A 72,089-nucleotide genomic window follows, 5' to 3' on the forward strand; every position below is an offset into this window, starting at 1 on the left:
ACAAGCAATGTAATTATCAAATGTATAGTAAACACCTGTAGGCACATGTCCAACTAATTTAAATAGATGGGCATTGGGTGCATCCCACATACACTTTTCATTAACCTTCAATTAGATTGGACTGCAAAACTAGACAAAAAACATGGACAGGAGTTGCACTATTCTTTAAAAAACAGACAATTTTACTAATCCTAAATGAACACCTTTTTTAAAGGGAACCTGTTACGTGATTCATGCTGGCCAAACCGTTGGCATTAAGTCAGAACAAGGCTGCTTGATTGCAGCAGGTAACTGTGTCTCTGAAATGCTCCTGCGTTTCAGAGAAAATACAGTATATATTTTAAAGATCTGGGACCATAGCTGATGAGTCCAAGGCTGACTTGGCCGGTATCTCCCAGCGGTGCTCTAAAGGGTCTTTTACACATAGCAAGATCACTAGTGATATCGCTAAAGCATCACCAATTTTGTGACGCAACAGCGATGTCACTAGCGATCTCGCTTTGTGTGACACGTACCTGCAGCCGGCCCCCCCCGCTGGATATCGCTGATCGCGCTCGAATGTCCTGGGCCATTTTCTCCTTGTTGGCATCCCGCTGGCGCCAACTAGCGATGCATGGACGTAGGCGGAAGTCGTCATCATCGCTGTGGTGTGACAGGTAAGAGCGACCGCCGACGGATCGCTTATCGTTGCTGCGTCGCTGGTGAGATCTGCCTGTTTGGCAGCTCACTAGCAACCATTTAGCGATGCACCAGCGATCCTGACCGGGTCGTATCATTGTCGGGATCGCTGGTGCATCGCTAAATGTAACGGGACTCTTAGGGATTGATAAGTCTCTTGTTGGGGAAAGACTAGTCAATCTCTTACAGCAGTGCTGAGAGAAGTTAGCCAGGAGTGGAGTTGGAGTGGAATTGAATTTGTTCCCTTTAATAATGATTTTTTTTTTTTTTTTTTTAAATAGATTTAGGTGGGGAAACTTTAATGAAAAAATTCATGAAATATTCTGTAATACGATTTTGTTGTATTAAGGCTACTTTCACACATCAGGTTTTCGGCGTCAGGCGCGATCCGGCGTCGTGCCGGAACGCCGGATCCGGCAAATGTTTAGTAAAACCGGATGTGACGGATCCGGTTTTCTGCCGGATCCGTCTTGTTCTTGACAGACAAAACCGGATCCGTCTCATCCGGTTCATCCGTTTTTCTATCCGTTTTTCGACGGATTACGCCGGATGCGGTTTTTAAAATTGACCCTTGTGGCCTTCCGAACGGGATTGGCTACTGGAAAACTATATTTAGAGTGTTCCTACAGCCCTTCTTTGACAGGTTGTCGAAGAGAAAGTGCAGGTTGGAGAGAAGAGCAAGTTACTGGCGAAGATGGATGTTGTGATTGGAAATATTTTGAAGAATTTGGCGGATTTTATAGCGGAGGCGAATCGTTTGAGGGTGATTGTTCTGGAGAAGGAGAGAGCGAGACAGCAGCGCATCAGGCATCGTAGACGACGTTTGTGGATCCACCCCATCACAGCCAAGAGAATGACGCGTGGGGTCTATTCTACACTCTGCATGGACCTTCGACGAAACCCGGATACATTTTTTGGATATGTTCGGATGAAAATGGAGAATTTTGATTACTTGGTGGAGCGCATTGCACACCTAATAAGAAAAGCAGACACCTATTGCCGCTTCTCTGTTTCACCCGCAGAGCGTCTGATGGTGACTTTAAGGTAAGCCACATTTATTGGATGTGATCGCATCAGAGGACACTTTCACTGCAATCTTGTTGGTGGTAGTTTGTATCTCCAAGTGTTATAGCTGAGTTTTGGTATGTAATGCTGTGATTTTAAACTAATTGATTGTTTTTTAATTCCCCACAGATTTCTTGCAACTGGAGAATCCCTTTCGTCACTGCATTTCCAGTACAGACTCGGGATTTCCACCATATCAGGAATAGTGAAGTACACATGCCGTGCACTGTGGGACTCCTTTGCTGAAGAGTTTTTACCAGAGCCCACAACAGAGAGGTGGATTAAAATTGCTGACAAGTTTCAACAGATATGTCAGTTTCCCAACTGCTTTGGCGCTGTGGACGGGAAACATATCCGCATTGTAAAGCCAGCCGGATCGGGATCGGAATATTTCAATTACAAGAAATATTTTTCAATTGTCCTCATGGCCATCGCTGACGCGGAATACAAATTTATTGCTGTGGATATTGGGGCCTATGGCCGCTCCAATGACTCTCAAGTTTTCAAACTGTCTGCCATGGGGCGTAAACTGTATGGAAACACCTTCCAGTTCCCACCCCCTAGACCGCTGCCGCAAACATCTGGTCCACCTATGCCATTTGTCTGTGTAGGGGATGAAGCCTTCCAGCTGTCAGAACACCTTTTGAAACCATACTCTAGCAGAGGATTGACAAGACCAAAACGCATTTTTAATTACCGCCTCACAAGAGCAAGAAGAATGGTTGAATGTACCTTTGGTATTCTGACAGCCAAATGGCGGGTCCTATTGACTGCGATCAACCTCAAGACAGAAACTGTTGACGAGGTGATCAAAGCTTGCGTGGTACTCCACAATTTTGTTATCTGCAAGGAACCCATTTCCATTGAGGACACCTCTGAAGAAACCACCTTGCAAGATTACCATGACATTACCACTAGAAGTTCTGTGACGGTTTCAGTAATGAGGGACAATTTTGCACTATACTTTATGTCACCTCAAGGCAGAGTACACTGGCAGGATGACAGAGTGTGAAAGATTTGTGCCCTAACCAAACTTGTGTACCTTCTGTACCAACAGTATATACCTTTGCCAACCAAAGTTGGCTATCTTGTCATGGTCTCTATTTTTAGCTTTAGGCCACAGGTGTGTACCTGGTTGTGTTTTATGCAAAGTATTTCACCTTTTAACAAAAGTTGTGTACATTGTTATGAAATCACCAACAATAAACACAACTTTTTAGGTGAAATACTTTGCTTCAAACACAACCAGGAACACAACTGTGGCAAAAAGCTAAAATTTACCCACAGTTATATACCTGGTTTTGAATACCTTTTTACCTTTTAAATACCCTTTATTTAACCTTTTTTTTAAACATATTTCGCCGCAGAAAGAAATGACAGACAACCAGTGTAAACAATAATTTAACTTTTATTTAAAATATTTTTTTGTTTGTAAACTGTTTTTAAAGTTAAAAAAACTTTTTTAATAAAGGTTTGAAAAAAAACTGGGCATTTTTATTACAAAACACATCATAAATCTGTGTAGTGTGGGGTGGAAATACTGCTGGAAGGGCTGCGGGACACTTCGACACTGGGAGTGTGGAGAGAGGATTGGGATCGTGGTGGGGAAGGAACAGTTAGAGGTGATGGTGTGGAAAAAGCTACAGAATGGGTGGACATGTGGGAGGCAGAAGAGGTGGTGGGCGGTGGAGTGGAGGGTTGGGCAGGGACTGTAGGAGCAGATGATGTTGATGGAAAGTTGTATGGGGAAGGAGTTTGGTACGGGGAAGGAGTTTGGTACGGGGAAGGAGTTTGGTACGGGGCAGGTTGCTGGAAGTGGGGAGATGTCTGGTACTGGGGAGGTTGCTGGTACTGGGGAGGTTGCTGGTACTGGGGAGGTTGCTGGTATGTAATAGGAGGGGGAGGATGGAAAGTGGCTGGAGGGGGTGCAGATGTAATAGGAGGGGGAGGATGGAAAGTGGCTGGAGGGAGTGCAGATGTAATAGGAGGGGGAGGATGGAAAGTGGCTGGAGGGGGTGCAGATGTAATAGGAGGGGGAGGATGGAAAGTGGCTGGAGGGGGTGCAGGTGGAGGAACTACAGTGGTGGGAGGTGGAGGTTGGGAGGTAACCTGCTGTAGAGCACCGTGGCACGAATGCATTACATGCATCTGCTGGGTAGGAGATAGTGTTGCCATGCGCTCCACAACAGACCTGAAAAAGGTGTGGTTTGGCGAAGATCTTGCTTCTGAATGCATGGTTTGCAGAAGTGTCTTCACCTACAGAATGCTGGAGTTGATCTGCTGAAAGCCTGCGGAGATTTGCTCTGACAAGACTTTTAGACAGTTCTGGAAAGATGCATTCAGATGCAAGAACTCTGGCGCATAACTCTTTTCCTGACCCCTCTGCCGCTGCCGCCCAGTACCCGCAGGTGTACTAGAGGTGGCAGGGGCAGAAGGGTGGGGTAAAGGGAAAGCGATCTCCTCACCAGCAGCTTCATGTAATGTAGGCGGCCACGATGCTCCTGTGCTGGTGGATGGGACAGATGGGTCGAATGTGTGGGAAGGCTGGGAAGGTGCAGATGTACCGAGGCGGTCGAAGTGTCCCTCGGTGCTGGTCTCCTCAGGGATCGCCTCAGAAGGGTCCAATCGTGCAGGCTCCCGAGTGCTGCTCACCGTGCTGTGGAATAAAGAGAAAAAAAAACAATTAAAATAGTGACATGGTATGGCCCTGGCTGAAAAAAAAAAGTTGTATCTAAACATTTTTTTGTCACATGTGGTGTGTAATATTTACCTTCTGGTGAGCATTGTCTCCCGGAGGAACGACAGGGCTCGTGCATACTTGTACTTGCTCCTGCGTCCTCCAGATCCACTCGGGGCCCGCATCTCTTTATTGAACTCCTTCTTGAAACGATCCCTCACAGACCGCCACCGCTTCACAATTCTCTCCCCTGAAACGAGAAAGGACAAAGTGGTTAGTATACAACATCAGTGTTTCCCAAACTCCAGTCCTCATGGTCCCCAGGGGTCATGTTTTCAGGATTTCCAAAGTAAATAGAAATCCTGAACACATGATCCGTGGGGACCACGAGGACTGGAGTTCGGGAAACACTGGTTTAAATCAAGCAACCGGTACTGTATATACTTACACTCTTTAATCTGGGCCCGAGCTTCGAGGTCCTCCCAGCGGTCCACAAGGAGCGAACAGATTTCCTCCCAGAGTCGTCGGGTAACGATCAGGTCAGCGTGGTGGCAGTCAGCCATATTCCAGAGCGGCTCCCTTTCTCTGACGAGATCGATGAGGTGGTCCACATCAATCCCTCCATCGTCAGAGTCGGGAGCACGCTGTGAAGGCTGTTAAAGAAAAAGACAAAAATAACATAATTATCCTCCACAAAAGAAATGAAATAAAAAGTGCAAAAAAAACAAAGCAAAAATATTTATACTTACACGCTGGTGACCGCCGCATTGCTGTCGCCGACGACCCTGGGAGGCACTGCGAGGACCTCTTGGCCGAGCACCAGATTGGGAAGACTAGAGAAGAAAACAAAAAATGTTATATCTTTGGATGTAGGCATTTGTTTCCTGTGTGTGGTCTGCAGAACATTGTTTTCTATGTGTTGTGTGTAGTGTGATGTTGTGTTTCTGCGTTTGATGCAAAAAACTTACCAATTGTGAGCCCACTCCAAGTGTCTGTCCACCCCTTCCTTCTTCTTCTGGGAGCTCCTCTTCATCTTGTGATTCCTGTTTTGAAATAAAAGGCAATGAATACACATATATTACAGAGATGATGGATTTTGGAAATAAAAACTTACCGTCAAACGCTGACGATGCGAGGGAGGGCTCCCAGAAGAAGATGTGCTGTCTTCCTCATGGCCAGACTCCATGGCTGTGGGTGGTGTTTCTGCTGCTGCCATTGCTGCTGCTGCTGCTGCTGCATCTATTGGGCGGCTGTTGAATAAAGAGAAACAAAGGGCCAATGAATATCTTGATATTCCATAGCCCTAGTTTGGAGGAATGGGGGATTTGATAATTACCGTCTCTCATCTGCTGCTGGACTCCCCTCCCGTTGTTCAGCATGCTGCTCCATTTGGGGTGGTGCTGATGGTGCTGCTGCTGCAGATGTCTGCTGCCTTCTCCTGCTCCTGGTTCTTGGCTTGGGTGGCATGTTGGGTGTGGCTGAGGGTCCTACTGTCTTGCTTTTATATATGTCTTGTGGGCAGAGCTACTGAGCATGCTCAGACCAAAGAAACCGGATCCGGCCGCCGGATCCGGCTGTCGCCGGATCAGGCGCATTGCGGCGCTCATAGGCTTTCATTGTATGAAAAAGCCGGACACGCCGGATCCGGCGTGTCCGGCTTTTTCGCCGGAGACAAAAAACGTTACAGTAGCCGTTTTTTCCAGACGCCGGATCGCGTCACATTGCCGGATCCGGCGAAAATCGGATGAAACGCATGGCCATCCGGCTCGATCCGGCTCTAATGCAAGTCAATAGGGGGGAAACCGGATCCGGCATTGCATTTCGCCAGATCCGGTTTTAGTCAAAAGCGCCGGATCGCGCCTGACGCCGAAAACCTGATGTGTGAAAGAGGCCTAATATATAAAAGCTGCACAAGAAAATTGCATGAAGCAAAAAAAACCTTTTTAGAGACATTGAAAAAATATTAATTTTTGTTCAACAGAACACAAGTATATAGTGAATTATTAAGTTCTCCATTGACTTAATACAACAAAAATGTTCTTACTATATTCATGCTTGCTGTTAATCTTTGACCATCTTAACCTAAATGATTTAAGGAAATGGAAAACAGTTTTTCCTGCTCGGAAACTCTGTATTTGTTTAAAGTCCTATCAAAGGCCATCTTATATAAACACTGAATGCATTGGCCTCATTGGTCAAACACAAGCTCCGTTGACTTTCTGCGTGTTCCCTAAGACCTTGGCTAGACATGTCCATTCTTGAAAACTTCTTCCTATCTGAAAAAGCTTGCAAGTAAACTGCTCTCTCATTTACAAATGATGGCTTTAGCTCAGTATGATGTATGAATATATGACTCCTGAGCTGGATCTGTTGAAAGCCTCTTTGTATTAATGGCATGAATCAGACAGTATGTGCAGGCAGCTCTGCAGCGACATCAGGGGAACATTGCCATGTGGCAGTGGATAGCATTTAATAACTTGAGGTTAGCTGTCATAAACACTTAATTTGACAAAAAGCACAACTCTTTCCAAACAAGTCTTTTTTCTAGGTGTTGAGGTCAGTTTGCACATTACCAACTTCATACTCCATGTATATTATGGGATGGCAGGAGGCAATGAGGTTATGTCTTATTTGAAACTGTTCATAGTTTAAAAGTAGCAAGGTTGAATTAAATGGAGTTAAAGGTTCAAGTGCTCAAACATCTTTATTTTAACACCTATTCTAATAAATAACTTACTTCTAAATTATTTACTGTGTTGAATGTCATGTAGTTTCTTATAACATAGCCTATGGTGTAACTAGAGTCCGAAGAATCCCTTTCCAAAATTTAGACCGGAGCTCCCCTCCCCTTCATGTTGGTCAGATGTATGGGCCCTTGTAATGTTTTAGGCTAGGTTCACATTGCGCTAGGGCAAACGGATGCGCTAACGCTGATGTCATTTTTGACATCTTTTGTGTTACCTAGCATTAACAGCATAAGTTAACGCTAGGTAGAGCTCAGGTACCATGCGCTACCTAGCGTTAGCCCATACAGTTCTATGCACAGCGAACGGGTCCATTCGCTGTGCGTTACTGCCAACGCACCCAAAAACGCTGCAAGCAGCCTTCGAGGGTGCGTCATGAATTAACGCATACTTGCTAACGCATGCCGATTTTGGCATGCGTTAGGATGTGCTACATTCATTGCGTGCAATGGCGGTGTTAACGGGTCCGTTACATAGCATTAGTGCCACTATGTAACGGATCCGTCAGCGCATTGCCCCCTAATGCAATGTGAACCCAGCCTTAAAGGGAATCTGTCACCCTTTTTTTCGACTATTAGTTGCCGGCATCGACATCAGGGGCTTATCTACAGCATTTACAGTTTTGAATTCAAGTTTCAATGAAGACCTGGTGGTTAAGGGAGCTGTGTAAACCTTCTAAGCTGAGATCCCTGATACCTCATGAAACACCTCCATTTTTTTTCCAGCCACACTTAGAATGCACAATCATCAGTTTCATACAGTACAATTGGAAGAAAAATGTGAGGGAAGACTATTCAAAGTGTGTTCCAGCAAGTAGATGACTGGAATAATGATGCTGGTGATGACGGTATCGTCAGCACTAACCATTTTAGTAGCCATTTCAAGACTGTGAGAAAGGTGGAGAGGTCATTCATCTGTGTCCACTCCACAAGAGTGATTTGCACCACATCTGTATTGCGCTGGCTCAGGCTATGCAAAAGGACATACTGCACCAGAGTTCGTCGCGCTGCCACAGTCGCTGCAACATGTGCAGAGGTGAATTCAACCATGTTGGAACATCACAAATCAAGCGGTTAACTTGCAGACCGAAAGATCTCTGTAGCGATGTACGTTGATGACCTGTAGGGTGCAATTGTCTTAAGTGAGCACACAGCGACCATGTTTTCTGCAGCAGCGCATCCAGACTGAAATAGTGGCTTAGAAATTGCAGTATCACCAGGTTGAGGATGTGACTCATGAAAGGCACATGTGTGAGGTGGCCCCAGCATAGGGCTGCCACCAGGCTTGCACCGTTATCGCACATGGCCTTCCCTGGCTCCAGGTTCAGGCCATTGCTCTAATTCGGCTTGAATAGCTGTCTACAACTCTTGAGCTATGTGATTGTGATCTCTAAGGCATATTAATTTGAATAATGTGTGATTGCGGTGAGCCATGGCTGAGCAGTACCGAGATGGGGGGTAATTTATCTGCACTGTTGGACCGTGTGCCTGATTAAGGGAGAGGTTGAGGGCACATGTGGAGGCCCTATAGGAGGTGGAGGAGCCAGAAGCAATGGAAGAACTGTTAGATACAGAGGTTTGTCCTGCAAGCCTTTGGACTTCAAAGACTCGAGGAGCAGCCCCTTGACTGCCTGTCCCCACAGCCACCATACTCACCCACTGCCCAGTCTGTGAGATGTAGTGCCCCTGATCATGTTTACTCGTCCAGTGTAAGTGGGGAAATGCACCCTAGTAGACATACATTTTTTCAGAGATCGGGTGATGTTGTCTGCAACATGCTGGTGTAGCGCAGGCACAAGGAGTTCAAGCTCTTACCTTTGACATGTGTAGAAGGAAAAATTCTTTTACATGGCCCAACTGCAGATCCGATATCTGGCTGCTGTGCTGAGAGAGGGTGGAGTACGGAGAACAGGAGAAACTGCAGGACTGTGAGCGAGGTGCAGGCAGAGATGTTATGGAGGACTGAGAAAGATGTGTTGTGCTAGGTGACACAAAAACAGCAGTCATGTCCACTTCTGTAACAGCTGACGGGCTCTCACTCACTCTCACTGACTCACTGTAGGGGGTAAACAAATGGAGTTTCTGCAGCCGGAGACCTCTGTGGGGAGACTTGACACTGTGACAGAGGAGGAAGAAGCAGCAGATGTGGTTGATGGGATGGCCAGTGGTTGGTGAGACTCACTAGTTCCCATTTTAGCTCAGTGAGATTCCCAGACTAAGGCACATTGATAGAGCATGTGCCGGTTTATGCATGTAGTTATCAAATTACTGCAATTTTTGCCTCTACTGACTTTTTTTTTTTGCAAATTTGGCAGAAAACTTGAGTTGGTCATCCTTTGATATCTAAACAAAGACCCAGGCTAGGTAATCCTTGCTGTCTCTGTGAATTGCACACTCTCTACCAGCCCTGGCCACAGCGAAAGTTGGGGCTGAGGATGCAGTGCTTTTCTGGTTGCATCACTTCATGCCTGTGTTTGAAGTCGCAATGTAAAATTCTTGTCTTTCTCCTCCTCCACTTCCTCTGCTGAGCTACTCAGCTGTGTACCTCTGTGTTCACTCCAAGTGGGATCTACAACCTCATCATCATCCTCTCTGTTCTCACACTCCTCACACTGAGAGTCAACCTCCTCCTCTTCCTGCCCTGACACCACAGTATATTCCGCATATGCCTCTGGTATCTGAGTCTCATCAAGATCACCTCCACCCCTGTGATTAATGTTTAGTGATGAGGGTCTGGATTCTACTCAGACTCTACTTCCTCCTGCCGCGGATCCCACATGAAAACATTTTGGGCATTGGTGCCAATGCTTTCCTCCTCTGTACTCTGTAAATCTCTGTCAATCTTCGAAGCTGACCTCTGGTGTCCATGGAATATAATGTGTCAACAGCTCTGCAGAATGGCCCATCTGTGCCCCATAGTCATTTGGGCATTTGGAAACTTGTGATGCGGGGGAAAACAAGGGTGATTGTGGTGCAATCTCTGAGGATTGTACTTTGCATGATGTTAATTTGGAGGAAGAGGAGGAGAGGCCACTTGATGCAGCACATGCCATCCACTGGAGCACATGCTCTTTCTGAGCCTCAATTGCAAGGCATACCAGCATATACCGTCATTTTCCAGCAGGACAAAGATCAGAAGTATACGTCGAGATTGGCAAAGAGATAGTTCAATGACAAAGACGTAGAGGTGCTGGAATGGCCCCTACAGTACCCAGACCTCAACCCAATCGATTTATGGGTAGAGTTGAAGAAAAAACTGTATACATATGCAAGTGAATCGACCAGTATGCATCAACTTTGGGAATGTGCAGAAGAGACCAGTGTTCAAATTTTGGTTGAGACATGCTTGAATCTGATCAAGAGCATGCCCGGAATGATTTATGCAGTGTTAAAAGCCAAAGGTGGTGTTCTGTCTCCAACATAATTAATGACTCTTGAATATCTATTTTGATAATTTATATGCATTAATTTGCTCAGAATATCGATGATGCTCAGTTTGCTATAGATTTAATGTTCATTGCTTTGGCTCCATCAAGTGGCCAAAGTAATAACTGCAGTGTTATTCTGTTTTTGGTTTCGTTTTTGCCTCCCTCCAAATTCCCAATGTATCATAGGTAAGTTTGCAAGGGATTATGATTAGCTCAACCCATTTTCCCTCCAGTCCACCATTTTCATTCTGCTTGCATACTAGAAGCACCTCATCCCTCTACTCCCCTTTGCGTCAGCGTCATCATTAAGTAATCACGCTCCCCACATCTAATCCCTGTCCTAGATCACCCCGCTTAGTTAGCTCTCCCCTGGTTAGCTATTAGCGCAGATAATCTATGTTATATAATCTATTGTAGATTGTGAGCCCTCGAGGGCAGGGTCCTCTCTCATCCTGTACCAGTCGAGACTTGTATTGTTTAAGATTGCTGTACTTGTATGTATTATGTATACCCCTCCTCACATGTAAAGCGCCATGGAATAAATGACGCTATAATAATAAATAATAATAATATGTTATGTGTATTATGTATTCCTATGTACCCCATACTGACTATTGTATTAGATGTTTACTTGTAGTTTCACCGTGCCAATATACCATCACGTTCAATAAAGCACAGATTCAACCTACAGTCTTCTTATTGCACCCCTGGTATAGCGGTTTAGCTGTCTGTATACGCTACATGAATCCCGGTTCATTAGTAAGGACAGAACAGGTGGATTTACAAAATACTAACAAAATAATAAAATTAAACATTAGCTTTTTAGGAGCAAAACTGTAACAATGCAGTGACATGACAAGAATCTACCTAACTAATCATATGCTAAATATTTTGAAGTCAGATTTATGTATGAGATACCCAAGATGGTTGTCTATAAAGTAATGGTAGTTTCCACTATTGAAGCAGTAGTGGATGGTGAGATATGGAACCTGAATTTTAAAAATTCAAAACATTGTTAACCTTTTGATTGTCCCTGTGCTCTGCTGCAAGCACATATAGACATACACAGCTCTACATATGCACATATAGACATATGCAGCTCTGCTATGTAAGGGGTGTACCGGGACTGTATAATGCTCCACTCCTTTGGTATTTAAATGTATATGTTGCTCTATATATATTAATGCCATTAATACGTCCTATTATAATGTGATGTTCCTTATGCTGTTAAATGTACTGCCATATATATGCATATTATTATGAAGAGAAAGTGCAGTGCTTAGTTCAGCCACTAGAGGGGGGCATGTTAGCATACTGTAGAGACAGGTGCATAGAGTTAGGAACTAGTTAATTTAGGAGGGGTCAACTGCACCTAAGATAAGGAGGACTTCCTGATTGGAGACAGATGGGCTACAGTGCCCAAACTGCCTGCACGGGCTTAAGTGCCCAGAATCATAGCAGTGACCATGCAACGTTCAAGGGAAAAGCCCAGCCATCCAAAGCTACAGGCCAGAACAGCGGAGGATCACAGCAGGCTTGGAACAGAAGCTTAAGGCAGAAACAGTGACAACACGGAGATGCAGGTGGCTCCATTATGTGACAACTTACAGCATGGGCTGATGCCCTCAGATCCTGAGTGAAACAGCTGAGGGAACTTCCAAATGCAGTAAGTTTGGACCGGGAGAATGCTGAGTCACCACAGGAGACAGTACAGAAGGGCAGGTCATTCGCCATATGACAACTGACTTCGGGAACAGATGATCTTATGTCTGGGGCGAAACAGGCAGAGGAGTGTCTAACTGTGGCAGAGCTAAACAATGAGGATGGGGAGGAACCGTATGAGTTGGTCTGACCCGGGAACATGCTGTGTGACAGTGAGAGAAGTACAGGGAAAGAGGATGAGATGTGTAATGTGGAACATGTGATTAATGCTGTAATATACTTGGATGTGCCGCGTAATGAATACAGTAAAGTTGTCCTTTTGAAAATTGAAATGGACTGTGAATCAATTCATGCAAAAATGTTTGCAGACAGCCTTCAGTGGAACAGAATGGATCTGGATGATGCTGGACCTGAAGTCACAGGAATGCTGACTAATGGACATTGTTTTCATGTGATGGGAGGCCAGGGCACAGATGCCCCGGTGTCCAAGGCCATGACTACGGCCCTGGCACTCCCTCACAGCTACATGCCCATATAGACATACACAGCTCTGCTACATGCTCACATAGACATACACAGCTCTGCTACATGCCCATATAGACAAACACAGCTCTGCTACATGACTATATAGACATGCACAATTCTGCTACATCCTCAACTAGACAAACACAGCTCTACATGCCCATATAAACATTAACAGTTCTGCTACATGCACATATAAACATAAACAGCTCTGTACATGCCCATACAGATATACACAGCTTTGATACATACCCATATAGACATGCACAGCTCTACTTCATGACCATAGACATACACAGCTCTGTTACATGCCCATATAGATAAACACATATAGACATACACAGCTCTGCTACATGCACAATACATGCACATATAGACATACACACATTCACTCATACACATACACACACTATATATTACCACATACTACAGTTCCTGATCAGAACCTGAACGGAAGCTGCAGCAGCAGAACATTCTCAGTAGAGTTGAGCGAAACGGGTCGAAAAATTTCAAAAGTCGCCGACTTTTGGTAAAGTCGGGTTTCATGAAACGAAACCCGACCCTAGGGTGAGGTCGGCCACGAGCTCGGCGACTTTAGCGCCAAAGTCGCGTTTCAAAAGTTTGTTTTCCGCCCTTTTTCAGCCAATCAGGATCCACGGACACTGTGGGCAACGTGATGACATAGACAGGGGTCACCACCATCTTTGAGAAGGGCATGCAAGTGATTGGCTTGCTTTGGGGGGTGTCACAGGGGGTATAAAAGGGCGTGCACGCCGACCGCCATGTTACTCATGCTGATCTCAGAATAGGGAGAGCTGCTGCTGCTGCTGATTCTGTAGGGAGAGCGTTAGGCAGGGAAGAAGACACCAAAAACTGCTTCTGCTGCTAGTGATTTTGCTGGTACAACACACCAGTCACTGTGTGTGCAGTGCAAGTGGAAGCTATATTTTGCTGCATCAGCTGTGTTGGTTGTTAGGCTGCCTTATAAGGCTTCCTGATAGCTGCATTGCTGTTTTCCCACTGCTCTGCAAACTGCTTTTTTAAAAGCAATCCAAATTTTTTTTTTTGTCCTGGTGAGGTACTGAGCGTGCATTTTTTCACACCATACAGCGGTGTACGCTCCTCACACAGTACCGTGTAATGGCTGTTATCATGGCCACAGTGAAGCTATCTGTGTGTGACTCTGTAAGGATAAGTCGAGGACATGTTCCGTTCTTACAGACCTCCACCTTATAGTTTTGTCTGGTTTTCAAACAGTTAAGTATACTTGCTGTTTGATCACATTCAAAACTATAGAGAGACAGCGTCTGTCAGTCCATATACTTAAAAAACACGGAGCTTGACAATTTTACGGACACCGGACAGCGGTGTACGTGCACGCTCCTCTCTCAGTACCGTGTAATGACTGTTATCACGGCCACAGTGAAGCTATCTGTTTGTAACTCTGTAAGGATAAGTCGAGGACATGTTCCGTTCTTCCAGACCTCCACCTTCTAGTTTTGTCTGGTTTTCAAACAGTTAAGTATATTTGCTGTTTGATCACATTCAAAACTATAGAGAGACAGCGTGTGTCAGTCCGTATACTTAAAAAACACGGAGCTTGACTATTTTACGGACACCGGACAGCGGTGTACGTGCATGCTCCTCTCTCAGTACCGTGTAACGGCTGTTATCACGGCCACAGTGAAGCTATCTGTGTGTGACTCTGTAAGGATAAGTCGAGGACCTGTTCCGTTCTTACAGACCTCCACCTTCTAGTTTTGTCTGGTTTTCAAACAGTTAGGTATATTTGCTGTTTGATCACATTCAAAACTATAGAGAGACAGCGTGTGTCAGTCCGTATACTTAAAAAACATGGAGCTTGACAATTTTAAGGACACCGGACAGCGGTGTACGTGCATGCTCCTCTCTCAGTACCGTGTAACGGCTGTTATCACGGCCAAAGTGAAGCTATCTGTGTGTGACTCTGTAAGGATAAGTCGAGGACATGTTCCGTTCTTACAGACCTCCACCTTCTAGTTTTGTCTGGTTTTCAAACAGTTAAGTATATTTGCTGCTTGATCACATTCAAAACTATAGAGAGATAGCGTGTGTCAGTCCGTATACTTAAAAAACACGGAGCTTGACAATTTTACGAACACTGGACAGCGGTGTACGTGCACGCTCCTCTCTCAGTACCGTGTAACGGCTGTTATCACGGCCACAGTGAAGCTATCTGTGTGTGACTCTGTAAGGATAAGTCGAGGACTTGTTCCGTTCTTACAGACCTACACTCTAGGGAGATTCCTATTCTGCCCAATTCTATATACACCTTTTAGTTTCTCATACACTAGCCAATTTCTGCCTGTGACATAGCGGTGTGATATTCACTGGGCCTCACACAATCCAACAGTGTCCACAAGTGTGTTCAGAAATTCTACCTCTCCCCTGTCCTATAGTGACATTTTTCACACCTGCGACATTGAGACTGTGACATAGTGGTGCGATTTTCACTGCGCCTCACACAATCCAACAGTGTCCACAAGTGTGTTCAGAATTTCTACATCTCCCCTGTCCTATAGTGACATTTTTCACACCTACGACATTGAGCCTGTGACATAGCGGTGTGATATTCACTGGGCCTCACACAATCCAACAGTGTCCACAAGTGTGTTTAGAAATTCTACATCTCCTCTGTCCTATAGTGACATTTTTCACACCTGCGACATTGAGACTGTGACATAGCGGTGTGATATTCACTGGGCCTCACACAATCCAACAGTGTCCACAAGTGTGTTCAGAAATTCTACATCTCCCCTGTCCTATAGTGACATTTTTCACACCTGCGACATTGAGACTGTGACATAGTGGTGTGATATTCACTGGGCCTCACACAATCCAACAGTGTCCACAAGTGTGTTCAGAAATTCTACATCTGCAAGGCCAAAGCAGTCAGGGAATTCCACTGTTATTTCAACGAAAGACTGAATCTAGGCCATCAGAAAGAACACCAACTCCATCACCATCATCAACCCTCTCTCAGTCCGCCCTGTCCACCACTAGTTCCACCAAATGCAGCTCTCAAGTCCAGCTCACCTTCCCAGAGACTATGAGTAGGTCAAGAAAGTACTCAGTCTCTCATCCGCGTACACTGGGTTTGAACGCCCACATTGCCAAACTAATCTCGTTAGAGATGATGCCCTATCGGTTGGTGGAAAGCATAGCATTCCGCGAACTCATGGCCTATGCAGTACCACGTTATGACCTACCCAGTCACCACTTCTTCTCTCGCAAAGCCATCCCAGCCCTCCACCATCATGTGAAAGACCGCATTGTCCATGCACTCAAGCAGTCAGTGAGTGGAAAGGTGCACCTCACAACAGATGCATGGTCCAGTCGGCATGGCCAGGGCCGTTACGTGTCTATCACTGCGCACTGGGTTAATGTGGTGGATGTAGGGTCCACAGGGGACAGCGGTGGTGGGACAGTGCTGCCTAGCCCACGGTATAGGAAACAGTTGGCTGTAGGCGTTCGACCCCCCTCCTCCTCCTCCTCCAGAAGCGAAAGCTCGTCCACAGAGCGCAGTCGTATGAGCACTCCATCTGCAGCTGCCACTGTTTCAAACGAGGTGTCCCCCTATCGAGCAGCTAGTGGAAAGCGTCAGCAGGCTGTGTTGCAGATGATGTGTTTGGGCGACAGACACACCGCGGAGGTGCTGGCCGAGTACTTTCAGCGACAAACTGAGTCATGGCTGGGCAATATACATCATGAGGCAGGCAAGGTAGTTAGTGATAACGGCCGTAATTTTGTGGCAGCCATAGCCCTTTCAAAACTCAGCCACGTACCTTGCTTGGCTCACACCTTGAACCTGGTGGTGCAGTGCTTCCTCAACAATTATCCGGAGTTAACAGCCCTGCTCCAGAAGGTGCGAAGACTGTGCGCGCACATCTGCCGGTCGCCTGTACACTCCATTCGTATGCAGAAGCTGCAGCGATTGCTCCACCTTCCCATCCACCGCCTCATTATCGATATTGCAACAAGGTGGAACTCCACCCTGCGCATGGTGGAGCGGCTGTGCGAACAGAGGCAGGCCATAATACATTTGTGGGAGGATACACGGCCAGGCACTTTGAGAGCAGACATGGAGTTGACAGGTGTGCAGTGGTCGAAGCTGAAAGACCTCTGCAAAGTCCTTCAGTGTTTTGAGGAATGCACACGGATGGTAAGCGCAGTCGACGCCATCCTAAGCATGAGCATCCCACTTATGCGTCTGCTCATGCAAACTTTGACGCACCTTAAGGAGCAGGCGTCTGCAGCCAATGTTGAAGAGGAGGAGGGAATCCTTGATGACATTCAGCCATTGTCTGCTCAGGGACCTCTCCTGGACGAGGTGGAGGAAGAAGAGGAGGAGGAGGATGATGATGGGGATGATTATTTAGGGGAGGAGGATGCATCTCGTGGGGCAAGTGAAAATGTTGGCGTGGCAAGGTCTGATACAGGGTTTGTGCGTGACTGGAGGGATGTGGATTTGCCAGAAAGCGCTCTTCCAACCAGCACTTGCAGTGCATCATTGACACCGGGAACATTGGCCCACATGTCAGATTATGCCTTGCAGATCCTAAAAAGGGACCCCTGCATTGCCAAAATGATGAACGATGATGACTACTGGTTGGCCAGTATCCTGGATCCACGCTATAAAGGCAAATTACAAAACATCATGCCATAGGAGAACCTTGACCTAATATTGGCTAATAAACAAGCAACTCTGGTAAACCGGTTGGTTGAGGCATTCCCAACACACAGCAGCATTGATGGCTCTCACACGAGCCGTAAGGGCCGGGGGCAGCTTGGCAGAGGTGTTCGTGGTGCACACAGCAGAAGTGGCGTTGGAGACAGGGGTTTCATGACAATGTTGTGGACTGATTTTTCAAGTACCGCTCACTAGAGTTGAGCGAAACGGGTCGAAAAAATTCAAAAGTCGCCGACTTTTGGCAAAGTCGGGTTTCATGAAACGAAACCCGACCCTAGGATGAGGACGGCCACGAGGTCGGCGACTTACGCGCCAAAGTCGCGTTTCAAAAGTTTGTTTTGTGCTCTTTTTCAGCCAATCAGGATCCACGGACACTGTGGGCAATGTGATGACATAGGCACGGGTCACCACCATCTTTCAGAAGGGCATGCAAGTGATTGGCTTGCTTTGGTGGGCGTCACAGGGGGTATAAAAGGGCGTGCACGCCGACCGCCATCTTACTTCTGCCGATCTTAGTATAGGGAGAGGTTGCTGCTGATTCTGTAGGGAGAGCGTTAGGCAGGGAAGAAGACAAAAAAACTGCTTCTGCTGCTAGCGATTTGGCCTGCACAACACACCAGTCACTGTGTGTGCAGTGCAAGGGGAGGCTATATAGTGGTGTATCAGTGGTGTTGGTTGTTGGGCTGCCTTCTAAGGCTTCCTGACATTCCTGCATTGCTGTTTACCCACTGCTCCGCAAACTGCTTTTTTAAAAGCAATCCCAATTTTTTTTTTTTGTCCTGCTGAGAAGAAAAAAAAAATGCTTCTGCTGCTAGCAATTTGGCCTGCACAACACACCAGTCACTGTGTGTGCAGTGCAAGGGGAGGCTATATAGTGGTGTATCAGTGGTGTTGGTTGTTGGGCTGCCTTCTAAGGCTTCCTGACATTCGTGCATTGCTGTTTACCCACTGCTCCGCAAACTGCTTTTTTAAAAGCAATCCAATCTCCCTTATCCTCTAGACACTTTTGTCACAGCTGTGCCATCGAGCCTGTCACATAGCGCTCAGATATCAGTGGGCCTCACACAATCCAAAAGTGTCCAGTGTCCAAAAGTGTGTGCAGAGATTCAAAATCTCCCTTATCCTCTAGTCACTTTGGTCACAGCTGTGCCATCGAGCCTGTCACATAGCGCTCAGATATCAGTGGGCCTCACACAATCCAAAAGTGTCCAGTGTCCAAAAGTGTGTGCAGAGATTCAAAATCTCCCTTATCCTCTAGTCACTTTGGTCACAGCTGTGCCATCGAGCCTGTCACATAGCGCTCAGATATCAGTGGGCCTCACACAATCCAAAAGTGTCCAGTGTCCAAAAGTGTGTGCAGAGATTCAAAATCTCCCTTATCCTCTAGTCACTTTGGTCACAGCTGTGCCATCGAGCCTGTCACATAGCGCTCAGATATTCATTGGGCCTCACACAATCCAAAAGTGTCCAGTGTCCAAAAGTGTGTGCAGAGATTCAAAATCTCCCTTATCCTCTAGTCACTTTGGTCACAGCTGTGCCAACGAGCCTGTCACATAGCGCTCAGATATCAGTGGGCCTCACACAATCCAAAAGTGTCCAGTGTCCAAAAGTGTGTGCAGAGATTCAAAATCTCCCTTATCCTCTAGTCACTTTTGTCACAGCTGTGCCATCGAGCCTGTCACATAGCGATCAGATATCAGTGGGCCTCACACAATCCAAAAGTGTCCATCCAGTGTCCAAAAGTGTGTGCAGAGATTCAAAATCTCCCTTATCCTCTAGTCACTTTTGTCACAGCTGTGCCATCGAGCCTGTCACATAGCGCTCAGATATTCATTGGGCCTCACACAATCCAAAAGTGTCCAGTGTCCAAAAGTGTGTGCAGAGATTCAAAATCTCCCTTATCCTCTAGTCACTTTGGTCACAGCTGTGCCATCGAGCCTGTCACATAGCGCTCAGATATCAGTGGGCCTCACACAATCCAAAAGTGTCCAGTGTCCAAAAGTGTGTGCAGAGATTCAAAATCTCCCTTATCCTCTAGTCACTTTGGTCACAGCTGTGCCATCGAGCCTGTCACATAGCGCTCAGATATCAGTGGGCCTCACACAATCCAAAAGTGTCCATCCAGTGTCCAAAAGTGTGTGCAGAGATTCAAAATCTCCCTTATCCTCTAGTCACTTTTGTCACAGCTGTACCATCGAGCCTATCACATAGCGCTCAGATATCAGTGGGCCTCACACAATCCAAAAGTGTCCAGTGTCCAAAAGTGTGTGCAGAGATTCAAAATCTCCCTTATCCTCTAGTCACTTTTGTCACAGCTGTGCCATCGAGCCTGTCACATAGCGATCAGATATCAGTGGGCCTCACACAATCCAAAAGTGTCCATCCAGTGTCCAAAAGTGTGTGCAGAGATTCAAAATCTCCCTTATCCTCTAGTCACTTTTGTCACAGCTGTGCCATCGAGCCTGTCACATAGCGCTCAGATATTCATTGGGCCTCACACAATCCAAAAGTGTCCAGTGTCCAAAAGTGTGTGCAGAGATTCAAAATCTCCCTTATCCTCTAGTCACTTTGGTCACAGCTGTGCCATCGAGCCTGTCACATAGCGCTCAGATATCAGTGGGCCTCACACAGTCCAAAAGTGTCCAGTGTCCAAAAGTGTGTGCAGAGATTCAAAATCTCCCTTATCCTCTAGTCACTTTGGTCACAGCTGTGCCATCGAGCCTGTCACATAGCGCTCAGATATCAGTGGGCCTCACACAATCCAAAAGTGTCCATCCAGTGTCCAAAAGTGTGTGCAGAGATTCAAAATCTCCCTTATCCTCTAGTCACTTTTGTCACAGCTGTACCATCGAGCCTATCACATAGCGCTCAGATATTCATTGGGCCTCACACAATCCAAAAGTGTCCAGTGTCCAAAAGTGTGTGCAGAGATTCAAAATCTCCCTTATCCTCTAGTCACTTTGGTCACAGCTGTGCCATCGAGCCTGTCACATAGCGCTCAGATATCAGTGGGCCTCACACAATCCAAAAGTGTCCAGTGTCCAAAAGTGTGTGCAGAGATTCAAAATCTCCCTTATCCTCTCGTCACTTTGGTCACAGCTGTGCCATCGAGCCTGTCACATAGCGCTCAGATATCAGTGGGCCTCACACAATCCAAAAGTGTCCATCCAGTGTCCAAAAGTGTGTGCAGAGATTCAAAATCTCCCTTATCCTCTAGTCACTTTTGTCACAGCTGTGCCATCGAGCCTGTCACATAGCGCTCAGATATTCATTGGGCCTCACACAATCCAAAAGTGTCCAGTGTCCAAAAGTGTGTGCAGAGATTCAAAATCTCCCTTATCCTCTAGTCACTTTGGTCACAGCTGTGCCATCGAGCCTGTCACATAGCGCTCAGATATCAGTGGGCCTCACACAATCCAAAAGTGTCCAGTGTACACAAGTGTCTGCAGAAATTCAAAATCTCCCCTGTCCTATAGACACCTTGTACCTTGTTTTACATTACTATATAGTTTGTTGGATTTTGTCTACATTTCTACCAAAAATGAGGAAGGCTGGTGGAAGAGGCCGTGGAATTGGGCAGGGGTTGGCAGCTGGTAATGATGGTGTTGGTGGTGGATCTGATGGTAGTGGCAAGACCAAAATAGGACCGAATGCAGGAGGTGCTGACCCTGCGTCATCGTCTGGCTACATAAGGCCTCGAACGCTTAGTTTTCTAGGAGTTGGCAAACCGCTTTTAAAGCCAGAGCATCAGGAAAAAGTTTTGTCTTACATTGCTGACTCAGCCTCCAGCTCTATCGCCTCCTCTTCTTCAGTTGTAAAAGTAAAAGCACTGAGTAGTCATTCGAGGCTCATGTTCATGAACCACACCTTTCCTTGTGTCCTTCATCCCAACCAAGATTGAAGGATGACGCAGGCCATACTACTGATTACTCCATGGAGCTGTTTTCACATACCATGCCTGGATTATCAAGTGAAATGGTGAATTACCCAGGCCAAGATGAATCTGACATGGAGTGCACTGATGCACAGCCGCTGATGGATGATTCTGCTGGTACATTCACTCAGAGCACTACATTGTCCTCGCAGTGTACAGAGCCAGATTCTGACCCTGATGAGACTCAGGTGCCCCTTCCCGCACACTATACCACCATACACGGTGACACAGAGGAAGGTGCACATGACATAGAAGAGGAGGTGATGGATGACCCAGTTGTTGACCCAGATTGGTATCCATTGGGGGAAGAGGGTGCTGCTTCCAATAGCTCAGATGAGGAGCATCCACAGCAGACATCGACATCGCAACAGCTGTTATCTGGCAGGCCCGGAGCACTCCAAAGACAGGTTCCAAACATCAAAAGAGTTGCTGGACAGCTTGTCCAGAGGGTCAAAAGATCACAGCGTGCTAGGCCGCAAAATGTGTGCCAAAGTAGGAAGAGTGCAGTGTGGCACTTTTTTGACCAAAATCCTCATGATCAGGCCAAGGTTATCTGTAAGAAGTGCGCAAAGATCTTTAGCCGAGGGAAAAATCTGAAAAATTTGAATACCAGTTGCATGCTTAGACATTTAACCAGCATGCACTTGCAAGCGTGGACACAACACCAAACCTCAAGTGCCACATGTGCAACTTATCACAACGAAGGTAGTCAGCAACGCTACATTGTTTCCCCCACTGTAAGCCCACCGGTTAGCACAGCAGCAAATGTTGAGGTGTCATTGCAAGACCACAGCAGTCAGGGAATCCCACTGTTATATCAACGAAAGACTGATTCTAGGCCATCAGAAAGAACACCAACTCCATCACCATCATCAACCCTCTCTCAGTCCGCCCTGTCCACCGCTACTTCCACCATATGCAGCTCTCAAGTCCAGCTCACCCTCCCAGACACTATGAGTAGGTCAAGAAAGTACTCAGTCTCTCATCCGCGTACACTGGGTTTGAACGCCCACATTGCCAAACTAATCTCGTTTGAGATGATGCCCTTTCGGTTGGTGGAAAGCACAGCTTTCCGCGAACTCATGGCCTATGCAGTACCACGCTATAACCTACTCAGTCGCCACTTCTTCTCTCGCAAAGCCATCCCAGCCCTCCACCATCATGTGAAAGACCACATTGTCCATGCACTCAAGCAGTCAGTGAGCGGAAAGGTGCACCTCACAAATGATGCATGGTCCAGTCGGCATGGCCAGGGCCGTTACGTGTCCATCACTGCGCACTGGGTTAATGTGGTGGATGCAGGGTCCACAGGGGACAGCGGTGGTGGGACAGTGCTGCCTAGCCCATGGTATAGGAAACAGTTGGCTGTAGGCGTTCGACCCTCCTCCTCCTCCTCCTCCTCCAGAAGCGAAAGCTCGTCCACAGAGCGCAGTCGTACGAGCACTCCATCTGCAGCTGCCACTGTTGCACACGATGTGTCCCCCTATCGAGCAGCTAGTGGAAAGCGTCAGCAGGCTGTGTTGCAGATGATGTGTTTGGGCGACAGACACACCGCCGAGGTGCTGGCCGAGTACTTGAAGCGACAAACTGAGTCATGGCTGGGCAGTGTACATCTTGAGGCAGGCAAGGTAGTTAGTGATAACGGCCGTAATTTTGTGGCAGCCATAGCCCTTTCAAAACTCAGCCACATACCTTGCTTGGCTCACACCTTGAACCTGGTGGTGCAGTGCTTGCTCAAAAATTATCCGGAGTTAACAGCCCTGCTCCAGAAGGTGCGAAGACTGTGCGTGCACATCCGCCGGTCGCCTGTACACTCTGTTCGTATGCAGAAGCTGCAGCCATTGCTCCACCTTCCCAACCACCGCCTCATTATCGACATTGCAACAAGGTGGAACTCCACCCTGCACATGGTGGAGCGGCTGTGCGAGCAGAGGCAGGCCATAATGCATTTGTGGGAGGATACACGGCCAGGCACTTTGAGAGCAGACATGGAGTTGACAGGTGTGCAGTGGTCGAAGCTGAAAGACCTTTGTAAAGTCCTTCAGTGTTTTGAGGAATACACACGGCTGGTAAGCGCAGACGACGCCATCCTAAGCATGAGCATCCCACTTATGCATCTGCTCATGCAAACTTTGACGCACCTTAAGGAGCAGGCGTCTGCAGCCAATGTTGATGAGGAGGAAGAGGAGGAGGGAATCCTTGATGACATTCAGCCATTGTCTGCTCAGGGACCTCTCCTGGACAAGGTGGAGGAAGAAGAGGAGGAGGAGGATGATGATGGGGATGATTACTTAGGGGAGGAGGATGCATCTCGTGGGGCAAGTGAAAATGTTGGCGTGGCAAGGTCTGGTACAGAGTTTGTGCGTGACTGGAGGGATGTGGATTTGCCAGAAAGTGCTCCTCCACCCAGCACTCGCAGTGCATCATTGACACCGGGAACATTGGCCCACATGTCAGATTATGCCTTGCGGATCCTAAAAAGGGACCCCCGCATTGCCAAAATGATGAACGATGACGACTACTGGTTGGCCACCATCCTGGATCTACGCTATAAAGGCAAATTCCAAAACATTATGCCACAGGAGAACCTTGACCTAATATTGGCTAATAAACAAGCAACTCTGGTAAATCGGTTGCTTGAGGCATTCCCAGCACACAGCAGCGGTGATGGTTCTCACACGAGCCGTACGGGCCGGGGGCAGCTTGGCAGAGGTGTTCGTGGTGCACACAGCAGAAGTGGCGTTGGAGACAGGGGTTTCATGACAATGTTGTGGACTGATTTTTCAAATACCGCTCACACAACTGGTAATACTGCATCGATGGAAAGTGACAGGAGACAGCAGTTGTCAACTATGGTTACAAACTACTTTTCCTCCCATATCGATGTTCTCCCACACAGGTCATTCCCCTTTGACTATTGGGCCGCTAAACTGGACACCTGGCCTGAATTGGCCCAATATGCCTTACAGGAGCTCGCTTGCCCAGCTGCAAGTGTGCTATCGGAAAGAGTCTTCAGTGCAGCTGGATCAATCCTGACAGAAAAAAGGACCCGTCTGTCAACCCAAAATGTGGATGATCTAACCTTCATTAAAATGAACCACGCATGGGTTTCCAAGGATTTTGTCCCACCTTCCCCTGATGACACATAGGGTGACAGAAAAATGGCTTGCTTTGGTCCACCTCTTCCTGGTACTTCACCTATTTCGCCTTTTGCATCAGCTGAATGTCCAACATCAACATATGCCACTTTCTAAAACTCTCTAACTGTGCTGCCTCCCCCCCCCATGGCCGGGGTCACCACCTAACGCACGACACCGTGTGAGTGCCGTTGCCCTGGACAGGTGGGTAGGCCGACTCTTGGGCGCGGGCACTGGCACAGGGTCCCTCATAGTGCAATCAAGTGTCTCTGACGGTGGTGGTGCACACCCGCTGTCAGACACACCGCTGTACTATGAGGGGCCCAGTGCCAGTACCGACGCCCACGAGTGGGCCCCCCTTGCTTGGGCAGGGCCCCAGCATTTGCAATCTTTACCTCTCCCTGCTCCTCCGCTGTGTAATCTGGGCCGTCAAATTCATACTGTGCCTGACACCGTCTGAGCCTGCCTCCTGAGACATATATTTTGAATGTGTACGCTATCCATACATGTTATCCGGGGATACGGTACCCTTTCTAACCTTTGTGCAATCACGTGCAATCCATACTGGGCCTAACACCGTCTGAGCCTGCCTCCTGAGACATATATTTTGAATGTGTACGCTATCCATACATGTTATCTGGGGATACGGTACCCTTTCTAACATTTGTGCAATCACGTGCAATCCATACTGGGCCTAACACCGTCTGAGCCTGCCTCCTGAGACATATATTTTGAATGTGTACGCTATCCATACATGTTATCTGGGGATACGGTACCCTTTCTAACATTTGTGCAATCACGTGCAATCCATACTGGGCCTAACACCGTCTGAGCCTGCTTCCTGAGACATATATTTTGAATGTGTACGCTATCCATACATGTTATCCGGGGATACGGTACCCTTTCTAACCTTTGTGCAATCACGTGCAATCCATACTGGGCCTGACACCGTCTGAGCCTGCCTCCTGAGACATATATTTTGAATGTGTACGCTATCCATACATGTTATCTGGGGATACAGTACCCTTTCTAACCTTTGTGCAATCACGTGCAATCCATACTGGGCCTAACACCGTCTGAGCCTGCCTCCTGAGACATATATTTTGAATGTGTACGCTATCCATACATGTTATCTGGGGATACGGTACCCTTTCTAACCTTTGTGCAATCACGTGCAATCCATACTGGGCCTAACACCGTCTGAGCCTGCCTCCTGAGACATATATTTTGAATGTGTACGCTATCCATACATGTTATCTGGGGATACGGTACCCTTTCTAACCTTTGTGCAATCACGTGCAATCCATACTGGGCCTGACACCGTCTGAGCCTGCCTCCTGAGACATATATTTTGAATGTGTACGCTATCCATACATGTTATCTGGGGATACGGTACCCTTTCTAACCTTTGTGCAATCACGTGCAATCCATACTGGGCCTAACACCGTCTGAGCCTGCCTCCTGAGACATATATTTTGAATGTGTACGCTATCCATACATGTTATCTGGGGATACGGTACCCTTTCTAACGTTTGTGCAATCACGTGCAATCCATACTGGGCCTGACACCGTCTGAGCCTGCCTCCTGAGACATATATTTTGAATGTGTACGCTATCCATACATGTTATCCGGGGATACGGTACCCTTTCTAACCTTTGTGCAATCACGTGTAATCCATACTGGGCGTGAGAACGGCTGGCGAGCTGTTAAGCAAGCTACAGCACCTGTGGTTTGCACACGTAAGTTTTTCATTTTTTCAGGAATGACGGTTAGGCCTAATTCCGGAACTGCGGTTGACCTGCACTTACTGGGAAATCATTGTTCGCGAGTAATAATTGTAATCAGTGATCCCCATCACTAACGTTGTTCAGCGGGTTATCTGCACCTGTAAGCGACAAACGCTGGCCTTTTCAGTGTAGCGCACATGCAGCCACGGACATGTAAGGGCATGACACACCAGTTATTGGCCAATCTCATGTGCCAGAGCCTCACGTGTCCCTCTAGTAAGCCGGACTCGGACCGCGGGGCATGACGGAGTCTCGTTCGTTAACGGAATTAAGCTTGCAATGTGTGCATCTGTTCTGTAGCTGGCATGGTTGAGCTTTCCCAGGTGGAGTCGAATTTAACCGTAGGCTCCACTCCTGGTGGTGCCCTTCTGGACATTCCTTTAAGGTTCAGCTTTGCAACCATACTGCCCACGTAAAACAAACACTTTGCCTTCATGAACGCTGTTTGGAGGGTCATGACTCGTGGGAATAACGCCGCCCAATCAGTTAACCTGCTAGAGAGATCCTTCGTTGCTCCCAAGCATGACATCACACTCCCTAGGAAGAAGGTAATGCCACTGTGGCGACCGTACTCCTGGGGGCGACACAAGTGCACTGATGCCCAGCCACTGCTCGATGAATCTGCTGGTACATTGACCCAGACCACTACATTCCCCTCGCACGCTACACGACCTGAATCTGACCCTGATGAAACTCAGGTTACCCTTCCCATATACAGTTCCATCTTACACGGTGACAAAGAGGAAGCTGCAGATGAAAGTGCAGGTTCGGCCCACGCGCCATCAGACACACCACCGTACTATCAGGGGCCCTGTGCCAGTGCCGTCGCCAACGAGTGGGCCCCCCCTGCTTGCCCAGGATCACAGCACTTGCAAAGTTGAAATACTGTGCAGTGAGATGGAAGATGGGGACGACGAGGAGTCCAGACAAGTACTGGGATTCCCTAGCGAGGAGACTTATTTGATTGTTTTCAATGTTGGGACAGCAATTTTTGGGGAGCACTATACTCTGGAGAATGATAGATGGGGCCCACCATACACTGGAACATTCCAAAGGTGGACATCAGACACTGGAGCAGCATTTACAGGGCCCATTATACACTAGAGCATTAGAAATGGGGCCCATTATGTTTGGAGCATTATTTGGGCCCATAAGACAGTGGAGCTTCATCCATGGGGACCAACATATACTGTAGCATTATGTGGAGCTCATCATATACTGTTTCAAACATTATATGGGACCAATGATTCTGTATGGAAAAATAGATGGGCCTCGTCATGAGATGTAAAAAGTGAGGTATTTTTCATTATACTATACCGCTATTTCTCTGCCGTATCGGAGCATGATGAGTTGTGGTATGTGTTAAAGGGGCGCTCTTTCGCCCAGGGCACATGAAAACCTGGAGCCAGCCCTCCCCCCCCACAGTCTGTAGCCAAATAACCCCCATTTTTCAGTGCGTAACTTGTATTATGAAGTTAATTAAGGTTGACAAGCTTAAGTAAGAAGAATTGATGCTTTTGGCATTCAAATGGGCACTGTTGGTGTGTTTCCTGTTCTCCTCTCACTGCCGACTTTTATTCCCCATTGACTTACATTGGGTTTCGTGTTTCGGGACGACCCCGACTTTTCCCTATAATCGGACGATCTTGCTCGACCCGACTTTTGGAAAAGTCGGGTTTCACGAAACGAAACGCGACCCTAAAAAACCAAAAGTCGCTCAACTCTACCGCTCACACAACTGGTAATACTGCATCGATGGAAAGTGACAGGAGACAGCAGTTGTCAACTATGGTTACAAACTACTTTTCCTCCCATATCGATGTTCTCCCGCACAGGTCATTCCCCTTTGACTATTGGGCTGCTAAACTGGACACCTGGCCTGAATTGGCACAATATGCCTTACAGGAGCTCGCTTGCCCAGCTGCAAGTGTGCTATCGGAAAGAGTCTTCAGTGCAGCTGGATCAATCCTGACAGAAAAAAGTACCCATCTGTCAACCCAAAATGTGGATGATCTAACCTTCATTAAAATGAACCATGCATGGGTTTCCAAGGATTTTGTTCCACCTTCCCTTGATGACACATAGGTTGCCAGAAAAATGGCTTGATTTGGTCCTCCTCCTATTCCGCGAACTTGACCTATTTTGCCTTTTGCAGCAGCTGAATGTCCCACATTAACATATGCCACTTTGTAAACCGCCCTAACTGGGCTGCCCCCCACCCATGGCCGGGGTCACCACCTAGCGCACGAAACCGTGCGAGTGCCGTTGCCCTGGACAGGTGGGTAGGCTGACTCTTGGGCGCGGGCACTGGCACAGGGTCCCTCATAGTGCAATCAAGTGTCTCTGACAGTGGTGGTGCACACCCGCGCTCAGACACACCGCCGTACTATGAGGGGTCCAGTGCCAGTACCGACGCCCACGAGTGTGCCCCCCTTGCTTGGGCAGGGCCCCAGCATTTGCAATGTTTACCTCTCCCTTCTCCTCCGCTGTGTAGTCTGGGCTGTCAAATCCTTCACTGGGAGTGCCACTACAAATTGATTGAACTGAAAGATGATGGTTAAGATGTAGCTATGCCCTGTCCTGCTGGCCGGGCTCTAGCTCCAGATGATCAATGGCTTTCATTTCTTATGGACGTCGACTCACAATGACATGCAGTGGTGGTTTATCATCAGCTTTCACAGTTTTCCTACTCACAAACGTGTGACATACCGGAGCACATTTTAAAATGTGCCCTCTCATACCAATCAAATAGAATCGCCTACGGCCTGTGGCTTCTGTCTTTTGCACTCCAAAGTTACGTGACAGATCATGATAGCCAGTGAGCACCATGTTTACATCGCTCCCTGTGATAAAAATTTGATTGAGATGAGTAACAGTGATGGAATCAACGGAAGTGCGATACAGCAAGACTTTATTCACAAAAAAATGTTTTCACTGTCTCAACACACAAATTAATTGAGGGTCAGCATCGCCTATGAGAATTGTGACGGAAGTTTTTCCCGTGAATAGTAATTCCTAGATTTCTGCAATCACTAGCCTTTATGTCAGTAATTGTATGCATCTCATTTCCTATTGCGGAGAGGCTGGAGTGTATTACTGAGACAGAAATATATATGAAGATTTAAAAATAACACCAAAAGTATATAGTTGTGTACGCCTCAAATGCATTTCCTTTTTTCCACTTTTTAGATTGCTGTGTAATCCATACTGAGAACACGGAGATTTTACATGTTTAAACTATGCTATATATACCTGCTATTCAGTGATAAAGTACCCTTTCTCAGCTTTGTACAATCTGATCAAATCCATACTGGGCCTGAGAACATCTGAGTCTGCCTCCTGATCTATAGACATATATTTTTAATGTGTAAACTAGGCTACATATATACGTGTTATCCGGTGAAACTGTACCCTTTATCAACTTTCTACAATGTTGTTGAATCCATACTGGGCCTGAGAACGGCTGCCGAGCTGTTAAGCAAGCTACAGCGCCTGTGGTTTGGACACGTAATTTTTTCAGGAATGACGGTTAGGTCTAACTCCGGAATTGCGGTTGACCTGAACTTACTGGGAAATCATCGTTCGCGGGGAATAATCTGAATCCCAGATCCCCATCACTAACGGAGTTCAGCAGGTTATCTGCACCTGTAAGCGACAAAAGCTGGTCCTTTCAGTGTAGCGTGCATGCAGCCCTGGACATGTACGGGAATGCTAGACCTGTTATTGCTCGATCTCATGTGCCAGAGCCTCGCTTATCCCTCTAGTAAGCTTGAAGCGTACTGCGGGGGCATGCCGGAGTCTCGGTTGTTAACGGAATAAAGCTGAGAAATCGCTAGCACAACTACAAACACGCATACCACACCACACACAGAATCAACAAAGCTTTCAAAGCGTGCATCTTTTCTTTAGGTGGCATGGTTGTGGTTTCCCGGGTGGAGTCCAATTAAGCCACAGGCTCCACTCCTGGTGGTGCCCTTTTGGACATTCCTTTAAGGTTCAGCTTTGCAATCATACTGCCCCCGGAAACCAAAAACTTTGCCTTCATGGACGCTGTTTGGAGGTTCGTGGGAATAACACCGCCCGATCAGCAGTCGGCATATGGGTCGCCCTCCCAGGGCTGTGGGGTACTCGGTACCTGGCCGGTGTCAGTGGGATGTGTCACAGCAGCGGTGACCGGGATGGTGGCACTGGGCGCCCATGTAAATGGCGTGGTATAATGGTAAAGAGTTTATATAGATAGTTTGACGCCACCTGTGGTGTTCGGCAACTTAGATGTTTGGCCGACGCTGCATGCAGATCCTCTGGGACTGATGGTGTTGTGCAGCAAAGATGGTGAAGCTCCCCACAGGTGGAGCTGGAGTCCCAGGGAAGTGTAGATGTAGTGATGGGGGAAAGGCACAGGCGGTGTAGGTGCTGGTACCCAGCTGTAGCGGTGCTGGAATAACTGTAGGACACCAGAGCGTGCAGTTCCAAAACTTTACTCACAGTCTGCAGGTTACACAGATGCCTGCCTCCGTGCTGTGTCCTCTGGGTCAGGACCTGAGCCAACCTCCGGGACCAAAATGGAAAGCTCCCTTCCAACACTCCGCCAACATGTACCTTCCTGAACATCTTCTTTCTAGCGCTTGTGGGGGAAGCACTCACAGGACCATGGTTCACTGAAGCGCCTCCTGTCTAAAAGATGTTCCTCAGACTTTACTTGCATGGCAGACAGCTGTAGCCTTTTCCTTCTGGCTCCCACACGTCGATGCTGGGGCCTCCGAGCCTTAGTTGGGTACAGAGCATTTATAGCTGCTACTTCCCCCGGTTTCTGCTGCAGGAACGTCAGTGTCCCTACAAACTCGGAGATCGGAATCGGGACCATGCGCTCCAGCTAGGAGTGAGCCTTAACTCTGCTCATCCTCCAGCTCCCCTTCTCACGTCCACACACTTCCCCTTCCCTGCACAGAGTGCCCTAACTTACCTCCTCCCGACCACAGAGAGCAGCTCCTCAGCAGTCAGGTTCAGAGGTCTCCCTGCTAGCCTGGAGTGGGAAATGTGTTGTGTGTTGGTTTCACTGCTAGAGAGATCCTTTGTTGCTCCCAAGCTTGACAACACACTCCCTAAGAGGAAGGTAATGCCACAGTGGTGACCGTACTCTTGGGGACACCACAAGTGCACTGAGGCCCAGCCACTGCTGGATGATGCTGCTGGTACATTGACCCAGACCACTACATTCCCCTCGCACTCTACACTGCCAGAATCTGACCCAGAGGAAACTCAGGTTCCCCTTCCCACATACTATACCACCTTACACGGTGACAAAGAGGAAGGTGCAGATGAAAGTGCAGGTTCCTTGAGCAGGTGGGGGGCATACTCATCGGCGATGGCACTGGCACAGGGCACCGCATAGTACGCAAAAGTGTCTCTGCCGGTGGGAGGGCCTAAACAGCCAAGTGCAGTGAGATGGAAGATGGGGACGACAAGGAGTTCAGAGTAGTGCAGGGATTCCCTAGCAAGGAAACTTATGTAATTGTTTTCAATGTTGGGACAGCAATTTTTGGGGAGCACTATACTCTGGTGAATGATATATGGGGCCCACCATACACTGGAGCATTCCAAAGGTGGACATCAGACACTGGAGCAGCATTTACAGGGCCCATTATACACTAGAGCAGTAGAAATGGGGCCCATTATATATGGAACATTATTTGGGCCCATAAGACAGTGGAGCTTCATCCATTGGGACCAACATATACTATAGCATTATGTGGAGCTCATCATATACGGTTTGAAACATTATATGGGATCAATGATTCCATATGGAGAAATATATGGGCCTCATTACTCTGTATAGCGCACTAAGCGCTTGCCATAATACTGTATGGAGTTATATACTGTCCGTTTTTGGAGGTATTGGAGAATTTAAAATGGATATCAGTCATGAGATGTAAGAAGTGAAGTATTTTTCATTGTACTATACTGCTATTTCTCTGCAGTATCGGAGCATGATGAGTTGTGGTATGTGTTAAAGGGGCGCTCTTTGGCCCTGGGCCCACGAAAACCTGGAGCCAGCCCTACCCCCCCCAACTGTAGCCAAATAACCCCCATTTTTCAGTGCGTAACTAGTATTATGAAGTAAATTAAGGTTGACAAGCTTAAGTAAAAAGAATTGATGCTTTTGGCATTCAAATGGGCACTGTAGGTGTGTTTCCTGTCCTCCTCTCACTGCCGACTTTAATTCCCCATTGACTTACATTGGGTTTCGTGTTTCGGTCGGCCCCCCAACTTTTCCCTATAGTCGGCCGATTTTGCTCGACCCGACTTTTGGAAAAGTCGGGTTTCATGAAACGAAACTCGACCCTAAAAAAACAAAAGTCGCTCAACTCTAATTCTCAGGACTTTCCACTTCAGTGTCAGATAGGATGAGAGACAGCATCTCTATCTGTGATCTGGAAGGACGCAGTGCCTGTGTTCTACTCCATCAAAGGAAGCTGCCTCTGGACTATAAGATGTACACACATTTCTTGTTAAAAAAATGTGTCTTGTAGTCCAAAGAATACGTTATAAGTCTCTAATTCTGGGCCCATCGCTGTATATATATCCCCTATCCTGATATAATGTATACTAGCTGTGAACCCGTTCTACGCCCGGGTGGCGAGCATTTTAATTGGTATATGGTCTCCCATCCTGGTATATGCTGCCACCCTCCTATCCTGGTACGCATGGCATCCCTCATTCCTATCCTGGTATGCATGGTCCCCTCACCCCCCCAATCCTGGTATGCATGGCACCCCATTCTTCATCCTAGTATGTATGGTCCCCTCACCCCTCAATCCTGGTATGCATGGTACTCCCTCATCCCTATCCTGGTATGCATGGTCCCCTCACCCCCTATCCTGGTATGCATGGTCCCCTCACCCCCAATCCTGGTATGCATGGCCCCCTCACCCCCTATCCTGGTATGTATGGTCCCCTCACCCCCTATCCTGGTATGCATGGTCCTTTCATCCCCCAATCCTGGTATGCATGGTACCACTCATCCCCCAATCCTGGTATGCAAGGTCCTCTCATGTCCCAATCCTGGTATGCATGGTACTCCCTCATCCCTATCCTGGTATGCATGGTCCCCTCACCCCCTATCCTGGTATGCATGGTACCCCTCACCCCCCTATCCTGGTATGCATGGTACCCCTCCTCCCCCAAACCTGGTATGCATGCTTCCCTACATCCCCCAATCCTGGTATGCATGGTACTCCCTCACCCCCCAATCCAGGTATGCATGATCCTCTCACCCCCCTATCCTGGTATGCATGGTACCCCTCATCCCCCAATCCTGGTATGCATGGTCCTGTCATCCCCCAATCCTGGTATGCATGGCACCCCTAATCCCCCAATCCTGGTAAGCATGGTCCTCTCACCTCCCCTATCCTGGTATGCATGGTCCCCTCACCCCCAATCCTGGTATGCATTGCCCCCTCACCCCCTATCCTGGTATGTATGGTCCCCTCACCCCCTATCCTGGTATGCATGGTCCTTTCATCCCCCAATCCTGGTATGCATGGAACCTCTCATCCCCCAATCCTGGTATGCATGGTCCTCTCATGTCCCAATCCTGGTATGCATGGTACTCCCTCATCCCTATCCTGGTATGCATGGTCCCCTCACCCCCTATCCTGGTATGCATGGTACCCCTCACCCCCCTATCCTGGTATGCATGGTACCCCTCATCCCCCAATCCTGGTATGCATGGTTCCCTTCATCCCCCAATCCTGGTATGCATGGTACTCCCTCACCCCCCAATCCAGGTATGCATGATCCTCTCACCCCCCTATCCTGGTATGCATGGTACCCCTCATCCCCCAATCCTGGTATGCATGGTCCTGTCATCCCCCAATACTGGTATGCATGGTACCCATCATCCCCCAATCCTGGTAAGCATGGTCCTCTCACCTCCCCTATCCTGGTATGCATGGTCCCCTCACTCCTATTAAAACTACACACAAAAAAAACATTCATACTCACCCTAAGGCTAATTTCACACTAGCTTATTTTCAACGCAATGCTCGGCGCCGCTAAGCCCCGCCCCCGCCAGCTCCCTGCCCGCCCCATCCGGTCATCGCCACCTACTATCGCACACGGCTGCATGCGATCTGCGCACTCTATCTTTAGCATAGGGTGCGCAGACCGTGCGCAGACCATGTTGCATTTTGGCGCGCTCGGTGCACCTTCAAAATTGCGCAGCGCATGCTAAAATCCTACTAGCGCACGGTCTGCGCACCCTATGCTAAAGATAGGGTGCGCAGATCGCATGCAGCCGTGTGCGATAGTAGGCGGCGATGACCGGATGGGGCGGGCAGGGGGGGGGCTTAGTGGCACCGAGCGCTGCATGGAAAATAAGCTAGTGTGAAACTAGCCTTAGAGTTGAGCGACTTTAGTCGGATCGGGTTTCATGAAACAAAATTTGTTTCAGATGAAACTGGTCCGACTAGGGCAAAAAAAGTCGGAGTTTCGTCCGAAACCCGACCCCAATGCAAGTCAATGGGGAATAAAAGTCGGCATTTAGTGGATGAATGTCATCCGCTCAATGCCGACTTTTATTTCCCATTGACTTGCATTGGGGTCGGGTTTCGGACGAAACTCCGACTTTTTTTGCCCTAGTCGGACCACTTTCATCTGAAACGAATTTTGTTTCATGAAATCCGATCTGACTAAAGTCGCTCAACTCTACTCACCCTTCTTTCCTGTGCTCCAGCGCTGTCACCACGTTCTGCTGGAGGCTGGGGGAGGAGTCTGGCGCCGGAGTAAGCGCATGCCCATAGCACTGTCTGGCGCCACATTGCTGCCCTTGTCTCCGGCCGAAGAGAAGCGCTGCAGCAACGCTCCTCCCGGTCAGGAAAGTATGTAAGTATGACGTCGGAGATGGCGGTATGCAGTGTGTACGGTACCGCCATCTCCAGCGCTATACACACTCCTCACCACTGGCTGCCTCATTCTGTCTGGAGCCAGACTGTGCAGGCGCGTTGCGCTTGCGCAGTCTATAAAGGCTTCGGACAGAGTGACGCTTAGCCGGTTATATTATAGATGTCCGCCATCCTGGGCCATATGTCCCCAATCATGGGCACATTCTTAGTATATATGTTGCCTATCCTGGGTCCATCCCAGTATACAGTCATATGTTAAAGTTTGGGCACCCCTATTAATGTTAACATTTTTTCTTTATAACAATTTTGGTTTTTGCAACAGCTATTTCAGTTTCATATATCTAATAACTTATGGACTCAGTTATATTTCTGGATTCAAATGAGGTTTATTGTACTAACAGAAAATGTGCAATCTGCATTTAAACAAAATTTGACCGGTGCAAATGTATGGGCACCCTTATCATTTTCTTGATTTGAACACTCCTAACTACTTTTTACTGACTTTCTGAAGCACTAAATTGGTTTTGTAACCTCATTGAGCTTTGAACTTAATAGCCAGGTGTATCAAATCATGAGAAAGGGTATTTAAGGTGGCCACTTGCAAGTAGTTCTCCTATTTGATTCTCCTATGAAGAGTGGCATCATGGGCTCCTCAAAACAACTCTCAAATGATCTGACAACAAAGATTATTCAACATAGCTTTTGAGGGGAAGGATACAAAAAGTTGTCTCAGAGATTTAACCTGTCAGTTTCCACTGTGAGGAACATAGTAAGGAAATGGAAGAACACAGGTACAGTTCTTGTTAAGCCCAGAAGTGACAGGCCAAGAAAAATATCAGAAAGGCAGAGAAGAAGAATGGTGAGAACAGTCAAGGACAATCCACAGACCACCTCCAAAGACCTGCAGCATCATCTTACTGCAGATGGTGTCACTGTGCATCGGTCAACAATACAGCACACTTTGCACAAGGAGAAGCTGTATGGGAGAGTGATGCGAAAGATGCCGTTTCTGCAAGCACGCCACAAACAGAGTCGCCTGAGGTATGCAAAAGCACATTTGGACAAGCCAGTTACATTTTGGAAGAAGGTCCTGTGGACTGATGAAACAAAGATTTAGTTGTTTGGTTATACAAAAAGGTGTTATGCATGGAGGCTAAAAAACACAGCATTCCAAGAAAAACACTTGCTACCCACAGTAAAATTTGGTGGAGGTTCCATCATGCTTTGGGGCTGTGTGGCCAATGCTGGCACCGGGAATCTTGTTAAAGTTGAGGGTCGCATGGATTCAACTCAGTATCAGCAGATTCTTGACAATAATGTGCAAGAATCAGTGACGAAGTTGAAGTTACGCAGGGGATGGATATTTCAGCAAGACAATGATCCAAAACACCGCTCCAAAGCTACTCAGGCATTCATGCAGAGGAACAATTACAATGTTCTGGAATGGCCATCCCAGTCCCCAGACCTGAATATCATTGAACATCTGTGGGATGATTTGAAGCGGGCTGTCCATGCTCGGCGACCATCAAACTTAACTTAACTGAACTGGAATTGTTTTGTAAACAGGAATGGTCACAAATACCTTCATCCAGGATCCAGTAACTCATTAATAGCTACAGGAAGCGACTAGTGGCTGTTATTTTTGCAAAAGGAGGATCTACGAAATATTAATGTCACTTTTATGTTGAGGTGCCCATACTTTTGCACCGGTCAAATTTTGTTAAAATACAGATTGTACATTTTCTGTTAGTACAATAAACCTCATTTGAATCCAGAAACATAACTGAATCCATCAGTTATTAGATATATGAAACTGAAATAGCTGTTGCAAAAACCAAAATTGTTATAAAGAAAAAAGGTTAACATTAATAGGGGTGCCCAAACTTTTACATATGACTGTATATGTCCCCTATCCTGGGCCTCTTCCTGGTATACAGTGGGGGAAATAAGTATTAGATCCCTTGCTTATTTTGTATATTTGCTTACTGACAAAGACATGAACAGTATATAATATTAAGGGTAGGTTAATTTTAACATTGAGAAAGAGAATATAAAAAATAAAATCCAGAATATCACATTGTATAAATTATATAAATTTATTTGCATTTTGCAATGAGAAATAAGTATTTGATCCCCTACCAACCATTAAGGGTATGTGCGCACATTGCGCATTTGCTTTTGTAAAATTCTGCGCTTATTCTTCCTCTCTTGGCAGAAAACGCAGTTGAAAATGTGGCTTTGATGTGGATTTGATGAGGATTTTCATGCAGTTTTCTCTGTGGATTTGTCTGCGGATTTGCAAGCTAAATAAAGATATATTATTTAACAAAAAATGAACACTTAAACAACAAACTGTAACTCCAAGTTAGTCACACCTCCATGAAATCAACACTGATTGTGATTCAATTTCTCCTGCTGTTGTGCCAATGGCATAAACAACAGGTTGAAATGATAGGAAGGTAACATACATGTGTCTGCTCAGTAAGAGTGTCTAGTGTTCCCTTTATTTTTTTGAGCAGTATATATACATACATACAGTATACAGTATATACACATATATATGTATGTGCCAGCTAGATGCCCTCATTAATAAAATTGTACATAAAGAGTTAAATAAAAGACAGACACACATGAAATTTGCGTGAAACACAATATCTGTTTGCTTTTCTAAAATAATTAAAAAAATTGCGTGGGCTCCCGCATAATTTTCAAAATCAGCAGAGGGAAAGACGACAGCTGAAGGCTGATGTTAATATTCTGGGAAGGAGCCAATAACCAGAAAGTTTCCCAGGCTATTAATATCAGCTCACAGATATTTGCTTAGCCTTCACTGGCAAGTTTACAGGGGAACCCCAGAAAAAAAATTGACATGGGTTCCCCTATAAAATCGAACCAGTAAAGGCTAGGCAGACAGCTGCGGCTGATATTAATATCCTGGGAAGGGGCAATGTATATTGGCTAAAACATCAGCTCTCAGCCGCCCCAGAAATGGTGCATCTTATAGATGCACCAATTCTGGCACTTAGCCTTGCTATTCCCACCTGACCTGTAGTTGTGGCAAGTAGGGTAATATTTGTTGGGTTGATGTCACCTTTGTATTGTCCAGTGACATCAAGCCCACGGATTAGTAATGGAGAAGCGTCAATAAGACACCTATCCATTACTAATCCTATTGTTATATGGTAAATAAAGACACAGCCAGAATAAAGTCCTTTAATTGAAATAATCACACAGACTCCTTTATTGAATCTTAATTTACCATACTTACTTCATCGCCTAATCCCCGAATCCCTTGATCTACTGCAACAAATATAAAATAATAAACCAACATAAATACTTCCTGACTGACATAGTCCATTTACCAAATGTCCCCCGACAATCTCACATGTAGCACAGTCACTTCGGGAGATGTGACTGCTCTACCAAGCCTCCAGTGATACACTGACAGGAGCTAATCGCTCCTGCAGTGCATCACTGAGTTCACCGGAGTTCGTGCTCTCACTTAGGGTACCGCTGTGTGAGAATTTTCTCACCCGGTGGTACCGCAAGTGACAGCACAAACTCCGGTGAACTCTCACGGCAGTGCAGTGATACACTGACAGCAGGTAATCCTCCCGCAGTGTATCACCGGAGGTCGGGTAGAGCAGTCACCTCTCCAGATGTGACTGCTATGCACGTGAGATCGTCTTGGGACTCTCGTTATTAAATGGACTATGGCGGACAGGTTGGTTTATTTTTGGTTTAAAAGTTGGTTTATTATTTTACTTTTGTTGCAAGAGACGCGGGCATCAGGGATTAGGTCTTTGTTGAGTATGAATTTTTTTTTATGTTTTACAATTGAACACAGTCACCAGATGATGTGAATACTGTCCCATCATTGGCTCATGCTGTTACTGTTATATGTGACAGCAGACATATCCAGATGGGAGTAGTAGTCCCATCAGACGATGCCTGGCTACAAACATAGACAAGAAACTAAAAAAGGTATTTCTGCTCACCAAACATTCATCCAAATGAGGTCACTCCGGAGTTAGTATGGTGCGGTGCATGGAAATGGAGTGTCGCGCTGGTGCTATGCAGGTAGATGCAAGCTCCACTAGATGGCAATAGAGTGGAAGTGTAGGGTTGGTGGGCTGGGCTGAGGGGTGGTCCCTCTGTATACCGCGCAGTAACGTACAGACACAAGATGGAGGCAGTTTTCGGGTGCAACAGGTCCAAGTTTATTTCTCACCGTCAGACTGATGGCCCTCACAATACACCGCCAATTCTCTTCACGGCCCTCCGTGTCCAGGCCCCGGTACACACACCGTACTTATAACCAGGGACGTAAATACACGTACCATCCCTTTCTGCTTATCGACCTTTCTGTCTGCTCAGTCACTGTGGCTGCCTTAGGCCTGTACACCAACAGTAATTTTTCTGGTCAGGTATCGTCTTCAACTCGGTATGTGTTTCCCCGGGGCCTCGTCTGTACTGCGGTACCTCATGTTAGGACCACCCCCCTGACTTCCTTTCTCCTCAGTCCCCCTGGTTGGGTTTTCCTCACAGTGCAGCAACTGTCACAGTCTACTCGTCACTTGAGCTCCCCCTGGGGACTGGAACTTTCTGGAACCCTCCTGTCAAATTTATATCTTTCCCGGTTCCCTCTGACTCCAGCCTCCATGACCACCAGTTTCTTAAGCCCTAAGCTGATGTCAAGTCCTATGCTCACACTCCTTCCTGCCCTCTAATGGTCAACCAAAAGTACTGCACGTCCACTACACTTTCCTAGCTGTTTCCCCACTGTAATAACTGACACCTGTCTAAACTGTGCAAACCTTCCTTTCTCTATTCTGACAAGCCCGTCCGTCCGTCAGGTCACCTTCCCTACAGAAGGAGGACTGCACACAGCAAGAGCAGACCTGCACCAGGTGGCAGCAGAATAGTCAAACAAGCCGGGTCAATATTAGTCTGTAGCACTGTACCAAAGGAATAAACAAACACAGAGTCAGAAACAAGCCAAATGAGTCAGTACAGGTCAGGAGCAGATATGCTACAGATAAGAGACAAACAGTAGGTCAGAGTCCACGCCAAGTCAAATACCAGGGAGTCCAAAACATGAAAGGGCGGAACACAGAGTTGGGACAGGAATAGGGGAATAAAAAGACACAGGCAAAGTCAGCAACAGCAGAAGGACAAATCAGGGTATACATGGAGTCAGCTACTCACACCGTAGGCAGAAACTATAACTGACGCACCCTGAAGGATGCAGTGAAGAGAAATAGCTAGCCTGGTGCCAAAACGAGGCATAGAAAAGTTAACCCTTGACATAATCAGACCGGGAAAGGGAAACAGGATACAAAACCCGGCCTGGATCCTGACATGGAGATCCTGAGCCGACTCCCAGTTGAATAAACCATATACAAGGTGTTTTTATGAAATTACAATAAAGGATAAAGGTTTTTTTTAATATCATAGCCTAATTTTCCTCTATCAAAATACGCCATTTTGCTGGTGACAGGACTTCCTCCTTTTTTTGTACACACACAGACACCCGCAGACAGACACCCGCAGACAGACACACACGTATTCTCTGCTCACACATTTTCTCCACCCACACACATAATCTCCACCCACACACTCTTCCTCCTTCCTTTCCACAGCATTTTTGGCATGCAATTCAGCAGACCTTTTTACACCTGCGGCTTGGCTATGGATTTGACTGACTCAATGTAGGTCAATGGGTGTAGAAATGCAGCAGATCCGCAAAAAGAATTGACATTCTGCAGAAAATAAAACATTGCGAATCAGTGGGCATGTGCACACCAATTCTTGATTCCCATTGATTAACATGGCTTGAGCACTCCTTTGTGGATTTGGTCCAATTCCACGTGGAAAAACTGCTGCGGATCTGCAACAAATCCGCAACGTGTGCACATAATCTAAGAGTTCTGGCTCCTACAGACCAGTTAGGTGCTTCTAATAAACTCATTACCTGCATTAAAGACAGGTGTCTTACAAAGTCACCTTTATAAAAGACCCCTGCCCACAGACTCAATTAATCAGTCAGACTCTAACCTCTACAACATGGGCAAGACCAAAGAGCTTTATAAGGATGTCAGGGACAAGATCATAGACCTGCACAAAGCTGGAAGGGGCTAAGTAAGATGTTGGGTGAGAAGGAGACAACTGTTGGTGCAATAGTAAGAAAATGGAAGAAATACAAAATGACTGTCAATCGACATCGATCTGGGGAACCATGCAAAATCTCACTTTGTGAGGTATCCTTGATCATGAGGAAGGTGAGAGATCAGCCTAAAACTATTCAGGGGGACTTGTTAATGATCTCAAGGCAGCTGGGACAACAGTCACCAAGAAAACCTTTGGTAACACATTACGCCGTAAAGGTTTAAAATCTTGCAGTGCCTACAAGGTTCCCCTACTCAAGAAGGCACATGTGCAGGCCCATCTGAAGTTTGCCAATACCTGGATGAGACAAAAATTGAGGTCTTTGGCATTAACTCAACTCGCTGTGTTTGGAGGAAGAGAACTGTTGCTTATGACCCAAAGAAAACCATCCCCACTGTCAAGCATGGAGGTGGAAACATTATGTTTTGGGGGTGTTTCTCTGCTAAGGGCACAGGACTGCTTCACCGCATCAATGGGAGAATGGATGGAGCTATGTACCGTAAAATCGTGAGTGACAACCTCCTTCTCTCGGACAGGACATTAAAAATGGGTTGTGGCTGGGTCTTCCAGCAAGAAAATGACCCAACGTATATAGTCAAGGCAACAAAGGTGTGGTTCAGAAAGAAGCACATTAAGGTCATGGAGTTGTTCAGCCAGTCTGCAGACCTTTATCCCATAGAAAAATTATGGAGTGAGTTGAACCTCTGAGTTGGCAAGCGACAGCCTCAAAATCTTAATGGGCCTAGGCATCCCGGTATATATGTTAACCATCTTGGTCCCATTCTGGTATGTATGTTGCTATCCTTAGGCCTCTTCCTCGTATATATGTCCCTCATCCTCACGTAGTGTGCCACAAGGGTCCTGGGTGTGCCAGCAGCTCAAGAACAGAGGGTGGGCCGGCAGCGTCTGACATCACTGATGACCCCCTCTGCTGCGGTCATACAATGTAAGTAGCTGCGACTGTGAGTGACTAGGGCTCCGGGGCCTAATACAGCAAAGTAAAGTTATTAGCCAGGACACCAGTGTGCTACGCAGTCTGCCAGATCATTTATACAATGGCTCGGCTGTGCTGCCTCAGCGTAGGCTGCGCAGTGTATCTCATCCAGTCCGGACCCAATCCTCTTTGATTTTGTTCATTGGGCTCTATGCACCAGTAATGGCAGTACTGCCATGATGGCGGCTCTGCTGCCAGGTGACTAAGAACAGTGCTCAAGTGACAGGCCCAATTCATTTGAATACCAGTCTTTATGATAGATTAACAATATTTGATCAATCAGTATCCTGCTCTTGACATCCCTGCAGATCAGCTATTTGAAGGAGCACTGTGTGTGTTTTATTGTTTCATTCATTAATTAGCTTGAATCAAAAAATTGTTCTATAAATAGTTTTATGTTTGCTGGATAAGTCATTAATTTTAAAAATCTGGCTAGCCCCTTAACTAAGGCCACCAAGCCATCCATCAGTAAGTTCTTATTAAGACTTTATAATGTGTTCTATGCCCTGTGTATATGACAACAAGCAGTGTTTCCAAGATTGTACTAATAAAACATAATCTCTTAAAATGATAATTATATGGTTACAATTCCAAAACTATCCACATTTCTTACAATGCTGGCAGATTAGAGGCAATAATTCTCTAGTTACATCCAGAAATACCAGTAACATGGCTGCTTTCTAAACTCAACTTTGGGAAGAAGCACAGCTGCTCTAACTTAGCGAAGATGTCATTATTTATAGAATAATGTATTTTGGTAATTGTTTTAGAGAAGAGGCTTACATTTATTTACATATGAAATATAATGCAGGTGTTGGACCAGTTATTGGGTGTTGTCATGGGAGATTCAGCCACTGTTGCATCTGCAAAACAGGTCAAGGTGGAGATCAGTATCTGAAGACGAAACTGGACTCAATACAGCCGTCATTTAATTTATTTATTTTAATTTTTCATATTTAAAAACTATTTTATCTAGTTGCTAACTCAAATACATCATCGCTACCAGGAAAAATAGCATGAGTGACAATTAGTGTTGAGCGATACCGTCCGATACTTAAAAGTATCGGATCGGAATGGATCGGCCGATCTAAAAAAAATATCGGGTATCGCCGATTCCGATACCGGAAGTCCCATTCAAGTCTATGGGACTTCCGGTATCGGATTAAGAAAAACCCTATTTTTGCCTTGTACAGCCTCTCTGGGGTCTGTACGGGCCTTTCGGGGGTCTGTGCAGGCTCCGGGGGTCTGTGCCGACTGCCCGGGGGTCTGTGCGGCCTGCCGGTGGTCTGTGCAGGCTCCGGGGGTCTGTGCCGACTGCCCGGGGGGCTGTGCCGACTGCCTGGGGGGCTGTGCCGGCCTGCCGGTGGTCTGTGCAGGCTCCGGGGGTCTGTGCAGGCATCGTCCGATGGGACTACAAGTCCCATCGGGCGATGCCTGCTACCATGACAGTGATTGACACATTAGCCAATGATGGGACAGTAGTAGTCCCATCATCCGGCTAATGTGTTGACTGTAAAAAAAAAAAAAAAAAAAACATGCTACATACTACATACATGCTACATACATACTACATACATAATACATATATACTACATGCATGCAACATACATACAACATATATACTACATGCATGCAACATGCATACTACATATATACTACATATATACTACATGTAACATACATACTACATATATACTACATGCAACATACATGCTACATACTACATACATGCTACATACATACTACATGCTACATACATGCAACATACATACTACATACATAATACATATATACTACATGCATGCAACATACATACAACATATATACTACATGCATGCAACATGCATACTACATACTGTATATACTACATATATACTACATGTAACATACATACTACATATATACTACATGCTACATACATGCTACATACATACTACATACAACATATATACTACATGCATGCTACATACATGCAACATACATACTACATACATGCTACATACTACATGCATACTACATACATACTACATACATGCAACATACATACTACATGCATACTACATACATACTACATACATGCTACATACATACTACATACATACAACATATATACTACATGCATGCAACATACATACAACATATATACTACATGCATGCAACATACATATATACTACATACAATACATACATATAGACATACAGTACATATAACATAGAGTACATACTCACCGTCACTTGTCACTTTGATCCCCGAAGCCATTGTCGCCTGAGGAATAAATATCAAAATAAAAAAACACCAATATACTTACCCCGATCCGCAGAAGTCCACGAGGGTCCCATGTCGATCTTGCGTGGAGAACAGCAGCATCAGCTGATGCTACCGTTCTCTACCAGCTCCAGGAATACAATGACGGAAGGTAGGTATCCTTCCGCACTGTATTCCTCCACCACTGTAAAAAAAAAGTCCCTAGTCTCACTTTATGCCATTGCTGCGTGGGAATTTCCCACACAGCAATGGCATAAAGTGAGACTGGGGACTTTTTTTTTTTTACAGTGGCGGAGGAATACAGTGCGGAAGGATACCTACCTTCCGTCATTGTATTCCTGGAGCTGGTAGAGAACGGTAGCATCAGCTGATGCTGCTGTTCTCCACGCAAGATCGACGTGGGACCCTTGTGGACTTCTGCGGATCGGGGTAAGTATCTTGGTGTTTTTTTATTTTGATATTTATTCCTCAGGCGACAATGGCTTCGGGGATCAAAGTGACAAGTGACGGTGAGTATGTACTCTATGTTATATGTACTGCATGTCTATATGTATGTATTGTATGTAGTATATATGTATGTTGCATGCATGTAGTATATATGCAGTATATATGTAGTATGCATGTTGCATGCATGTGGTATATATGTAGTATGTATGTTGCATGCATGTAGTGTATGTATGTAGTATGTATGTAGCATGTATGTAGCATGTATGTAGTATGCATGTAGTATGTAGCATGTATGTATTATGTATGTTGCATGTATGTAGCATGTAGTGTGTATGTTGCATGTATGTAGCATGTAGTATATATGTAGTATGTATGTTACATGTAGTATATATATATTATATATGTAGTATGCATGTTGCATGCATGTAGTATATTGTATGTAGCAAGTATGTAGTATGTATGTTGCATGTATGTAGCATGTAGTATATATGTAGTATGTATGTTACATGTAGTATATATAGTATATATGTAGTATGCATGTTGCATGCATGTAGTATATATGTTGTATGTATGTTGCATGCATGTAGTATATATGTATTATGTATGTAGTATGTATGTAGTATGTATGTAGCATGTAGTATGTATGTAGCATGTAGTATGTATGTATGTAGTATGTATGTAGTATGTAGTATGTATGTAGCATGTATGTAGTATGTATGTAGCAAGTATGTAGTATGTATGTTGCATGTATGTAGCATGTAGTATATATGTAGTATGTATGTTACATGTAGTATATATAGTATATATGTAGTATGCATGTTGCATGCATGTAGTACATATGTTGTATGTATGTTGCATGCATGTAGTATATACAGTATGTATTATGTATGTAGTATGTATGTAGCATGTAGTATGTATGTAGCATGTATGTAGTATGTAGCATGTATGTAGTATGCATGTAGTATGTAGCATGTATGTAGTATGTATGTTGCATGTAGTATATATGTAGTATGTATGTTACATGTAGTATATATGTAGTATGCATGTTGTATGTATGTAGCATGTAAATTTTTTTTTTTTTTTTTTTTTTTTTTTACATTCAACACATTAGCCGGATGATGGGACTACTACTGTCCCATCATTGGCTAATGTGTCAATCACTGTCATGGTAGCACGCATCGCCCGATGGGACTTGTAGTCCCATCGGACGATGCCTGCACAGACCCCCGGAGCCTGCACAGACCACCGGCAGGCCGGCACAGCCCCCCGGCAGGCCGGTACAGACCCCCGGGCAGTCGGCACAGACCCCCTGAGCCTGCACAGACCACCAGCGGGCCGGCACAGCCCCCTGGCAGGCCGGTACAGATTCCCGGGCAGTCAGCACAGACCCCCGGAGCCTGCACAGACCACCGGCAGGCCGGCACAGCCCCCCGGCAGGCCGGTACAGACCCCCGGACAGTCGGCACAGCCCCCCGGCAGGCCGGTACAGACCCCCGGACAGTCGGCACAGACCCCCCGAAGGCCCGAACTGACGGCGCATCATGATGCGCACAGACAGCGCATCATGATGACGTCATTTCGGCAGCCAATCAGAGCCACAAAAGTGGCTCATTGCATTTTGGACTTCCGATTCCGGTATCCGATACGAAAAAAGTATCGGTACTCTGTATCGGAATTCTGATACGGCAAATATCGGCCGATACCCGATACTTGCGGTATCGGAAAGCTGAACACTAGTGACAATTGGAGCTGACATCTCAAACATTTAAGCACTATTCATTGTTAAGTTTGCACCTGTTTTTTGTCTAGTTTTGTATGTTTTGCACTTTTTTGTTTGCACCTAATTCATTATTCTTTTACTGCCTTTTTTAAGTCTATTGTTCATGTACTCACCTTTTTTTGTTTCTGCTCTTTGTGGGTGGAATTTAACAGATTTTTTTGCCTTATTCCTCAACTGAAACTTTTTAAAGAATTGCAAAAATTGGCGCATTTTCACTCCAGTCTCCCCTCTGCCCTCTGGCGTAGTGTTAAGTATGGTATTCTAAAGTTGCATTTTTCCTACAATTTGAAAAAGGTGTGACTTTTTGCTCAAAAAGTCCCGAAAATGGTTAATGACAGGTGAGATGGGTGAACCAGAACAGAAATGACGAGAGAGAGAGATCGAGATAGTGAGACATGTACCTGAAAAACACAGATGGGTTAGCTCCTTCATCACTATACCTGATGAAGGACTCAACCCAAATTTGAAACGGTTTGTATAAATGAATAAAGGTCAAAGGAACATACACTTTTGTCTCGCAGTGGCAGCGCATGAGAATAATCGCTTTTTTTCCTGTTTGGTTTCAATACGTTTTTTCCCATCCAAGTGTGGGACAGCGGTCTGAGCAGCAGCCCTTCATTCTTCCAAGTACGGAGTTGTGCCAGCTAACAACCCACACAGGTGTGCATCTACAATACTTTGCTTGCTGTGTCTTATATTGAAGGCAACACTCTTGGATCACCTTTTTTATTTTTCACTGCCAGCAGGTAATAGAAAGGGTGGAAGGTTTGCAGGTCTTTGGCCTGGATGCCACAGATTACAGATGTAGTGTTTTGATTAGGGTACTTTAGATCTTTTTGATCCACTAAGTGACATGTTTTTTCTGTGTTATTATTATTACACAAAATGTCAATAAAAAATCTATAAACAATGTGTGATTACAAGTACAGATGTGATTTGATCCTCACCCCCTGAGGACATGACATCGACGCGAAACACGCGTTGGGGAATGTGGCCGCAGTTCAGGCGGGGCTAACAGATATAATGGGTAAATACTCCTTTCACTTGTTACGCTTGTAATATGTATTGCATTCAGCACAAGTCTTCTGTTACTTATTGACAGATACTGGACCATTGTCCCACTATTACACAGTATAGAGTACCAACTCGGTTCAGGGACACCAGTTTATTTACACGTCTCTCATGAATTTTCAACATTTGAAAAAAATCTCTTAGTTGTTGGCATTCAGTTACCATGTCCTGACCTGTTCTCCACCTTCTTTTTTACCTGAGGATCAAATCACATCTGTACTCGCAATCACACATTGCTTATATAATTTTGATTGTAATTTTGTGTAATAATAACAACTTTGATATTTTTAGCATATTTTGACTCTGGTTCTCCTTCTTAAGTATATTATAATGAGTCACTAAATACATGGGTACATTAGTAATAGGGAACTGGTATCTTTGGGTAAAGTTTTTTCTGTGTAAAATTACTGTACCGTGCCAGCTTAGAAGATGGCTTTTTTTGCGTACAGTCACTGAACCAGCAAGGAAGGAATGCTGGGAGATTTTGCCTCTGAAAACAGTAAAAACAAGAATGCTGCCACTAACTATAATACATGATGTGACTCCAATCTAGAAGCCCCCAGGCCCAAAATTTTACCTTGAAAAATAAGAGTGCATAAAAGTAACAGACAAGAGCTTTAATGGGTGTTTAGCTCTTTATCATATATGGACATAACTTTACATTCATGTGGGAATGTGCATGTGTGGATTCCATGAGTGCCAATTCTCTGCATGTGGCTGCTAATGTCCATAATAGCCAGTGGCCTCCTGAACACCACCATGGCTGCCATTTTGGTACTCCTGTAAAGCTTAGCCACAATCTGGGCTTCATAGGAGACCATCATATACTTGATATACTACAATAAATTCGTAATACTGTATATCGAACACGTGATCAAAGGATCATGGGTTTAAGTTCCCTAAATGGATTAAAAAAATAAAGTGTAAAAAAAAGTTGATAAAAATCTAAAAAAAAAATGAATCATTCCCTTTTCCCAGTTTAAAATAAAGAAATAAACAAAATAAACAAATCTGGTATTACTGTCTGTAAAAATCCAAGCTATCAAAACGTAAATGTAATTAACTCATATGGTACACGCCGTAAAGAGAAAAACAGTACAAAAATTGTCAGTTTTTGGTAGCTACTCCTCTCTCTAAAAATGAAATAAAGATCTTGTGTGTATGCTGAAAAGGCATCATTAAATCACCAGCTCTCCATACAAATAATAGGCATTCACACAACTCCATAAATGAAAAAAGTAAAAAATAAATATATATACATATTTTTTTTACAAAGTTCCGAATTTTTTTTAACTAAGATAATAAACAAAACTTTGCATGTTTCATATTGTCATATTTGTACTAACTGACAAAAAAATCATGTCGTCAGGTCATTTTTGCAAGACACTGGAAAGATACTGCCCCCCCCTTCTCTCTCAGAATGGATAAATGAATCCAATAGCAAATACTCATTTGAAAAAACTCGCTTGAGCCACACCAATCAAGATAAGCTCTGAGAAAGCTGGCAACAATGGTATGACCACCAAAATAAGATTCAACTTTAACCCCTTAGCGGCAGAGCCAGTTTGCAGCTTAATGACCAGGCCAATTTTTACAATTCTGACCACTGTCCCTTTATGAGGTTATAACTCTGGAACGCTTTAATGGATCCTGCTGATTCTGAGATTGTTTTTTCGTGACATATTGTACTTCATGTTAGTGGTAAAATTTATTCGATAAGTCTTGTGTTTATTTATGAAAAAAACAGAAATATCGCAAAAAATTTTAAAATTTTGCAATTTTAAAACTTTTAATTTTTATGCCCTTAAATCAGAGAGATGTGTCACATAAATTTCTTAATAAATAACATTTCCCACATGTCTACTTTACATCAGCACAATTTTGGATGCAAAATTTTTTTTTGTTAGGAAGTTATAAGGGTTAAAAGTTGACCAGCGATTTCTCATTTTTACAACAAAATTTACAAAGCCATTTTTTTTAGGGACCACATCATATTTAAAGTCATTTTGAGGGGTGTACATGACAGAAAATACCCAAAAGTGGCACCATTCTAAAAACTAGACCCCTCAAGGTGCTCAAAACCACATTCAAGAAGTTTATTAACCCTTTAAGTGCTTCACAGGAACGAAAGCAATGTGGATGGAAAAAATTAACATTTAACTTTTTTTGGGAAAAAAATTAATTCAGAACCAATTTTTTTTATTTTCACAAGTGCTAAAAGAGAAAATCAACCACAAAATGTGTTGTACAATTTCTCCTGAATACGCCGATACCCCATATGTGGGGGTAAACCCCTTTTTCAGCACACGGCAGAGCTCGCAAGGGATGGAGCACCGTTTGACTTTTTCAACGCAGAATTGGCTGGAATTAAGATCGGATGCCATGTTGCGTTCGGAGAGCCCTTAATGTGCCTAAACAGTGGAAAACTCCAACAAGTGACCCCATTTTGGAAACTAGACCCATTAAGGAACTTATCTAGATGTGTGGTGAGCACTTTGAACCTTCAAGTGCTTCACAGAAGTTTATAACTTAGAGCCGTGAAAATAAGAAATCCATTTTTTTTTCCACAAAAATGATCTTTTCGCCCCCAAATTTTTATTTTTACAAGGGTAACAGGAGAAATCATACCCCCACAGTTATTATGCAATTTGTCCTGAGTACGCTGATACCCCATATGTGGGGAGGAACCACTGTTTGGGTGCATGGGAGAGCTTGGAAGGGAAGGAGTGCCATTTTGGAATGCAGACTTTGATGGAATGGTCTGCGGGCATCATGTTGCGTTTGCAGAGCCCCTGATGGGCCTAAACAGTGGAAACCCCCAACAAGTGACTCCATTTTGGAAACTAGACCCATGAAGGAACTTATCTAGATGTGTGGTGAGCACTTTGAACCTTCAAGTGCTTCACAGAAGTTTATATCGTAGAGCCGTGAAAATAAAAAATCCATTTTTTTTCCACAAAATGATCTTTTTGCCCCCAAATTTTTATTTTTACAAGGGTAACAGGAGAAATCATACCCCCACAGTTATTATGCGATTTGTCCTGAGTACGCTGATACCCCATATGTGGGGAGGAACCACTGTTTGGGCGCATGGGAGAGCTCGGAAGGGAAGGAGTGCCATTTTGGAATGCAGACTTTGATGGAATGGTCTGCGGGCATCATGTTGCGTTTGCAGAGCCCCTGATGGGCCTAAACAGTGGAAACTCCCAACAAGTGACTCCATTTTGGAAACTAGACCCATGAAGGAACTTATCTAGATGTGTGGTGAGCACTTTGAACCTTCAAGTGCTTCACAGAAGTTTATAACGTAGAGCCGTGAAAATAAGAAATCCATTTTTTTTTCCACAAAAATGATCTTTTCACCCCCAAATTTTTATTTTTACAAGGGTAACAGGAGAAATCATACCCCCACAGTTATTATGCGATTTGTCCTCAGTACGCTGATACCCCATATGTGGGGAGGAACCACTGTTTGGGCGCATGGGAGAGCTCGGAAGGGAAGGAGTGCCATTTTGGAACGCAGACTTTGATGGAATGGTCTGCGGGCATCATGTTGCGTTTGCAGAGCCCATGATGGGCCTAAACAGTGGAAACTCCCAACAAGTGACTCCATTTTGGAAACTAGACCCATTAAGGAACTTATCTAGATGTGTGGTGAGCAATTTGAACCTTCAAGTGCTTCACAGAAGTTTATAACGTAGAGCCATGAAAATAAGAAATCCATTTTTTTTCCACAAAAATGATCTTTTCGCGCCCAAATTTTTATTTTTACAAGGGTAACAGGAGAAATCATACCCCCACAGTTATTATGCGATTTGTCCTGAGTACACTGATACCCCATATGTGGGGGGAACTACTGTTTTGGCGCATGGGAGAGCTCGGAAGGGAAGGAGTGCCATTTTGGAATGCAGACTTTGATGGAATGGTCTGCGGGCATCATGTTGCGTTTGCAGAGCCCCTGATGGGCCTAAACAGTGGAAACCCCCCACAAGTGACCCCATTTTGGAAACTAGACCCCCTAAGGAACTTATCTAGATATGTGGTGAGCACTTTGAACCCCCAAGCGCGTCACAGAAGTTTATAAACGCAGAGCCGTGAAAATAAAAAGTCTTTTTTATTTCCACAAAAGTGATTTTTTAGACCCCAATTTTTAGACCCCCAAAGTTGGTAAATAGTGGAAACCCCTCAATTCTTGCTCCAACCCTAACCCCAACACACCCCTAACCCTAATCCCAACCCTAATCCCTAATCCTAACCCTAATCCTAGTTCGCCCTAACCCTAGCCCAACCCTAGCCCTAACCCTAGCCCAACCCTAACCCTTAACCCTAGCCCAACCCTAACCCTTAACCCTAGCCCAACCCTAACCCTTAACCCTAGCCCAACCCTAACCCTAGCCCTAACCCTAGCCTAGCCCTAACCCTAGCCTAACCCTAGCCTAACCCTAACCCTAGCCTAACCCTAACCCTAGCCTAACCCTAACCCTAGCCTAACCCTAACCCTAACCCTAGCCTAACCCTAACCCTAGCCTAACCCTAACCCTAGCCTAACCCTAACCATAGCCTAACCCTAGCCTAACCCTAACCCTAGCCTAACCCTAACCCTAGCCTAACCCTAGCCTAACCCTAGCCTAACCCTAACCCTACCCTAACCCTAGCCTAACCCTAACCCTAGCCTAACCCTAACCCTAACCGTAGCCTAACCCTAACCCTAACCCTAGCCTAACCCTAGCCTAACCCTAGCCTAACCCTAACCCTAGCCTAACCCTAACCCTAACCCTAACCTAACCCTAACCCTAGCCTAACCCTAACCCTAACCCTAGCCTAACCCTAACCCTAACCCTTATGGAAAACTGAAAAAAAAAATATTTTTTTTATTTCATTATGTGTGCCTATATAAGGGGGTGATAAACGGGGGGGTTATGTACTATTTTTATTATTTTGATCACTATGATAGTTTATCATAGTGATCAAAATAATGAATGGAATCTGCCAGCCGGAGCCAGCAGATTCCCGGCGGGCGCACTGCGCATGCGCCCGCCATTTTCAAGATGGCGGCGCCCATCGGATGACGCCGGCGGGCGCGGTACCACCGGGAGGGGACGGAGGACAAGGGAGAGGTACCGGGAGGGGACCGGGGGGATCGGGGACCCTATTTCTCTATCCTCTGATGTGCGATCACATCAGAGGAAAGAGAAATTAAATGTAAAATCGCGGCTTTTTTTTTTTTGCGGTCGCCGTTATAGGGTTAATAACAGCGATCGCAAAAGCGGGGGTCGGTAAAAACCGACCAATTCATGTTCTCTGGGGTCTCGGCTACCCCTGGCAGCCGAGACCCCGGAGAAAATCCGACACTGGGGGGCGCTATTCACTTAAATCACAGCGCCGTGAATTAACGGCGCTGTGGTTTAAGTACCCTTAATTACCGCCGTTAAAAGGCGTATCGGCGGTCGTTAAGGGGTTAAATCATAGAAATGTACTACCAAGTATGTTTACGCTATATATAAATACAGTATACATGTTTAATTTCTAAACTACAGAAAAGCAACTAGAGATAATTTCTCAACAGGACTAACACTTCCACCCTTTCCTCTTGTTCCCCTTTTCCAAGGTTCCCCCCTGCACCCTCACACCCTCTCTCTTCCCTACTTCCAACTCCCTCAAACAGTATACACCTTAAAGAAAATGAATATTGATATTCTTTGCATCTTTGTTGTTATTTCTACTTGTACCAACATTCTTAAATAAAGAATTTATAAAAAAAACGATACTCCAAAGAACCATAACTAAACTGCATTTTTTTCTACCATTCCATCACACTTTGAATTTCTTTTTACATTTTTTCTGTACATTACAGGCTAAAGTGAATGATATTGTTCAAAATTCTACTTTGTTCCAGAAAAACACGTTCCCTCATGTGAATATGTCGATGGAAAAATAAAAAAAATTTATAGCTCTTGGAAGGAAGGTGATTTCCTTAGTGTTATTAAGCCCTCAACATCTATTACGACCTGCCTGTATCCACCTGTGTCCCACTCACCAGCTTTTGACACCACTGGCACTTTGGAGAGCACTGACACTGTGAAGGATGTCTCAGGAAGTCATGTTCTGAAGCATATATAGAAATTACCAACTCATTTGTCTAGCCTGATGAAAGGGAAACCAGAAACCATTAGATTTGACTCTGTTTATTTGTTATTAAGTAGTAAAAGTATTTTTATCCATTAAATTAATTCTGCAAATGACTTGCTGGATAGGCAATCACTCCCGTATATGGCTTAACTGCATTGGTCTATGTGCAAGGAGAATATTCTGACCTTGAAGAAGAGGGAAAGGAATCTTTCTCCGTTTTACAACGTAAGTGGAGCTTCAATCCTTCAACTCACCATGTTTTCGTGTGGACTCACCGTGCTTTTCGACTGGCGCTCCTTTTTGTGTGTGTGTGTGTGTGTGTTTTCAGCTGTCTTACAATACGGCACCAGATTGGGATGTCCATGCCTGGCACCAGCAGGCTCATTGAGTTGTAACAAAAGTTGTACACATTGAAGATATCTATTTAGTGTATGTGTTTAGTTGGTTTATCTTTCCCTCCTCCCTCCTCAGAAGCTTTTCTTATCATCCCTTTTTCTTGCTTTTTTCTTGGGGATGAAAAAAATGAAGTCCAGAAATAAAAAATTGCTTTGCAATGAAGAGGTTAAACATTAAGTATTGAAAAAGACTGCCAGAACCCCCAGGGTCAAGGAAAATTGTTAATTTCTGTTCCTCAGTTAGTCATCCCCCAGATTGCAACAACTGTTGCATTTTCTATATAGTGTTAATCTCTATTAATTTCTAAGGAAGATCTGCTTATACAGGGTGGGTTATTTATATGGATACACCTGTCTGGTCAGACAGGGGGTTAATTGTTTCTGCCTCTCTCTGGCAGAGGGTGGCTTTTTAATGCTCACTGGACCTAGGTCCGGTGTCAGTTATACTCCTGCCCTAAGCTGAGTTAGTTGACCTCTTGTGTACATGTGCCTTGTGCCTGATAACTTGTTGCTTGTTTGGTTTTGATCAAGTTCAGTCCCTGTTACGGGTTCTGCCTGTCCCTCTTGTACCGCACCGCCCTCTCGTGTATGACTCTCTGCTTGTGACTTGACTATTCTCTGCTCGTCCCTTTGGTACCGCACCGCCCTCTCGTGTATGACCTCTGCTTGTCTGACCTGCATTTTCCTCTCCTCTACTACAGTATTCCTGCAGTAGGTACATTACATCATCTGCAGTAGTAGGACGCTAAGCCCCGCCCCTGCAGTCACATGATCGTAGGTCCTGCTACTCCTTACTATTTTCCGTGCCTCAGGTCCTGTCTGCTTAAACCTTCACTACCGTATTGGGCCCCGTGCTCTCCCGCAGTGTGGGTAAGTCACCCTGCTCAGCCATGGCAGTTGCCGACGCTGACAGGATCCTGACAACACCTAAATAAAATGGGAATGGTTGGTGATATCAACTTCCTGTTTGTGGCACATTAGTATATGAGAGGGGGGAAACTTTTCAAGATGGGTGGTGACCATGGCGGCAATTTTGAAGTCGGCCATTTTGCATCCAACTTTGTTTTTTTTCAATGGGAAGAGGGTCATATGCAGTGTTGCTATCAGTGTGTCAACAGTGGGAGAAGAGGGTTGCATTGATTTTCCAAAACAATGGGCAGCACTTTGAACACATTTTATAAGTAGTCATAAACTTGTAAATAACGCATGAAAGAATAAAGTTACATTGAAACCAAGCACACCATTGTTTTTCTTGTGAAATTCTCAATAAGTTTGATGTATCAAATGGCCCTCTTCCCATTGAAAAAAATAAAGTTGGATCCAAAATGTCTGACTTCAAAATGGCCACCATGGTCACCACCCATCTTGAAAAGTTCCCCCCTCCCATATACTAATGTGCCACAAACAGTAATTTGATATCACAAACCATTCCCATTTTATTTAGGTGTAGCCATATAAATGGCCCACCCTGTAGATTAAAACATCATATATGTACTTCTTTTGATAACGAAAACATGGAGCAGTTTATATTTACTGCAAATATGAATATTGGCTTAGAATAGAGGGGGGCAGAGTGAGAGACATGCCCAGACAGATGCTGCTACTGTTGTAAGGATTGTATTTCACCTAAGGGCTGGATTCACAACCACACTACTCAGTACTACAGTAAAATGTATTTTATGCTACTGCTGCCACTTCTGGGGCAGTGCTACATAAAGATATAACCATAAATCCCTTATTTTTCTGTGTGGTATGTATAGGAGACATCATAGTAGCTAGTCACCATGCGCTAGTTCACAGACAACTGATTATTAGAGATGGAACTTACAAACAGAGAGCTGTTCAATAGTGATGGGCGAACCCGAACAGTAAAATTCGGGGTCCATAACGAACAGCTAGTGTCTGTGTGCAGACCCCAAACAGAAACTTCTCCAGAAAGTCCGTGTGACTGTTTGATTTTGACACCCTGAACATCAGTTGTTTCTCATGCAGGTGAGGAATATGGTTGTTTATTATTTTTTTACTTTTACAGGTGACATGGGCATCAGATGATAATCTCGTCAGACAGGTTAAGATTATGGTGATTTATCATTTTTTGCCTTTTACAAGGGCTTCATTGGATTAGGCATAAAATTGAGTATAACTTTGCTTTATTTTTATCCGAATAAAGGTGTCAGTGTCTTTATTTAAATTAAAGTACTTTATTCTGGATGTTTTTTTACTAGCTAACTATGAGGTTAGTAATGGGTGTGTCTTATAGATGCCTCTCCATTAGCAATCCCTGGGCTTGATGTCAGCACCCATAAAACAGCTGCCATCAACCCCAAACCTTTTACCCCACTTGCCACTGCACCATGGCAAGTGGGAAAAGCCAAGCAAAATGCCAGAATTGGCGCATCTAATAGTTGCATCTGTTACAGAGCAGCTGCGGGCTGCTATTTTAGACTGGAGAGGGTCAATATCCATGGCCCCTTCCCAGTCTGAAAATACCAGCCCCCAGCTGTCTGCTTTAGCTTGGCTGGTTGTCAGAAATGGGGAGGACACCATGCCATTTTTCTTTATTATTTATATACATAATTTATAAAACCAGCATGGGACCCCTCTACTATTGATAACCAGCCATGATAAAGCTGACAGCTGGGGGTTGCAGCCTGCAGTTGTTAATTTTGCCTGCGCTGGTTATCAAAAATAGAAGAGATCCCACGTCATTTAAAAAAAATGTATTTATATATTACACAGGCACCAGCTGATGAATACTTTCATCACCTTTGTGTGCTCTTGCTGCTATCAGCAACAGCGGGTGTATGCTGATGAGCGTAGTACTCTCATCAGCCGATGCATGTGATCGGCTGTAACCTTTTTACATAGCTGCTGGATCACATGCTGTTATCTAGCAGCATGGGAACCACAGTTCTCTGACCAGCGGTAACAATTTTAATGCCGATAAGAGCTCGTGTTTGCTGCGCTGTCACACACATGACAGCATGGCAAGGTATGGATGTTCGGGCCCCCCATTCAGTTGAATAGGGTCTGAGTTCATGTTCAAGCTTGGGTACTGTTCTGATCCGACCTTTTTTTAGTGGAAACAAACATCCACGGGTTCTCCCATCATTACTGATGAAACATGCAGGATACAAATTCCATAATGGCCAGAAATAGTGTTATTTCTCATGCACACATGAGAACCAGTTGCCTGAAATAAAATGTAATTTAGATGTGATGAATAGCAAGCTTGGTGCCATGCCACTGAAGTCTGGAAAATCCTATACCTGCTGTTTGAGTATTCTGCTAGTGATAGTTCTACAACCACCATTGATACTACAGAGAACATCCTGCTCAATAAGCACCAGTACTTTAGCATTGTGCTGACAGCAACAAAATGGTGCTGAACAGTGGTAAAAAAATAAGCAACTGCCTCTCATTTTGTTTATAGCTACAAAATAAGAAGAGGTGCAAAAGCCCAGCAGATATAGAGGCAAGTTCAGGTTCATTTAGCATAAGGTACATCAAATTCATTATGGGCAGCATGCATCTTATAACTGGCGAGCGCCTCCACCAGAATTGTTACTCCAAATATACAGTGTATACTATGCATCAGCACATTGCAGTTAATGAATACATGAATTCCACTATTGTCATGTATGTAAAAACATTAGGTACTCAGTTAAAGCATAGGTAAATTAAAAGATGTATGGTTTCTCCATTGAGGTCACTTTGTTGCAGGTGGGTGACTTATTTGCTCTTTGATTAAAAAAAAACTACACTTTTTTGCATGTACAGCAATAGTAGAATTCATGTATTCATAAATTGCAGTGTGCTGACGCATAGCATTTGCATATGCTATATGAGGTATATTGACACATTAAATGTTGACCTATCAGTTTAAAACTATAGGTGTGCTGTCTTTTTTTATATATTTTTAACAATATTACTTTAGCCATGGGCAAGAATACACTTCTAGCATAATTTCCACCAATTTTATAGTGAAATTTATTAATACTTTGCCAAAGTGGGCAGAGCTCGGGCAAGAATGGAAGTGACATGAAAACACCAAAAGATGCAACATTTTTGCTTACCTTTAAGTTGACCATGTCCAATGCTGGGTCTCCGCCACTGCTTCCCGGGTCCAGTATTGGCAGTGGCATTGATGTCATGTAAAGATCACAACAGTAAAATACTGAACTCAGGGCTGCCATTACTTCCCTTACTGTCGTATGGGGCCTGGCAGGCAGAGGAAGTATGGACTGGGCCTACCTCTGCTTACTGGGCCCCAGGGGCAGGAAGATCCTGCCGCTTCGGTAACTGAACTTGCTTCTTTGGACACTTGTTTAGATAAAATCTTAAAATAGTTAAAGGCCACCAGCCAATCACAGGTTGATAGTTGACTATGGCGCGCACCTTGCTGGCGTATGACATCACTGTCATGCGCTGGCAAGTATGTGCCTCTGACAGATGGAGGAGAATATCCCACTGGACTATGGCCAGGTAGGGAGAGAGGTTTTTTTTTACTGAAAGCGGCAAACTACAATATGTAGCCAGATTGGGCTGGATCATGGGATATATAGGGCAGGATGGAGACAGATGGAGCAGGATGAAGACACATGGGACAGGATCATGGGAGACATGGGACAGAATCATGGGACACATGGGGCAGGATCATGGGACAGATGGGGCAGGATCATGGGACACTTGGGGCAGGATCATGGGACACATGAGGCGGGATGATAAAGATGGGGGATTATCATGGGACACATGGGGCAGGATCATGGGACAGGATCAAGGGACACATGGGGCAGGATGGAGAAAGATTGGGAATCATGGAACACATGGCGCTGAATCATGAGGCACATGGGGCAGGTTCATGGGACACATGGGGCATGTTCATGGGGCACAAGAGGCAGGATGGAGATAGATGAGACAGGATCATGGGGCAGAATCATGGGACACATGAGGAATGATCATGGGACAAAATCATGGGACAGATGGAGCAGGATCATGGGACAGATGTGGCAGGATCATGGGACACATGGGGCAGGATCATGAGACATAATCATCGTACAGATGGGGCCAGATCATGAGACAGATTGGGCAGGATCATGGGACAGAATCATGGGTCAGATGGGGCATGGTCATGGGACAGATGGGGCACGATCATGTTCTGTCTCTGACATAATTCCTGATCTTTTACTGTCTATTTTGGTAATATTACAATGATTTCTGTGAATATCCATAATGTTCAGTTTCAGCCAACGATTTAGTGTTTTCATTGTTTTTGGCTCCATCTAGTAACCAAAGTCATAACTGCATGTTATTATGCATTGCACTTCCTGAATTCTATTTCCCTCTCTTCACAATGCATTTTGGGAAGGTTTACAAAGCAACCTGGTAAGTTGCAAAGCATCATGGTTAAGTCCAGCCCCCATTTTTCCCTCCAGTTCTTCCATTTCCTCTCAAGCCTGCATTTTGTGAACATCTCATTTCTCTACTCCCCTTGCATCTGCATCGCTGGTATGTAACATGCTCCCTGTATTTAATCCCTATCTCATATTAGCCAGCTTACTTAGCTCCCTTGGTCAGCTAGTAGTTCAGATATGTATGTTATGTATATATGTATCCCTATGAACCCAGTACTGATTGTATTTATCTGTTTCTGTTTGTAGTTTCACCACATCAATATACCCTACGTTCAATAAAGCACAGATTCAACTATAGTCTCCCTTATTGGACCCCGGTATAGTGGTTTAGCTGCCTGTTAAGCTACATGAATCCTGGTTCATTTAATGAGGACATGACAGTGAAACAGAGGCTCTCCAGCTAGTGGGAATACAGAGAGAAAGAGTCTTCCATCTTGCAGGACAGCAGTAAAATAACAGCTAGCCAGCTAGTAGGAACTCAGAGATAGAAGAATCTTCCATCCTGCAGAGGCCAGTTACACAACGCGATCCCGCTAGTGCAATTCAGGAAAAGGACAGTCTTCACCCAGCTTGCAGGAACTAGTAAACTGCAGAAATCCATCTAGTGAGATTCAAGTCACTGGCTACACAGAGACTAATACAGCTACAGCAATCTCTGCCCAGCCAAGCATCCCTCCAAGACACCATGTCCCACAAATCACACAGAACAAAATCCGCTACATCCGTCTCCTCAAAGACTGTATCCATCAGCAGTGCGGTTGCCATTGTCTGCACAAATGCAGAAGCCGCCAAAATGCGAGCATGCTATGCTGAAGAAGAGATGCAACTTAAATTAGAGAAAGCATGCCTAGAAGATCAAGAGAGGAGGTCACGCATAGAGAGAAAGGACCAAGAGAGAAAGACGCAGTTAGAGAAGGCACATGTGGATGCTGCTTTGGAGAGCCTAGCTGTAAAAAGAGAGGCTGCTTCAGCACTAGCAGGGGCAGAAGCACTAGAAGCCACGCACAACCCTGAGCTGCATAGCCGTAGCAGTGCGTCAAGTCTGAAGTTGCGACTGCAAGATTCACTACAACACACATCTCAGTATGTAAATGAACTTCCTGATCCAAACTATAAACAAGATCACGACACATCCAGTGAAACGAGTGAGAGTCATCATGAGGCTCAGCTACAGGAAAACGTGGAGCAAAACAACTCTGCTAATGTCTTCCTTGCCCCTCGCCAGGTAACCAATGTGAATCACCTTGCTGACACATCGCACGTCCGACCGAAGCAATATGACACCCGCTGGCGCCACCCTGAGGATACTAACAGGTTTGAACGCACCACACATCACTATCAGTGTGACTCATCACCAATATACTTGTTACGGTTGTGCTATGGTGAGGGGAGAACACTAGTACAACCCAGAAGAGGACCCCCTGGGTCACGGCTCCAGAGCCCCTGCGGGTGAGCTGACCAGGTGGAGCCACCCCCTATACAGGGAGTGTTAGGGGCAGGCCCACAAGGGATGAAACCGTGACAGCCGGAGACAAAGGGGCTACTGGGTAGGCACCAGAAAAGCAGAGGTAGAGAGTCTGAGATGCAACAGCAGGGGGAGGTAACAGAGACCACGGAGCGAGAGAGACTAAGGGACTGGGAGCACCCGGGACTGGAGGAAGCTGGAGGCAGAGATGGTAGCACGGTGGGAGACAGAGGAGCCAGGAAGACAGGGACACCAAGTATAGACAGGAGGAGGACACAGAGGCTACCAGTGGTAGCACCGGCAGAGAGAATAGAAGTAGCGATACAGGGCCTGAAGAATGAGTGAGCGCTGGCCAAACGGACAGCGTCACCGCACAGGATAAACAGGCATCTTACCTGGGAAGACACTGGGAAGAAATAGATGGTGGGCGCCGCCATGTTGGGTGTGGAGCCACCGCGTCACAGGTCCCATCAGCCTGAGCGCCGGGTGGAACGTCAGGCGCAGGCGCGCAGGACCGACGTCGAGGATGCCGGATGTCGAGAGCGGGGACACGCCGTGGAGCGGGAGCGCGGCGAGAGGTGTGCCCGGGATCGCACAGGTAAGTAACGGCGCCGGTGGGGGGAGTGACAGTACCCCCCTCTACTCCCCCCCCTTCTTAATGCTGTTGAGAAATCGTTTCATGATAAGAGGAGCATCAATGTTTTCTCGAGGCTCCCAGGACCTCTCCTCAGGACTGAAACCTCTCCAATCAACCAAAAACAAAGTTCTTCCCGTAGCAGTTTTCATAGTGAGTATATCTTTAACCTCAAAGGTATTATCTGAGCTGCTAGGTTGGGGATTTTGAGAAGAAGCCGAGTGGAAGCGGTTAAATACCACAGGTTTGAGGAGCAATACATGAAAAACATTGGGAATTCTTAGCGAGGCGGGCAATTTCAACTTGTAGGCCACGTCATTGATGCACTTTAAGACTTCAAAGGGACCAATGTAACGTGGGCCCAACTTATAGGAGGGAACCTTTAGCCTGATATACTGTGAGGATAGCCAGACCTTTTCCCCGGGGAGACACGGGAGAGCGTCCAAACGTTTCTTGTCGGCATAACACTTCATTCTGCGACTGGCTCTCTCAAGAGCCACTTTGGTGTTCCTCCAAATCTGAGAGAAGTCCACAGACAAGGAGTCCACCGCCGGTACACCCGAGTAGGGGGAAACGGGAAGGGGAATGCCGGGATGTTGTCCAAAAACCACGAAAAAGGGAGACCTGGAAGAGGCTTCGCTGGGATGATTATTGTACGCAAATTCTGCCCACGGAAGAAGAGTAACCCAGTCACCCTGGTGGGCATTGGAAAGATGCCGGAGGTAGGAAGTTAGGACCTGGTTGACCCGTTCCACTTGCCCGTTCGACTGGGGGTGATAAGCTGAAGAAAAATCCAGGGTTATCTTCATCAATCCGCAGAGAGCTCGCCAAAATCGGGAGGTAAACTGGACTCCACGATCAGAGACAATATGCTGAGGCAAGCCATGGAGTCGGAACACGTGGAGCAAGAAAATCTTCGCCAACTCAGGGGCAGAAGGCAGATTGGACAATGGAACAAAGAGAGCCATTTTGGAAAATCGATCAACGATCACCAAGATAACAGTACATCTTGAGGACGGTGGTAGATCGGTGACGAAGTCCATGGCGATGTGGGTCCACGGGGTCGTAGGTATGGACAACGGATGTAAAAGCCCTGGAGGACGATGTCGAGGGACTTTGTTCCTGGCACACGAAGGACAAGAAGCGATGAAGTCCAAGACGTCCTGGTGAAGTGACGCCCACCAATAGTGGCGGGAGACAAGAAAGAGAGTCTTCTTGACTCCTGCATGTCCGGAAAATTTAGACGAATGTCCCCAACGCAAGACCTTCGGCCTGTCTCCACTTTGAACAAAGGTTTTACCTGATGGTGGGGTAAGCACGCTTAGCGGAGCCACGGTAAGGATTTTGGCTGGATTGATGATATGCGTATGACCATCCTCATTGTCCACAGACAAAAATGAACAAGACAGGGCGTCAGCCTTGACGTTCTTATCCCCTGGCCGAAAGTGGAGTTCAAAATCAAAGCGCCTGAAAACCAAAGACCATCTGGCTTGACGTGGGCTAAGCCTTTGGGCAGACTGAACGTAGGCCAAATTCTTATGATCCGTGAATTTGATGATAGGATGGACGGTTCCCTCGAGAAGATGGCGCCACTCCTCAAGGGCTAGCTTAATGGTCAAAAGTTCTCTGTCTCCGATGGAGTAATTTCGTTCTGGAGCAGAGAAAGCTTTAGAGAAGAACCCGCAAGTGACCACGCGTCCAGCGGAGGATTTCTGCAGAAGAACTGCTCCTGCACCCACGGACGAAGCATCAACCTCAAGGATGAATGGCCTATTGGCATCTGGACGGTGGAGCACTGGAGCCTTAGTGAATTCTTGTTTCAGAGCCTCAAAGGCGGTCTCAGCGTCAGAGGGCCAAGTGTTGGGGTTGGCCCCTTTGCATACGAGAGCTGAAATAGGCTTGGTCAGTGAAGAAAAATGGGGCATGAATTGCCTGTAATAATTGGCAAAGCCCAAAAAGCGCTGGATAGCTTTCACACCCAGGGGACGCGGCCACTTGAGGACGGCAGAGACCTTTTCAGGATCCATCTCCAAGCCGGGGCTCGAGACGATGTAACCAAGGAATGGTAGCGAAGCTTGCTCAAAGAGGCATTTCTCCAACTTGGCGAAAAGGTGGTTCTCTCTGAGGCGATGGAGAACTTGATGGACGTCTCAACGGTGGGTAGACAAGTCGGGAGAGAAGATCAAGATGTCATCTAAGTAGACCACAACACAGACATAGAGGAGATCTCAAAAGATGTCATTGACGAGTTCCTGGAATACTGCAGGAGCATTGCAGAGACCGAATGGCATGACTAAATACTCGTAATGACCATCTCGTGTGTTGAACGCGGTCTTCCACTCATCCCCAGACCGTATGCGAACAAGGTTGTAGGCTCCTCGAAGGTCAAGCCTGGTGAACACTCGTGCTCCCCTCAGGCAGTCAAAGAGCTCAGAGATGAGCGGAAGCGGATATTTGTTCTTCACCGTGATGCGGTTAAGACCTCGATAATCAATACACGGACGAAGGAACCCATCCTTCTTCTTCACAAAAAAGAAACCCGCTCCCGCAGGCGAGGACGACTTCCAGATAAAACCTCTGGCCAAGTTATCTTGAATGTACTCAAACATGGCTTGCATCTCAGCTAGAGAGAGAGTGTAAATCTTCCCGCGGGGAGGAGTGGTACCTGGAATGAGCTCGATGGGGCAGTCATAGGGTCGGTGTGGCGGAAGGACCTCAGCTTCTCTCTTGTCGAAGACATCTGAGTAGGCGCTATATGCCGGTGGCAATCTGGAGAGAACAGGGAGAGGACGGGGAAACCTATAGGATGCACAGGCAGCAGACACCGAGCCTGACAGGACTCCCCCCAGTGAAGAACATTGCCGTTACGCCAATCCAAGGTGGGCTCATGAAGCCGCAACCAGGGAAGACCGAGGAGGACAGGATGAGAGATACATGCTAAAACATAGAACGTAATTCTCTCTTTGTGCAGAGCCCCAATCTGCAGCTCGATCTCATGCGTAACTAGCGTAACGGTTTCTTGTAAAGGGTTACCATCTACAGATGCAAGGACCTGTGGATTCTCTAGAGTTCTCACGGGGACAGAAAATTTGGTGACTACATCATGCCTAATAAAATTTACGGCGGCACCTGAGTCCATGTAGGCCGCTAAAGAAACCCGCTAATCACCAACCTGCAAGAGGACAGACAAAGAAAGGGGTTGAGAGGAATCATGTACACTTAGGGAGGCCTCTCTTACCTGACCTAGGCGGAGAAGTTTTCCGGACGTTCCGGACAGGTTCGCAGCAGATGAGACCCACTGCCGCAATAGAAACAGAGGCCGTGGGAGCTTCTCTCCTTGCAACGCTGTTCGGAAAGCTTCAGGCGGTCCACTTGCATCGGCTCAGGCGTGGTAGCGGAAGTGAGAGCCCTATGTCGAGGACTGGGTGGTCTGCAAACAGGCGGCACCGGGCGCGCAAGTCTTCTCTCACGAGTCCGCTCCTGGAACCGAAGATCGATTCGAGTAGCCAGGGAAATTAGATCCTCAAGGGCAGTAGGAGTGTCGTGACCCACAAGCTCGTCTTTTATACGACCCGAAAGACCTCGTCAAAAGGCTCCCACCAACGCCTCATTGTTCCAGCCCAAATCGGATGACAGCGTCTGAAATTGAATGGCATATTGGCCCACAGTTTGAGAACCCTGGCACAGACTGAACAGAGACTCAGTAGTAGAGGCAAGATGGGCTGGCTCGTCGAATACCCGACGAAAAGTATCCAAAAAGACCGACAGGTGGGTAACCAGGGGGTCGTCCCACTCCCAGAGGGGATTCACCCATGCCAAAGCATCCCCTTCAAGATGGGACATTATGAAGGCCACCTTGGACCGGTCCGTGGGGTATTGCTGGGGCAAAAGTTCAAAATGGAGGTGACATTGGTTCAGGAAGCCCCGGCATAGTTTTGCGTCACTGTTATACCGGGGTGTTTTGGCCAACTGCGGTTGAGGGTAGGGACCAGCGGCTAGAGGAGAAGCAGCAGCAGCTGCCTGTAGCAAGAGTAACCGACTATCAACCGACGCCGTGTAGCTGAGAATATGGGTCTGAGCATCACGCTGCTGCGCCAGCTCCTGTTGTAAGCCGGCCAGCTGAGCTGCATTACTAGGGTCAGATGATTGGAGGACGGAGAGGCGCGCGTCCATAGATTTCATAAAGGACAATATGAGCGTTTGATTCTCCCATAAAAAAAACTAGCTACTTCTGAGTAGCCGAGACTCCAGCGGGGTCCATGGCCTGTTTATCTGTTATGGTTGTGCTATGGTGAGGGGAGAACACTAGTACAACCCGGAAGTGGACCCTCTGGGTCACGGCTCCAGAGCCCCTGCGGGCGAGCTGACCAGGTGGAGCCACCCCCTATACAGGGAGTGTTAGGGGCAGGCCCACAAGGGATGAAACCGTGACAGCCGGAGACAAAGGGACGACTGGGTAGGCACCAGAAAAGCAGAGGTAGAGAGTCCGAGATGCAACAGCAGGGGGAGGTAACAGAGACCACGGAGCGAGAGAGACTAAGGGACTGGGAGCACCCGGGACTGGAGGAAGCTGGAGGCAGAGATGGTAGCACGGTGGGAGACAGAGGAACGGGGAAGACAGGGACACCAAGTATAGACAGGAGGAGGACACAGAGGCTACCAGCGGTAGCACCGGCAGAGAGAATAGAAGTAGCGATACAGGGCCTGAAGAATGAGTGAGCACTGGCCGAACGGACAGCTCCACCGCATAGGATAAACAGGCGTCTTACCTGGGAAGACGCCGGGAAGAAATAGACGGTGGGCGCTGCCATGTTGGGGGCGGAGCCACCGCGTCACAGGTCCCATCAGCCTGAGCGCCGGGTGGAACGTTGGGCACAGGCGTGCAGGACCGACATCGAGGAGGCCGGATGTCGGGAGCGGTGAAGCGCCGTGGAGCGGGAGCGCGGCGAGAGGTGCGCCCGGGATCGCGCAGGTAAGTAATGGCGCCGGTGGGGGGCATGACAATACTCTGCTGATAACCGGTTCACATTATTATTTGCTAAACTCATCACACAACGTGATTTGGTTACCAAGGGACTCATGAAATTCACTGACCACGCTGGAGGTTACAGAGCTTGGAAAGCTTCCTTCCAAAATGTCACTAGAGACTTGGGGCTAAAACACGGGGAAGAGATAGACCTCTTAGTCAAATACCTAGGAGAAGAGTCAGTCAAACACGCAGTAAGGATCAGAGACATTAACATAAACCACCCTCTAATCAGCCTCAAAGAGATCTGGAAGAGGCTGGATGAGTGTTATGGCTCAGCAGAGGTCATAGAGAGAGATTTGTTCAAAAGAATTTATGACTTTCCTAAAATATCTAACAAAGGTCTCCCAAAACTTACTAGGTGACCTACTACAAGAGGTCCTAGTTGCCAAATGTGAAGGTGACCTACAAGGACTTGCATACCTTGACACATCCAAAGGTGTTAACCCTATAGTCCAAAAGTTGCCCTACAATCTAGGAGAGGTGGCTTAAACGTGGTTCCACGTACAAATGCAAACACAGTGTTTCATTCCCTCCCTTCTCCGTTTTTGTAGACTTTATACACGAACAAGCAACAATCATAAATGATCCCAGCTTTGACTTTGCAATGTCATATGCCGCACCGCCACCAGCTTCAAACCCATGCAGAACATCTGTGGCAGTGCACAAGATTTATGTTTCTTCTCTAAGTTCCAATTACAGGTCTGCTGGCCGCTCTCAATCAGAGACAAAGGAGCAGGACCCTGACAAGAGGTGCCCGCTCTATCTGAAGCCTCATCCTCTCCTTAAATGCAGAGCCTTTAGAGGAAAATGTATGCCGGATCGCAGAAACTTCCTGAAAGAGAACGGTATCTGCTACAAGTGCTGCTCATCCAACACTCATCTCGCCAAGGATTGTAAGGTCAGTGTAAAATGCACAGAATGTGGCACCACAGATAATAACACTGCCCTACTCCCTGGCTCAGCTCCATGGAGTGCAGAAAACACGTCAGCTGACAGTGAGCATGGCGGGAGGAAAGGAGCACTATGCCAGAGATCACTTCACTATGTACTGAAGTCTGTAAAGGGACATTAGACAGTAGGTCTTGTTCTAAAATATGCCTTGTCAGAGTGTACCCAAAGGGTCATAGAGACAAAGCTGTGAGACTGTATGCCATCTTGGATGATCAAAGTAATCGATCCCTGGCTAGATCAACATTCTTTGACCTATTCAACATCAAAGGTCCAAGCACTCCTTACTCATTAAAGACATTTGCAGGTACTGTGACAACAGCAGGCAGGAAAGCCACTGACTACCAAATTGAGTCCTTAGATGGACAATTCTGCCTACCACTACCTACAATCATCGAGTGTAATCAGATTCCAGACAACAGATCTAAATTCCCTACAACAGATGTGACAATCCATCATGCTTACTTAAAACGCATAGCACACCTTATACCGGAACTTGATCCTCAGGCACAGAAAATACTGCTGTTGGGAAGAGATATCCTACAGGTTCATAAAGTAAGAAGTCACATCAATGGTCTCCACAATGCTCCCTATGCGCAAAAGCTAGACCTAGGAAGGGTCATAATTGGAAACGTATGCTTGGAACACATGCACGCCCAATCTTCTGTGACAAGTATGCTAACAAATACATTGGAGAAAGAGCGCCCATCTCTTTTTCAACCTTGCAACAGCAAGTTCCATGTCAAGGAACTACCACACAGCATCCAACTACCCAATCATTTAATAGACTTTACTCATGATAGCAGTATGGGGTCAGGAACCAATGAGGATCAGTTGGGGTGCACAGTCTTCCAGAGAACTAAGCAAGACAACCAAGTAGCAATGTCAGTAGAGGACAAGTTGTTCTTAGAGGTAATGGACAAGGGTCTCGTAAAAGATGAGACCAACAGCTGGGTCACACCTCTCCCCTTTAGAACCCTCAGACCATTTCTACCAAACAACAGAAATCAGGCATTAAAAGGTTTCTCCTCTCTTAAACATAATCTGCAGAAGAAACCTGAGATGATAGATCACTTTTTCTTCTTCATGTCAAAGATATTTGAGAACTGCCATGCAACTAGCTCCAATCTCAAAGACTCTGAAGAAGGCTGGTTCCTACCCATGTTTGGAGTATACCACCTGAAGAAACCGGGCCAGGTTAGATAGGTGTTTGACTCCAGTGCTAAATTTGATGATGTCTCCCTGAATGATCTTCTACTGACAGGACCAGTCCTCAATCACAAACTGCTGGAAGTACTTATGCACTTCCGTAAGGATTTCATTGCTTTCATCGCTGACATCCAGCAAATGTTCCATTGTTTCCTTGTGAGAGAGAGAGACAGGAACTTCCTAAGATTCTTCTGGTACAGAGACAATGATCCTACTAAAGAGGTCACAGAGTACCGCATGAGAGTGCGCATCTTCGGCAATAGCCCTTCTCCTGCAGTCGCCATCTATGGACTCAAAAGGTCAGCTCAAGAAGGAGAAACAGAATACGGATCAGATGTCAGACAATTCATAGAAAAAGACTTTTATGTTGATGACTGTCTGAAAGCCTTGTCTTCATATGAAACTGCAATCAGTCTTCTCAGGAGAGCCCAAGAGATGCTTGTTTGCTCTAACCGCAGGCTTCACAAAATAGCCTCAAACAGCCAAGAACTCATGAAAGCATTCCCTTCACAAGACTTGTGTAACGGTCTCAGAGACCTGGACCTGGGGTCAGACCCCACACCAATGCAACGCAGCCTCGGGCTTCTCTGGAATCTACAGTCAGACACTTCTACTAGAGTTGAGCGAAACGGGTCGGTCATATTCAAAAGTTGCCGACTTTCGCTGAAGTCGGGTTTCATGAAACGAAACCCGACCATAGTGTGAGGTCGGCCACGAGGTCAGCGACCAGAGTGCCAAATTCGTGTTTCAAAAGATGCTTCCAGCGCCTTTTTTCAGCCAATGATGGAGGACACACACTGTGGGCAACGCGATGACATAGGCATCGGTCACCACCATCTTTGAGAAGGGCATGCAAGTGATTGGCTGGCTTTGTGTGGCGTCACAGGGGCTATAAAAGGGCGTGAACGCCGACCGCCATCTTACTTATGCCGATCTTAGCATAGGGAGAGCTGCTGCTGATTCTGTAGGGAGAGCGTTAGGCAGGGAAGAAGAACCAAAAAACTGCTTCTGCTGTTAGCGATTTCCACTTACAACACAACACTATGTGTGCAGTGACAGGGGAGGCTCTATTTTTTTGCATCAGCTTTGTTGGTTATTAGGCTGCCTTATAAGGCATTGCTGTTTGCACACTGCTGTGCAAACTGCTTTTTTAAAAGCAAAAATACTTTTCTTCCTCTTTTCTGCACAGCTACCAAGGGTTCATTTTTCTACGCTTTTGTGTGTGCACTGTGCAGCAGTCCTGCTTATTAGGCTGCCTGCGTCCATACTTGGACTGAGAATATCATTGTCAGCGTCCTCAAATCTCTAGTGAGATCCAAATTCTCACCAATCCTATAGACACCCTCCACCTTGTCATACACCATCCAATTTCAGCCTGTTCCATTGAGGTGTAATCTCTACTGGGCCTGAGACAATAGTTCAGCGTCCTCAAATCTATAGTGAGATTCAATTTCTCACCAATCCTATAGACACCCTCCACCTTGTCATTCACCATCCAATTTCAGCCTGTTACATTGAGGTGTAATCTCTACTGGGCCTGAGACAATAGTTCGGCGTCCTCAAATCTATAGTGAGATTCAAATTCTCACCAATCCTATAGACACCCTACACCTTGTCATACACCATCCAATTTCAGTCTGTTACATTGAGGTGTAATCTCTACTGGGCCAGAGACAATAGTTCTGTGTCCTCAAATCTATAGTGAGATTCAAATTCTCACCAATCCTATAGACACCCTCCACCTTGTCATTCACCATACAATTTCAGCCTCTTACATTGAGGTGTAATCTCTACTGGGCCTGAGACAATAGTTCGGCATCCTCAAATCTATAGTGAGATTCAAATTCTCACCAATCCTATAGACACCCTACACTTGTCATACACCATCCAATTTCAGTCTGTTACTTTGAGGTGTAATCTCTACTGGGCCAGAGACAATAGTTCTGTGTCCTCAAATCTATAGTGAGATTCAAAATCTCACCAATCCTATAGACACCCTCCACCTTGTCTTCACCATCCAATGTCAGCCTGTTACATTGAGGTGTAATCTCTACTGGGCCAGAGACACTAGTTCAGCATCCTCAAATCTCTAGTGAGATTCAAATTCTCACCAATAGTAGATACACCTTCTACCTTGTTTTACAGTACCATATAGCATGCTTAGACATTTAACCACCAAGCACTTGCAAGCGTGGACGGACTACCAAACCTCACGTACCACATGTGCACCTGCTCCGAATGAAAGTAGTCAGCAACGCTACATCGCTTCCCCACTGTAATCCCACCGGTTAGCACACCACCACCAGCAAAAGTCAAGGTGTCGTCGCAAGGGCAAAGCAGTCATGGAGTCACAAAGTTATTGCTACGAAAGACTGAATCTAGGTCATCAGCAACACCACCAACACCATCACCATCACCAACCCTCTCTCAGTCCACCATGTCCACCGCTAGTTCCACCATAGGCAGCTCTCAAGTCCAGCTCACCCTACCAGAGACTCTGAGTAGAACAAGAAAGTACTAATCCTCTCATCCGCGTACACTGGCTTTGAATGCCCACATTGCCAAACTAATCTAGTTAGAGATGATGCCCTACCGGTTGGTTGAAAGCAAAGCTTTCCGCGAGCTCATGGCCTACGCAGTACCATGCTATGACCTACCCAGTCGGCACTTCTTTTAGCGAAAAGCCATCCCAGCCCTCCACGTGCATGTGAAAGACCACATTGTCCATGCACTCAAGCATTCAGTGAGTGGAAAGGTGCACCTCACAACTGATGCATGGTCCAGTAGGCATGGCCAGGGCAGTTATGTGTCCATCACTGCGCACTGGGTTAATGTGGTGGATGCAAGGTCCACAGGGGACAGCGGCGGTGGGAC

Source organism: Dendrobates tinctorius, unplaced genomic scaffold (genome assembly GCF_039654945.1).
Source record: "Dendrobates tinctorius isolate UK_male_01 unplaced genomic scaffold, ASM3965494v1 ptg000177l, whole genome shotgun sequence".
NCBI classification, from domain to species: Eukaryota; Metazoa; Chordata; class Amphibia; order Anura; family Dendrobatidae; genus Dendrobates; species Dendrobates tinctorius.